At 44.4% G+C, this 72,089-nt stretch overlaps 1 protein-coding gene and 1 long non-coding RNA gene across 5 annotated transcripts; both read left to right on the top strand.

Moving 5' to 3' along the window:
• The first annotated feature begins 3,253 nt into the window (after positions 1–3,253).
• LOC117874364 lies at positions 3,254–6,047 on the top strand. 2 transcript variants are annotated; one of them, XR_004644960.1, is made up of 5 exons: positions 3,254–3,439; positions 4,747–4,801; positions 4,943–5,008; positions 5,480–5,589; positions 5,756–6,047. It is a non-coding gene; the product is annotated as an uncharacterized LOC117874364 (long non-coding RNA). The 2 variants fall into 2 exon arrangements; XR_004644959.1 differs by lacking the exon at positions 4,943–5,008 and having other exon boundaries at positions 3,259–3,439.
• A 16,467-nt stretch (positions 6,048–22,514) lies between these two features.
• SOCS5 (suppressor of cytokine signaling 5) lies at positions 22,515–70,905 on the top strand. 3 transcript variants are annotated; one of them, XM_034764416.1, is made up of 3 exons: positions 22,515–22,687; positions 65,204–65,249; positions 68,847–70,905. In XM_034764416.1, exon 3 carries the CDS (start codon positions 68,859–68,861, stop codon positions 70,467–70,469), a length of 1,611 nt encoding a protein of 536 aa, XP_034620307.1. In that variant the 5' UTR covers positions 22,515–22,687; positions 65,204–65,249; positions 68,847–68,858; the 3' UTR covers positions 70,470–70,905. The 3 variants fall into 3 exon arrangements, with proteins under 3 accessions (XP_034620307.1, XP_034620306.1, XP_034620305.1); XM_034764415.1 differs by lacking the exon at positions 65,204–65,249 and adding an exon at positions 27,758–27,876; XM_034764414.1 differs by lacking the exon at positions 65,204–65,249.
• Positions 70,906–72,089: the final 1,184 nt, after the last annotated feature.

Here is a 72,089-nt window from a genome sequence, read left to right as displayed (position 1 = left end):
CAGGTGGAGCCAGCAGCAACCAGGACCGTCTTCAATATCTAGGGGTTCCTTTCCATTGATGCAACACAGAACCAGCTCGAGCCCCACCCAGTAACCTGGCAAAATTACACACCACCTCTGGGTGCCTCTAAGAGGCAATACTTCCCCAGTCGCAAGCACAGAGTCTGAGTGTAGAAAATAAACTTTTAGTAAAGGGAGGGAAGTAACTCAGTGTTAATTTGGGAAAACAACACAAACAAGGTTCATAAACATAAACCATGAACAAAAGACCCACCCCCAAGTAAGCTGAGCAGTGTTCTTTTCCCCCCAGATTCTTAAGTCCGGCAACCCAAAAGTCCCTTTAATGTGCTAATTCCTTCTCTGCACCACACTCACATTTGCTGTCCTTGGTCAGTGCAGACCCAGAGTTCAGAGGTGCATCTGCAGAGTTCACCTCCCACCCTGGATGGAGGGGAGGTAAAGAGGCACCTTACGCACTCCACTGCTTGGGCAGTCGCTCACCACCCCTCTCTGCCAGCTGCCCTGCTAGACAATTACCGTGCCTGTCTGTGGGGCTCTGCTCTGGCCCTCTCCGCCAGCTGCCCTGCCAGCCACTGCTCCTCGCCGCCAGCTGCCCTGCCAGCCACTGCTCCTCACTGCCAACTGCCCTGCTGGCCACACCCCACCCCCCCAGCCACTGCTCCTCACCACCTCAGCCACTCATTCACCAGCCAATTCTCAGTCACCTTCTGCTGCCACGTGCCTCTCTGCTGTGACTTCTGCACCTCAGTCTTAGTAATTTTCAACTCTTCGCAGGCTGGGCAGAAACACTGCCCCCTCTCAAAGTGACTTCAGCTCTCAGTGATGTTTAGCTCTTAGCAGGCTTGGCAGCAACACAGCTCTGATTTCAGTTATGATTTTGTTATTTTAAATGCTCAGAGGCTCCTAATGAAGTCTATTTAGCTCTTTCTTTGAACAGGGTGGGGGGAGGGAGAACAAGTTAAACTTGTCTGAGGAAGACCCTTGGGGAAGGTCTACACCTCCTGACACCACCCCTCTTATTTTCACAGGGCTCTGACATTTGAGACCCTGGCTTAACGAGGTCCTTTCAGCTGAGGTGCCCCCCTCATTTGGGACAGGTTAAGCACAGTTCTGTTCCTCTTTATTCAAACAATAATGACATTGGTAACAGCATTTCACCACCCCTGCATTCAGTACTAAAGTGATTTGTAACCCACCATCAGCCAAAGTTGATTACTTTGAGCAAAACACCATTCTATCTACTGGATAGCTAAGCAGAGCAGGCGCAAACTCTATTTACGTGAACACACCTAAAGTCTCTCCCACTCCCAGATAGCTGTCAGGGAAGAATTCATTCAGACCCTGCTTACACTAATATGCTGTTGGAATGTATGTGCTATCACTGTATGTGAAATTAGGAAGTTTTGCTATGTGTGTGTTACTGAGGGAGGTGTTGACTGGATAATGAATTTACACTGGTCAGGTTTCTCACCAGGACAAGATACTACAGTTCTGGGGTGCAAGGCAAGGGAATTGCCTGGAGCCTCTCTATTGTTGGTTCATGAGTGCTGGGAGAAGCATTCATGTAACTCAGTGGGGTGTGTCCTTGCCTGTGGATGTCTGTGTAAGTGCAGTACCTGCCAGATGTTTGTAGTTTGCCACCAGCATCCCTCTTCCCTGTGAGAGGGAGCCAAGGTTGATGGGACAGAGGGCTCAGCAGTCCCACCATCCAGGTTGCACCAGTGGTGCAGCCAGCAGGGTGAAATGTACAGCTTGTTGTTCTGAGTGAGATTTGCACTTCATACACTGGTGTAGAGATTTTAAGTGTGGTGGCTGAGACCAGTCAAAGAGAAGGTTACCAGTTTGTCATTTTCTGTTTGCTTATTTCAGGAAAAGGAAGGAGGGAAGAGGAGCAGAAAGATGAGTGAGAGTGATGCAGTAGCAAAGTTCGAACTGTACACACTGCAGGTGGCAGAAAAGGAGAGAGAACATCAGAAAATCTTAGAGCTAAACCATCTAGAGATAAAAGTGAAAGTGAGAAGCTGAAACCCAGAAGTTAGCACATCAAAGGGCTCTGGAACTGAAAACTCAGGAAGCTGATGAAAGAGGGAGAGAGAGTGAAGACCTCAATTGGAATTGCTAGAAAAGCAGAACCAGAATCCTGCCACACCTCTGATTCCCACCTCTCCATAAATCCACAAATTAACAATTAAAGTATAAAGGGACTACCATCAAACATTGGTCCTGCCCCTTGACCCTCTCACAGCCCACCCATCTGTCAGATTGGCCCTGTCCCTTGGCCCCTCCAGGCCCCACCCATCTGTCAGATATGTCCCACCCATCAGTCAGGTTGGCCCTGCCCAGCTGTCATCATAGTTCACCCAGGAAAATTTTGCACAAGGGGTGACCTTGATAAATGCTGTGCAAAGCACTCGAGACCCTAACAGTGTTTTAAAGAAAATGACCAAACTGGAGGATACCTGCTTAGCATATTATATTGTCCATCTGGTCTGCACAAAAAGTTATAGAACCTTGCTTAGGAAAAAGACTATTTGTAAGAAATTTAAAAGGATTAAATTAGAGAAATGGGGGGGGGACAATCATGTGATATAAAAGTTGGTAGCTGTAAATAAAAATATCTATTGACAGGGGCTTTGTAATTATCTGTGTTTCTGTTAGAAGGACTGTGTGGCCCTTAAATAAGATAAAAGTTTTGATGAAGCATCTTGGTTTGTTTTCAAGGGGCTGTATATGTCTTTTAAACAAAAATAGTTTGTGAGAATCCAGCTCTTGTGTCTTTGTGTAAGGAGACCTAGGCTATGTCTACATTTGCCATTTAAAGTGCAAAATGTCCCTTTTTTGCGCTAAAACCGTGGGAGCGTCTACACCTGTTAATGACTTTTTGCAGTGAAACTCAGAAGTTTCACCACAAAAAGAAAACCACCTTCACGAGAGGCACACAGTTCTTTCCGCTGTTCTTTTTGCACTGTTGTGAAAGTGAAGACACATTCTACCAGTGTAAACTCCTTTTGGCCTCCGGAGGATATCCCACAGTTCTAAAAGTGACCACTCTGGCCAGCATCTCTGTTGTTCTGACGTCAGGTAAACGGACATCCGTCTCACCCCCTCTAAGCCTTGGGAAGTTTGAAACTCCCTTTCCCTTTGCTTGTAGATATGGCAGGGAAAGCAGCCAGACAGTGGGCGGGAGGGGGAAGGGGGGGTTAAAAAAATGCCATGAAAGAAACAAGGAAGTAATGGGGCTGCTGGGACATGAAGCAGTGCATCATGGGGCACTGAGCAGGGGTGCCTTCCACTCACCCCCCCTTCCCACAAGACCTATCGAGAGAGCTGCACTGTGGGATAGTTGCCCTAGAGCGCTGCTCTCATTGGGGATGGAAGTGTTGCTAGTGTAAACACTCTCTGACGCCTGAGGAATTAAGTGAGTACACAAACCAGCGCTTTTCTTTTTCTGGTTCCCGGTCACCGGTGAAACTTACAGCACAGAAACTCTGCAAGTGTAGACATACCCCTACTTGCAACAGAAAGCTGAAATGTGTGTAGTCGAATCCTGAGGGGGATGGGGATAGTGGTCAAAAAAACAAAACAAAAAAGTGTTTAAAACAGGGATGTTTGAGACATGTGTTTGCATACAATAGAGCTGATGGTTTAACCATACCCCCACTGAAATAGCAGGGGTAACTATTGGCATCAATAGAGATTGACTTAGATGTGATTATCCACCTTTGTTTCCATCTGGGTTAAAGGTATTAATGATCAGTAATTAGGTTTGATGGGCTTACACCCACAGTAAGGGAGGCAGGTGGGTGGGGATGGTGAGTGCTGATTAATATTAAATGAACTAAAACCTCAAGAGTTCGTAGACATTGTTGGACAGTTTAAAAAAAACCTCAGGAGTTTGTTGAACACTATGGGCCAGTCCTTCTAGCAATTCACAGTCATTAAAAGTTTAAAATAATATATTTACAAAATAAACGAGGGTCTGACCCAAAACTGAAATGTTTCAAGGGTTCACAACCCTCAACCATACTTTTATAAAATAAGCATTTGCTGTAAGAACCATCAAACATCTAAAAGCTCTGGGTGTTTGTAGGGTGTTTACTATGGTCGTGCTACATCCATTTTATTTCAAAACAAACCAAAACTTTAAGCATGAAAGAAACATGTTTAAAATAAAATAAATCACAAACAAACAAAATCCTTAAGACATTCATTGACAGCTGCAAGTTCCCCCAGTCAGGAGAGAGGAAAGTAGTATTAAGAATTGCTGTGTATGGTGATTTTACTGTTTAATACTATAAGAAAATGCTACAGGGCTCTTGCTTTTTCATTGAAAAAGGAAAATGTATTTTAACGAAATTTTAGCCAAAAGCATCCCAGTTGTGCAGAGAATTTAATTTTCACCCCAGACCACAAAAGGGGTTTGGGGAGGGGTACCTAAATTCCTTAAGTATCTATTAATTAAGACTTGTAGTGATCAAATCAACCTGCTAATTAAAGATGTTGAAGTTTGTTTGAAACAAAGAGTTAGGATGATATAACCCCGCCCCCTCCTTTGATGGGGGGAGGGAGACTGCCCTCTTATAACAGAAACTATCTTGAACAGAATAGCTGCTGGACTGCAAGATGAGGTATGTTGCTTGTTTTTAACTCTGAAAATATATATTATAAAATGTTACTCTTTGTCCATTCTGTCCTTACTAATAATGATACCTGTCTTTATTGCAGTGTGATCTGTTTAGCATAGAAATAGCAACTTCAAGCTGTATTTCACCAGGGCCAGGTAAAACCCCATTTTTAATTATAGTTGTGCTGAACACTGTTTAATAAAAAACAAACAACTGGTATTAAACAGGTTGTATAGGGGTTGGATGCATTTAGGGAATAATATTAACTAAAATTTTGCTTGTTCTTTAACCCAAAGGCCCAAATACACATGGGGCTAAAACAAAATAACCATGTGAAGCATCCTTTTACTCTGTGATGGAAGGTAAATTTCTGGAATTGGTTTTTAAATGTGTGTGTTTTAAAATGGTTTAAAAAGTTGGTTTTAATGTTTAAATTGTGAGTTAGGGGCCTGTGCATGTCATAGGTGTGGATTTATTGAAAAGCATTTTGTTGCAAACTGTCAGGTTGGTGTGTTTAAAACTATGGGAGGTGGGGTCTATTCTATGCAAAATGAATTTCAAAATGGTTTAAAAGAAGATGGTTTTAATGTTTAAATTGTTGTTGGTAAGTTAGGGGCCTGTGCAAGACATAGTGGTGGGGTGTGTGTGTCTGTGTGTGAAACACTAGTAGTAGAAATAAACCAAAACCTGTGTTTGTTGTACAGCCTGAAATGGATTTTTTTTTTTAAATCTATGACTTTTTAAATAGAAAAACCACCCTAATGAGTATTTTATTTTTAAATGTTTACAAGATCATTTTCATGCATTTTATTATAATGTTGTCTGCTCCACAGTATGGTCAAAACATGAGAGACTCTTAGACCAAAGGGTAAACAAGCTCAAAAGAAAGACAGCTGAAAAGGAAAATTCACCAGCATCAAGAGCTGACAGATGGAAGAAGCCAGTAAATATATTTTGCTTATTTGATTGGTTGTTTATGCGTTTTGTATTTTAAAGCAAATATATAGGTGTGAGTGAGAAAGATTGGAAAGTGAAGTTTTGTGGGTTTTGTGAATTTTGTAAAATGTTTATTTGATGCTAAATTGGAACATCTCTGTTTTCCTAATCAGGCCTGGGCAACTCACCTGATGATGCCATAGTTAGAGCTACAGGGACACCTCCAGCGGAACCACCAAAGAACCAGGAATCTGCTCTGAGACCTTTAACAACGAAGAGCGCAGACGTAGCATCTGAAGCTCAGATACGTCAAATCCAAGGACAAAACAAAAGATTCTGGTAAAAAGCAACAATGCAAACACAGTTCCTCAGTGGTCAACACCACACAAGACCTTGAGAAAAATGAGTGAAAACACACACATTCACAACCCAGAGCACATGCTTTAGGGGTTGTGAATAAAAAAACAAACAAACAAGGACTGAAAGCTCCTGCGTTATGAAATATCTAAAAATTATTATGAACTATTTTCCCATCTCAATAAGCTAGGCACAGCTCTTCGGTATTCTAAAGAGATTTGGGAAAAATATGATGCTTTGTTCAGAAAGCTGATGGGTGTTGTATCCTCAGGATTTCTAAAAGAAAGGTTGACTAGAAACTACATCAAAAATGAAAAAGCTCTTTTGGGTAACTTTGAAAAATAGTTCAGTTTTCCTGAGGTTAGTTCTGAGCAGGCACGACTACTTGTGGACAGGAGCTCAGGTAAAAGGGGCATCCTCAAGGGTACGCATCAACTGAGGTGTAAACAAAAGTGGGGACAGCATTTGGGGGATAAACAGACATCTGCCAAAAAGTTAGGATGAGGGTTGTTGTAAAAAATTTTTTAAAAGGCTAAAAAGGTGATGAGGAGAAAAACAAAACAAAACAAGATGCCCCCTAGCGGAGGCTCTCAAACTGGCATTTCTGAGAATGGGGAGGTGGAATCTGACTCTGGGTTCCTGTGAGGCGATAGTGATTCTCATATAGACTCTGATTTAGAAAATTGCCCAGAAGAGTCTCTTGATGGGTCCCCATCAGCTCCTGATAATCCTGGTGGCCCCTTGGAGGCTGACTCTCAAATAGCATCTGATGTAGAAAACACACCTGATGGTTCTATAGAGGAACTCGCAAATAACCCTGAAAATGCAGATGAGGACCCACAAACAGACGTGTATATGGAGCAAGTGAGAAGTTGGCAAAGGGAATTACCTTGATTTAGGGGGTTAGGTGTATTATGAGGAATTTAGTTTTGTCAATCTTGAGCAAATAAATTCAGCTTGGCAGGTCGTTGAAGCCATACACAAGGGAATACAGCTAGTTCTTGATGGCATTAACAGTGGGCTATTACATTCACTTATGTTTAGAGAGTCATAATTTAACCAATCCTTCGTTTTCGGTAAGAAAAACTAGGGATGACCTGTCTGCTGCAGATTTTTTAAATCAAGCCTCTAAGCTGTTACAGAGTAATAGAGAAATGCATGTTGTTGGGATGTTACATCTCACTGATGATCAGTTGACAAGAGCAAACGGGACAAATGCCAAGTTTCGCCAAAAAAGTCAGGACGGCCAGGACAGGACTAAAAAAGGGACTGTCCTGCCTGAAACGGGATGTATGGTCACCCTCAGCTGAAGTGTCCTAGCTGTAGATTGTATTGTTGAGCCAAAGAATGAAGGCACGTAGACTGTGCATTGAAAAAAAACTCGAATGCCTGTCTAAAATTGTGATGTAATAAGTATCAGTCTTATGTAGAAAAGGGCACAGGTGCAAATGGAGGCGCTGTAAGCAGTGTCAGGGTTTGAATACTGGTGATGTAGACAGCCACCTGTGTTTTATGGACAGCATTAGAAAGCCCAAATCATCAGAAAAGTATATTTTTTTTATGAATGTAGGAGATGGGGTTATGTGTGTCCAATTACATTTTTGCTATGTCCCTAAAGCCAGAAAAATCCTGGAAATTTAAGGGCGGTGAGTGTCTTTCTACCTTTGTTAAGATCTTTATCTGCAAAAGGTTCCAGGACTACACATTCATAGCACACAATTCCAAAAGTATGATGTGTACTTCGTCATTAGACAGTTCTTGAAGGAAAAGATGTGCACAGAACTGATAACTCAAGGTAGTAAGCTAATGTGTATGGAAGTTAAAGCCCTGGGTGTTCGTTTTATAGACTCTTTAAACTTCTTGTCCATGAAGCTTAGCAAGCTTGTTCAGGCAATGGAGTTTGAAGGTTGCAAAGGGTATTTCCCACATTTTTTTAACACTTTAGAAAACCAAAATTATGTGAGGCCAATGCTGGGGGTGGAGCACTATGGTGTCAACAGCATGATGCCTGGGGAGATCGTAGAATTTCTCAACTGGTATCGGGACAACCAGTAGGAGACATTTGAATTGCAGAAAGAACACATGTATTATTGTCAGTGGGATGTCAACATTTTGAGATGAGCCTGTATCCTGTACAGAGAAGAGATCATGAAAATGACAGAGATGGGAGATATTGTAGAGAGAGGCCCTGATAAATTCATAGAGGTAAAATTGTGTATAGATCCTTTTGGCTACATAAAGCTGGCATCTGTCTCGATGGCAAAGTACGGGTTTATATTTTTACAGTCTAACACAGTAGCCCTTCTCCCTCTGGACAACTATCACAGGCAGAAAAAGAGATATTCTAAACCGGCTATTCAGTGGCTGTTATTTACCATTAACAAAGAAAATATACAAACATGGCATGCGTTACAGGGTGGGGAATTGTAGGTAGGCCCCCGCTGTTACCTGTCAGAGTGGGTGGCAAACTTATGTTCCCGCTATGCTGAACTTCTGCAGAAACCGAGCAGAGGGAGATGTGCACCTATACTGATGGGGAGACAGCCATCCTGGGGACTTGGTGCACAGTGAAATTGAACATGGCTGTAGCGAAGGGGTACACGATGGCAAAAATCTACGAAATCTGGCATTTTAAAGAAAAGTTTGACAAACTCTTTTCAGAGTACATAAAATTACATCTCCATCAGAAACAAGAGGTTTCGGCGTATCCCAGCTGGTGCACGGATGAAGAAAAACAAAATAAGTATGTTAATGATTTCTACTGGAAAGAAGGCATGCGTTTACACCAACACGAGATCACGGTGAATCCCGCTAAGCGCCAAATTGCTAAACTGTTTTTAAATGTTCTCTGGGGTAAATTTGGTCAAAGAACAAACCTGCCCAATACCAGCATCATGAGAGACGCTGACAAACTCTTTCAGTCCCTGTTTTCCCCCAATTATGAGGTTTCATCCTGCGACTTTGTCGATGATGAAACAGCGTGCGTGTCTTGGAAGCACGTGAAAGACCAGTACTTGGTCTCTGGCAATACCAACATCTTCATAGCCTGTTTCACCACCGCTTACAGTCGCTTAGAACTATAGAACCTGCTAGACAGGCTCCAAGAGCAGTGCCCGTACCACGACACTGACTCAGTGATATTTGTGAAGAGGGAGGGTGACTGAAACCCCTCTCTGGGGGATTATTTAGGGGACCTCAAAAGCGGGATCCCGCCAGATCAACACATCACCAAGTTTGTGTGAGATGGTTCAAAAATGTACTGGTACAAGCTATCGGGAGGAAAAGCCTATATGAAAGTCAAAGGGATTACCCTGAACATAGCAAACTGGGAAAAGATCAACTTTGACAGTTTGAAAGATCTAGTCCTGGACTATAGAATGGACCTGAGAGAGAACACCCCAAAAAAGATAGAGGTGCAAACATAAGGACCAAACTTCAGTGGCAAATAGAGACAAAGACCCTTAAGAAAACACAAAGTTGTTTACAACAAGAGGGGCCTTAAAGAAGCCCTATGGCTTTTGAAAATGGATACATAGTGGAAATACCCCTTTTCTGTAATTCTCGAAGGACCTAGCAACTGTGAGAAAAGTTATGTTATAAAAAATGTGTTGGATAACGTTAAGCGAATGTTGTCAGTTATGCCTGAGAACATTATGTGGTGTTACAGTTGCTGGCAATCTCTATATAAAAAACTGCTTGGTAAATATCCCTTTATTGATTTTGTGGGGGGCTGCCCCGAAGTTTTTGACGATGACTGGTTGTTTCCTACCCATACAAATAAATGTGATTATTGTAGATGATCTGATGAACTCTGCTTGTGAAAGCGATGAAATTGAGAAAGCCTTTACCAAGTATGTGCATTACAGGAACCTGAAAATTATGTATATAGTTCAGAACATAGTTTGTCAGGGAAAAAAGAGTTGTATGATTAACTTAAACACAAAGTACATGGTCCTGTTAAAAAACTCCAGGGATAAATTACAAATCACTGTAATTTATCACAAATCACTATGCTCGCTTGGCAAATATACCCCGGCAAAGCAGAACTCTTTCTGGAAGTTTTTGAGGATGCTACCAAAAGACTTTATGGCTGCCTGGTGGTGGATTTAAATGCTTCCACAGCAGAGGCTTACAGACTAAGAACCGGTCTTTTCTCTCCAGATTGGCCATCAGTTTATATTTTGAGATGAATTATCGACAGGTCCTGTTTAACAGCCAGGGTTACCGACCAAAAACATGTCTAGCTGCATGAAGAGAAACCTGGTCCTTTTAAAATTACTTAGCAAATCATCCCTGCAGCAAAGGAACAAAGTATAGCCTTTGGCCTCTGACGATTTAGTAGCGGCCATCTCAGAAATAGCACTCAATACCTTAAAAGGAAAAGTACCTTTGACACAGAATCAACTGCCCGTGCTGAAAGAGACTCATGTTTATAAAAACTCTGTAATAAAAGGGTCTCTCTCAAAAGAAAGAAGCATCTGGTGAAGTAGTCTGGGGGGTTTATTGGACCTCTGATAAGTTTTGTTATCCCTCTGATAACAGGACTTTTGACTAATCAATAATGGAGTATGCAGGGAAAAAAAAAATGTACCTGGTGCCCAGCTGCCAATTGGAGCAATTAAGAGCTCCCCCTCCAGTGGAGGGAAAATGTCAGAATGACCGTGACTCGCTTACTGGATGCTGAAATGAAGTCTGTTCTTCAAAGGACTGACTTAGCTGAACAGGAGAAGGCTAAACTTTATGGCATTATGCTTCAAAGGTACCCAACATACGTGAGGCAGAGCGATGCAGATAATGGGAAAATAAGTCCGTTTCTCCCACAACAGGAATGCAGCATGACTGCCAAACCTCCAGAAACACCAAAGACCTCTGATTTTGTTGCTTAGGAGGTGCTGGATAACGTGAATAAATGTCATAAGAAAAATGCATTAGTATTGCTCAATAAGCTGGACCAGGATAAAAATCTCTTCGTGGAATGATAAAGGGGATTGTGTGTACAAAGGATCAGTGGTTAATGGTTCTAACATGCTTGACTTAGTCAGGGCTATCACCCACACGCACTCTGTTCCTAGCAGACACATACATAAAGGATGGGATGTGTTTATGAACCCCATGTCTAATGGTACATCTACACTACCCGCCAGATCGGCGGGTAGGCATCTATCTATCAGGGATCGATTTATCGCATGTAGTGTAGACGCAATAAATCGATCCCCAATCACTCTCCTGTCGACTGCTGAACTCCAGCTTGGCGAGAGGTGGAAGCAAAGTCGATGGGGGAGCGGCGGCCATCAATCCCGTGCCACAAGGACGCGAAGTGATTCTAAGTCGATCTAAGATACGTCGACTTCAGCTATGCTAGTCTCGTAGCTGAAGTTGCGTATCTTAGATCGATCCCCGCCCCTAGTATAGATCAGGCCTTATAGTGAAAGACTCAAGGAGCTCAATCTGTTTAGCTTAACAAAGAGCAGGTTAACGGTAACTTGATTACAATCTATAAGAACCTACATGGGGAACAAGTATTTGATAGTGAGCTCTCCAGTCTAGCAAACAAAGGTAGAACACAATCCAGTGGCTGGAAGTTGAAACTAGACAAATTCAGACTGGAAATAAGGCATCAATTTTTAACAGGGAGAGAAATTAACCATTGGAACAATTTACCAAGCTAAAGGGGGATTCTCCATCACTAGCAATTTTAAAATCAAGATTGAGGTTTTTCCTAAAAGCTCTGCTCTAGGAATTATTTTGGAGAAGTTCTATGGCCTGTGTTATGCAGGACGACAGACTAGATGATTACAATGGTCTCTTCGGGCGTTGGAATCTGTGAATGTATAAAGGGAAATATAGTCTTTAGAATTTTTATAATTGGAGGGGGAGGGATAGCTCGGTGGTTTGAACATTGGCCCACTAAACCCAGGGTTGTGAAGTTCAGTCCTTGAGAGGGCCATTTAGGAATCTGGGGCAAAAAAATTGGTCCTGCTAGTGAAGGCAGGGGACTGGACTTGATGACCTTTCAAGGTCCCTTCCAGTTCTATGAGATAGGTATAGCTCCATATATTATATTAGAAGGAAGGGTTATTCTTTCCTCTTCCTATTTCCAAGAACTACATATTCAATCCATTCTTTAACAACTACAATAATAGATGTTGTAATTGACTGTGGTGTTGCCATGACTACTGTGGTACACCAATCCCTCTAATGCCTGGTAGTGTGTTGCCCATACCATGACCTCTGAGACAAGCAATGTAGACACTCCAGGCACTAGGCTAGGCTCTAGTCCTTGGTGGGCTCCCATTAACATTCACAGGTTTCAGATAAGTAACCTGGAATTATTTTACTAGGCCTGGAAAAAGTGAAGGAATCAAGTTCTCTTGGCATACAGATTTCAGCAGATCAAACCAGTTCTTGGCATAGCTTCTACAGTTGTAAAGTACAGGTAGAGAGAGAGAAAGTCTCATTGTAACCCACATGCTGTCCTCCTGCCAGCAGCCCATTGCCTGGGGTGGCTACTGCTGGCTTCCTGCCAACAACCATTAGCAGCCTTCCAGTCCCACCCCAAAGTTGCCTGCTGCTCAGCCTTCACTCCACAGCCAGCTCCCAATCCGATGTTGCCTCTGACCTTATGCTTTGACTCACATAGCCTACAGCTTTCTCCCTAGCATGGTCCCCTCTGTCTTCAGGATATTACTACCGTTCCCTATTTACTTGGGATTATGGAGCCCTCTACTGGCTGGATAGTAGTGTTTTCCACTGGTTATATTCTTTTGCTCCAGTTCACAAGGAGGTATCGAGTAATGAGCCAGTAGGTTGAATATAGAGATCGCAACAACAAAAGCCAGTTCTGTTGCTCTGTTACTCCAATGCATCTCCCATTGACTTCAGTGGGAGATGCACCTTTGTGGCTGAGAACAAAATCTGGCCCTATATTCCCCAAGGAATTTGTAAACATACTTAGGTAGTAAGAGCAGTAAAACAAGGACACTTACTGAGATGTGACAAGGTCAAATATTTTTATATTTTTCCTATTGCAGGAATTAGGAAAATCAATGGTAACATTCAGTACACTGGGAAATAAACTTACAGTAATAACAGAAGAGTTGATATTCATGGGCAATACAAATTAGAAGTATGCATGGCCTTAGTTTAGGGTGGATAGCCCATAAGTACAGTGATTTATTATTGTAGTGACTACTCAACTCTACTGAAGGGATTTACAGAGCATCTTGCAAGCCACAGGTTAAGGGGCATGGCCAGGGGCAGGAGGGTATATCAGTGTTTTGGAGGTAGGCCTATTGTGATGGAGTGTGACTCACCACCACCAGGAGGCACCACAGTGGTGTCTTGCCCACTGTCACCTCTGTTCCTGGACCCACATCACTCCCAGGACTGTGGCATCCTCTTCGGTGACACTGCCCTCCAGCTGTCCCGCACTAGGTTCCCTCCTTCGGGGGGGGGGACCTGCAATCCACTGTCCAGCCACTCCTTTCAGTGGTTCCAGCACCCTCTTGGCCCTTGCATCAGGGCCACAGATGCCTGCAGCCCACCAGGAGCTGTCTTTAGCCCTCTGGATCTCTGCCTGCAGCACTGCTTGGTCCAGGGTGCTTGCTACCCTCTGCCTGCAAAGCAGCCACTGTTCTTCCCTTCTCAAGCTCCAGAGACTGACTCACCCTGCTCTGCAGCTCTTCTTATATGGCCTGCCTGGCCCTGATTGGTTGCTCCTATAAGCTCTTCTGTGATTTGCTGCCTCCTGCACAGCCTCCCTAGAGCTGCTTTCAACCCCTTTTCTGCCAATGTGAGGCAGATGCCCCATCACAGCCATACTGTTGGGTCCAAAATTTGGACCCAAGACACTTCAATATTGGTCTGCCTATAATTATAAATTGATTTGTTAATTTAGTCTGTCCAACTGGGGAGAAAGGTAGTGACCTGCCCTAAGGGAATTGCCAGGAAGTTTGTCTGACCCACAGAAGACTCCCCAGAGCAGGCTAATCCTGCTAACCCTTGGAAGGGCATGGATACAGCCCTCCACTCAGAGGATTGTCATACAAGCCGTAGTTCTTTGAAAACAAAGTCTTATTTATTGAGATAAAATTAGGTGATTACAGTATTCAGTAAAGCAAGACAGAAAACAGTACAGTAAATAATAGGCAATAAGGCAGTTACATTACATTTAAAGATTATACATTCAATTTACCCAGAAGACTATGAGACAAATACAATGTTGTGAGTTGGTACACATTGACCTTTATACACATGCATAGGGCCCCTAGTACAATATACTCATACATGTGTATAAAACAGCATTACAACAAAACATTAAAATTACCATTTCATGAGTGGTGATCAGACAGTCACAAAATAGGGCAGGATAGATCACACTCAGAAGCAGGCACTCAGGTTTATTTACAGGCATACTCAGTCATTTCTCATAAAAATTAAACTTATACTCTTTCAATAATCCCTCTGAATCATCTAGGGTCCTTCTGCTTTGTCAAGTATGCTGCTGCTCTTTCGTCTTCTCCTTGGTCTGGTCTTGTCCATCCACACACATGCGCATCAGGACAGACTTATATCCAGTTTCTGGCCTCCTCTGATTGGTTGACCTTTCAAGCTGAGAACTCCCTGCATGGGTGGCAACCCATTCAGCCAATCAGCTCTACCCTTACATCATAGCTACTCCTCTTACTGCCCCTCCCTGCAGGTGTTTTGAGTCATTCTCCTGAACTTTGTTCAACCCCTGTTTCTGACTTGCTATTGGTCAATTTAGTCTGTGTCCTCCATCTTGGGAATTCTTAATAGAAAATAATAGCGGTGGCCATGCTGGATTTTTAACTACAAACTATCATTAATCATAACTTATCTAAGGCTCTAAATTTAAACCTAACTACAGTTTTATGCAAATTTTATGCATGACACTGTCACCATCTTTGTTAAGCTGATTGAGGAAAGTGAATTTTTCAGCAATTTAAACCCCTCCGAGGGTTTTCCTTGCAGATGCATTCATATGCTTCTGTCCTGGGTGCTGCCAGTTGTCACATAGGACTAGAGCAATTAAGAAAAACCTCTTGTATCAATTCTGCCCAGCTATGCTGATCAGCTCTAGATGGTGGAGCTGCTCAGAGGCTGCCCAGGCAGGAAGTTAGATTAAGTTATGTGGGGAGTTGTACTGGCCCCTAACTAGCCCAGAATACTGGGAACACAAAGGTGGTTTAAAGCTGTGCAGCACACAATCACATTCTATGGATCAAAACTTACTTTCCATACTCTTTCTATTGGTGCTATTAAGATTTGGTTTCCCTTCATTTGTATTGACCAGAGCAGATCAAACAGAAAATAATGTTTTTGATTTTCTTTGATAGCAGCAAAGTCAGGAAAGAATTTCCTACCTTTCCAAGTGGCATTTGGCTACAGGTAAAGAATGTTAAAGCTTCTGGGAGTATCACCTAAAGCCAGCTACAATCTGACTGCCTATCTTGGCATTAGCATGGCCAGTGGTTTGTTGCAGATGTCTGACTTTGGAAGTTCATTGTTTTAGGATCAACCTGGATGCAGTGATCAAAATGGAGGTTGGGTCTGTTGCCCTCTCATTTATCAAGAAATTACAGTATTTGAAATAAGTATGATGGACAAGGGATACAACAATGCCACACTAACTTCTGACTATAGTAGAAATACCCTAAACCACTGCAATGCTACTTTCCCCTAACTATTTAAAGGATAGCATAAAGCTATCTGGCATTAGTCTGTTAGGCTCTCAGACACTACTTTTATTTCAATCATTTAAAAAGAGAACAGGGTGTACTTTAGCCTGAATGTACTGTATACATTATTGGGCACAATAGTATGGAAATGATTAATTGCACATGTTCTTAGCCAACTTTGTTGTCTTGAAAGAGAGAGAAGGGAGGTGGTTTGCACTGATTCTTCAGAAACTTTCATTAATCAACAATGGAATAAACAAAAGAAATTGTTCCACTGCCTTTCTATGTAGTCATGATGATGCTTGCAAAGGTGTATGTGTGGGGTCGGAATAAAATTATTATTCCATTTTGAAATGGTTAGCTGCCAAATATTGAGTTATAAAACCTAAGTTAACGTCATTACCTACTCGATGGTCCATATATGATTAACTTTTTAGAAAGGAATTGATCTGGATACATTTTGTGTATGCCCTGTCTTGGATGATTTCCTTCCTTGCCTAAATTGCTAAAAACTTTTTCAGTAATGGTGCCAAATTCCATATCCTTCACCAAAACTCCCTGGTGACTTAATGGCTTTCATTTCTATTAAATTTAGAGGGAGAGAAGAATTACTTTGTAAAACTTTAATACAATATTCATTATCCCTTTGTGACTTGGAGACTGCAGATAATTTTTGGTTATTTTTTCTCTGTAAAGTTAACATAAATTGCAAGCTATTGGTTAATTATCTTTTAAATGGACTCTTCTGTCAACTTAGCTACCGCCTCTTGGAAAGGTGGATTTATACGGTGATGGAAAACTCCCTTCCATCATTCTAGGAAGCATCTACACTGTGGTGCTACAGCCGCATAGCTACAGTGCTGTAGCTGTGCCACTGTCATGCTCGTAGTGTAGACAAGCCCTTATGGAAATCCCAATTGATTAGCCAGCCCCTTTTACCATGCCCCAGACGTGCTTTCTTATAGCACGTCGTCCCTAGAGCACTGAGGGGATTTGGGTGCAATTAAGAAACTATTTCTACAAAATCCCCGAAGTGTCTAGGCATGTCCTGAGCTGGGCCCCCTTTGTGCCTATGCAAGCTTGATTATAACTCTTGCATATGTGACTTTTGCAAGGCCATAGTGGGACTCAGGGGTTCGTGACTCCCAGCCCTATGCTCGGACAACACCAATCACCAAGCAATTCACTTGTTATGAAATCATATCAGAAATAAGATAAACCTGTTTTTTGCCAGAAGAGGCTTTTTTTTTTTTTTTAAAGAACACTTTTAAGTTTCAAAAGCAGTAGTGGGACTTACTCTCAGATACAATTCCACCCATCCCTCTTCTAAAGCTTTAAAAAGCTCTGGTTTCATTTTACGTTTTCTCACTGACCACTTCTTAAGGAGTTTTGAATAAAGAATTGTTCAAATGTATTTACAAAATAGAAAGACTATAGAACGAGAACTCAGGGTCTACACAAGCAGCTCCACTGAGTGTCACAAGTGGGATAATACATTGCAGAAGGGTTTAGAAAAGCTACATGTGAAATAGAGATTGTTAGTTAATATTGGTGATAGTTGCTGGCTGTGCATTAGTACATCAGAACATCCAGAAAGGTAGGCCTCATATAAAAAACCCAGTTCTATCATCATTGCAGGCAGCTGGAGTTTTGTCAATCTATGTACAGTATGTGCAGAGTTACATTGAAAATAACATTTTATTTCTTTTTTTTCTCAGTGGCAGAAATGTGAAGTAATCTGAGGGTATATGTACACTGTGGCTGTGGGTGATTTACAGCGCATGACCGCTGGCTTTAATCTAGCTAGCTTGCTGAAAATAGCAGTGAGGGTGGTAGCACAGGCTTCAGAACAGCCTGCACAAACCTATGTGACCCTTGTGGGTACTTCCTTGCTTGTCCAGCCCATGCTGAAGCCCTCACTACCATGTCCTCACTGCTATTTTTACCAAGCTAGCTAGAGTACAGCTAGCAGAGGTACGTCTACACGAGATTCCATTCGCACCCCCAGCTTCAGTGCTGCTGTGCCTTTAGAAATTCAGACCATAGTGCTCAACAATTCATAACAACTTTAACGTATTGCTTAAATTAAATTATCATGAATAACTGCTGTAGCGCAGAACAATTTTAGAGCTTACAAAATCTGACAGTGTCCCTTCTAATCAAGTATCAGAGGGGTAGACGTGTTAGTCTGAATCTGTAAAAAGCAACAGAGGGTCCTGTGGCACCTTTAAGACTAACAGAAGTATTGGGAGCATAAGCTTTCGTGGGTAAGAACCTCACTTCTTCAGATGCAAGAATCAACATACCCATTGACATACACAAATACATATTAAAAATGACAACTTAATTCTATCTATGGCCTCCATTACTGTAGTATCTGAGCACCTGACAATCTTTGTATTCATCCTCACAACCCTCCTGTTAGGAAGGGAAGTACCATCCCTATTTTACCCCTTTGATCAGCGCTTCAGTCGCTTGGTGTGGTGTCTGCAGTTGTAGGTGGAAGAGAGAGGAAGAGCATGGCAAATGTCTCTCCCTTTTAACATCTTCTTTCTTCCCTCTTGGCTTTGCCCCCTCACCCTTCAGAGTCAGGTGAGTATTACCTCATCACAGTGTTAAACCGACCAAAGGAAGGGGGGTGACTCACTCAAGAGTCCAACAGATCCTTTGTTGTTGCCTAGGCCAATGTCCTTTGTTCCTGTGAGGCTGGGCTGGGTTTGTCCCATACATGCCCTGATGAGGTGTGAACTGCCCCTCTGCTCTTGAAGAATTTTTGCCTGGGCTTGCTTTAAGCCAGGAAGACACATTCTCAGCCTCATAACTATATACATGGAATTACAACCTATAACATCACTATAATATTACTCTAATAACAATGCTCAGGGCATTGATGAGCCTTCTGAAGACACCCGACATGATAAACTTTGCATTAGATACAGGGGAGAAGGGGGGGCGGAGCATTCAGGGGAGGAGGGGGAAGTGAGCTGGGGCTGGGGACGGGGTGGACAGCTGTCCAAGCTTTTGTTAAATTTAAAAGCCCTTTTAGAACCGGTTGTCCCGGAACAACCGGTTCTAAAAGGGCTTCTAAATTTAACAACCGGTTCCTGCGAACCGGTGGGAACCAGCTCCAGCTCACCACTGGGCGTGGATATGTAACAGCCGGCATAGCTCCGCCATCAACCTAGAAGTTACATTAGTTCCTTGGTCTGTCAGCATCTCCCGTGGCAGACCGACACGAGCAAAGTTCTGCAGAAGCTTGTTGACAATGACTGGGGCTGTGGCGGTTCATAAAGGTACTGCCTCTGGATACCACGTGGCATAGTCGACTATGAGGAGGATGTCCTTGTGGCCCAAGCTGCTCTTTTCCAAGGGCCCCACCAAGTCCAGGCCAATCCGCTCGAAGGGCGTCCCAATCACCGGCAGGAACACAAGGGGGGCTTTCAGTACCCCATTCGGGCTGGCCTTCTGACACTCGGGGCAAGAGGTGCAGTAATCCAGCACCTCTTGATGGATGCCCGGCCAGAAGAACCTCTGGGCCATCCATTGCAGCATTTTCTCCCTTCCCAGATGCCTGGTCCAAGGCACTGAGTGAGCCAAGTGGAGTAAGTTCCGCCGGAACCACCACAGGACCAACAGTTGGTGCAGGTCTTCTTTTGTTTGTGATTCCTGGACCACCCGATAGAGTACGTCGTTATGGATCTCAAAATGGGGGCCTTGCTGTCGGTGTCAGGGCAGGTCTTCCTCCCACAGGGAGCCTGTCACCTGCTCCCAACCGCGGTTGAGGGTGGTGTCCCCCTTTTATTCTTCTAGGAAATCAGCATCTACATCCAGCCATCCCTGGCCCTCCCTTGTCGGTGCCTTGGCAGGGGCTCGGCCTCCTTCGGCTATCTCAGGATTCTCCGAGGCCCCTCCAGGGGGCCATCTGGCGCTGTCTGGCCTAGTAATCTACGCCTCTTGGACCACACCCCCCTTTTCCTTGCAGGCTGGTTACCCCACTCCTGCAGGAGCTCAGCGAAGCCCGGCCAATCACATCCTAGAATCACTGGGTAAGCTAACTTCGGGGCCACCCCTATTCGGCACCACCAGCCTTGCTGAGCAGCCTCAAGCTGCACCCAAATGGTGGGGTAGGGTTTCATGTCCCCATTAATACACTGCAGGCGTATGGGAGCCACGGAGAGACCAGTGGGTTCTACCAGCCCAGCCCAGATCGTTGTCTGGCTACATCCTGAGTCCACTTTCACCGGTACAACTTTCTTATCCGGCTCCCACTTCTGGGCGCGTTGACCGGCGGCCCAAACCTGTCCATAATTACAATCCAGGTATGGGCAATCCCTCTGGAAATGCTCTATCTGTCCGCACTTGTAACACTGGTCTCGCTTTCCTTCTCCGCGTGGGGTGTTTTGGGGTGCTCTGCCTTCCCAATGAGTCATCTTGGCCCTGCATGAGGTTCGCCCCTGTTGGGTCCCTTACACTGAGGGCTGGTGGGGTCCCTGATGGCAGGGTATACAAACAGGGGCTCCCCCCTCTATCTTGCACGCCCCCCATGCTGGGGTTGGGTTCCGTTCACCCGAGTTCCCCAATTTGGAGCCGATCTTCTCCCCTCCCTCCGCTGCCATGTAATCCTCAATTAGGGAGGTCACATTGGCAAGGGTCCTCGGGTGGTGCCGCTGCACCCACTCCTTCCCGCTAGTAGGTAGGGACTGGAGGGACTCCTCTAGGGCAACAGTCTCAGCTACTTGAACACTTGTCCGGCATTCTGGTTCTAGCCACCTCCAACAGAGGTCGCAGATTTGCTGCACCACGGCTCGTGGCCTGGCCCCCGGCGGGTACCGCTTTTGGCAGAGCCATTGGTGATAAGTCTCAGGGTTGATGCCCGTTTGGTCCAAGATGGCTGCTTTGCCTTTAAAGTACTCCAGTGCCTCCTGTGGATCCAGGTTGCGATATGCAGATTGAGGGGGCCAGTTAAGTAATGGGGTAAGATAGTGACCCAATGTGCTGTGGGCCATTGGATGGCGGTTGCAACCCACTCAAAAGTCATGAGAAAGGCCTCGGGGCCATCCCCGGGCCCCATCTTTGTTCGTTTGTTTGTTTGGTCCTCCGAGGCCATCCCCGGCCGCGCCTTGGGGAGGACTTGGTGCGTGTCTTAGCAAAGTTGCCATCTGTTGAAATAGTCGCTCCTGGTTTGCTTGATGTCGGGCAGTCAGTTTCCGAATCAGCAGCTGCTGCTGTTCTTGCTGCTGCGCCACCTGTAGTTCCTGTTGCGTTGCAAGCTGCTGGAGCAACTGTGCCTGCTGCTGTTGGTTGTCCAGCAGCCATTTCAGGAGCTTCTGTAGCTCCATCTTGGGTGTGTGGGTACTTCTTTCAGGCCCTGATCGTTGCCTGCATTCTCCACCAGTTGTGGCGGCCTGGCACCTTACCGCCCCCTTGGGGCGGGGGGGAGGGGATGGGATGTCGGGACCTTGCCACTCCCAAGTTCGCAGGCTCATCTCTCTGTAGGTGGTGCGACGCGGCCTGATGGCCTCCCTCCGTGCAATCATCCCTTGGTCAGGGTAGTGGGCCCTAGCGGCTGGAGTCCATATAATTCGCTCCCAGTGTCGGAGCCGTGCGGCCCAGTGGCCAGAGTCCATATAAACCCCCCTCGAAGGCAGGGTAGTGTGGTCTCGTGGCCAGAGTCCATGTGGCTCACCTCAAGCGTCAGGGCAGTGTGGTCCAATGGCCAGAGTCCATATAAATCACCCCCAGAGTTGGAGTAGTGTGGCCCAATGGCCAGAGTCCATATAATCCCCCTCAGAAGTGGGGTAGTGTGGCCTAGCAGCCGGAGTTCATATAATCACCCCTCACTGGTGGGGTAGCGCAACCTAGTGGCCAGAGTCTGTATGATTCCTGTTCTGAGCCACCCCCCCGACCTGGTGTTGGCCGAACATCTGGTCACCTACCAGAGCCCCCTCCTGCACCCTGAACTCCTCATCCCTGGCCCCCTCCTAGAGCCTGGAGCCCCCTCCCACACCCTGAACCCCTAATTTCTGGACCCACTCTGAAGTCCACACCCCTAGCCAGAGCCCACACCCCTTCCTGTACCCCAACCCCCTATCCCATCCCGGAGTTCCCTCCCACATTCCCACCCCCTTGGCTCCATCCCCCAGCCCGGAGCCCCCTCCTGCACCCAAATCCCTCATCCCCGACCCCACCCTAGAGCCCGCATTCCCTCCCATACCCCAACCCCCTGCCCCATGAAAATGAGCGAGTGAGGGTGGGGGAGAGCGAGTGAAAGAGGGAGGGGGATGGAATGAGTGGGGGGAGCAGCTCAGAGAAGAGGCGGAGCCTCAAGGCAGGGGGTGGAGCAAGGATGTTTGGTTTTCTGCAATCAGAACGTTGACAACCCTGTCAGGGCACTTGTACCAGATGCAATCGTTATTTTAATCTCCTGGCTGTGCTGGGCACTGCCAGCAGTTTCCCAAGGGATAAGATAGGTGATGCAGACCAGCCAGGCCTTTCCTGCCAGCTGGAGGCCGGGGAAGGGCCTTGATGCCCTTTACTAAAGATTACTTCCTACCAGGCCCAGAACCAGGCCATAGAACATTCCAGCTAACGGTTTCCTCATTTAATTTTACCCCCACGTGATCAATCCCTTTGGCTGGGCTTATTGCCCGAATCCAAAATGGCCGCTGACGAGCCCATTCCAGGACTGGGCAATCTGCCCGAATTCAAGATGGCAGTAAACGGAGGCTCTCTAGAGCGGTTCTAGCGGGGCCAGTACGAACGCAGCGCTCCTATAGGTTGGATGTGGCCTCAACTCTATTCCTGTACTATTCCTATTGGTCCGATGAAGGTACAGGGCCCCTGTGATTGGCTGCGGCGCTGTCACTCACCCATCCTTCTCCGCCCCTGGGCCCAGGGAGCTATTTTCCATTCGGTGGGGGTGCTGGCTGGGGCTGCGCCGTCCCTGCGAGGCAGCGGGAACCGGGTGGGCCCGGGAGCAGATGATGCTGGGGCCCCGGGAGGAGTCGGGACGGGGCTGAGATGCGTCGGCCCCGCCGCAGTTGAACGGTAGGAGTCTCCCGGCCGGGACTTGGGCTCCCCCGCGCTGAGGAGCGGGGCACTGGGGGCCTGCTCCGCTCCCGGCCGCAGAGAGGCAGCCCCTACCTCCACCTCCACCCCCACCCCCGGGCTCCTGGCCCGGCGGCCGCAGGCTCGCTCTCCTCGGCCTGTCGGAGGCCCGGGAGGCGGGGAGCAGCCGCGGCGGCCGTCTCCATTCCGCCGCGGGCAGTGAAAGCTCAGGGGAGCGGGGTGGGGGAAGGATGGGGGGCAGAGGGGCTGCAGGGGAGCGAGAGGAGGGAGAGCGCGGGGTCAAGCTCCACTTCCAGGTGCAGTGCCCAGCCCCGTCCGTGCGCGGAGGGGTTACTGCAGGGCGAGCAGATCCGTGGGGTGCCCTTAGAGCCCGGCGCTGATGGGAAGGGTACCTGGCTTGCAGCGTCTGCTGGAGGAAGAGGGGCCTGCTGGAAAAATTTCTAGTTTAGAGAGTGGCCACTTTTGCAGAGGTGGGGAAACTCGGAATTGACACTTCCACCGAAAACTCAGATCTGATCTTCTCTTGTCGTTAACTTTCAGATTAACCCACGAACTCACTCAGACAAGAATGACCTAAGTCAAATTTTAAATGTCTGGGCGGAAAGGGAAAATTGGCTTGCTAATACCATATTGTTAGATTTAGCATAATTCAGAAGCTAACTGATAGACATATATATAAAATTTCTAAATACTATGTGTAATATATACACATATATTAGCTTTGCAAAATTGTGTGTCTCAGATGTTTGTTACAATCTACTTGCACAAATGGTTATAATATGGGGGTGGGGAGGGGAAGGAAAGATGGTTTATTTGCCCCAGGCACGTGGATGAGAGAAATTTTGAAAGGCTGATTTATGTGTGAATTATTGTGAATACTTTCTTGGAACTAAAGAGGTAATAAATAGCTCTATTTCTGCTGTCACACGGTTTGTAATTTAATACTTGCACTGAACCACAATAGCTTGCTCCTGTGGTGTACACTTGTATCTGTGATGTCCATGTTTATTTCAGGGTTTTGTGTTTCATCTGATCATTTATATATATTCATACCATGTAACAGTCAAGGTGTGGGCAGTTTCATCCCATCATTCACTTAGCTGCAGACGGCTGCTCTTTTCATCTGCTCATTGAATTTTTTTAATATGCTATGTAGCCTTTGAAGGAAATTGTAAACCTACAGATTAAATAATTGTTTTAATGGTAGATGATTTGAATGGAAAGTAACTTATTTAATAGTAATCTTGTATTTATGTAACTTCATTTTAAATATAAATAAATAAAACCCTGAAAAATTGCACAGATGGCTTGGTCTCGTTTTAAGTTGATCCATGGAAGCCAGAAGCATGGTGAGCTAGGGATGTGCTCTGAATAGTGAAAAGAGAAGTGAAAATCCTGCAAGCTTTTTCATGACTTTTGAATATAATACATAAGGCTAAGAACAAAGTGCTATTTTCTACTTTGAGTACTGCAAAGCCATAAAATGTATGTAAATATTCTCTACTGTTCTTGAATTGATATTTAATCATAGTTAAAGACAGCCTTCGTTCATTTCTTCTTTAAAGTTGGCATTTTTAATTTAAACTCTCTACAAAACAAGTTAACTACATTTCAAGGCACTTCTGTGTATTTCTGACATTCATCCTATAAGACCCACAGTTACATATAGTACTGTATTTCACTAGATTGTTAGCATTTGAAATGTACCCATGTACAATTCCTCCTCCTCCCCCCGCACTAATCAGATACATCTTAAGGTTGGAATTCTCTTCTGTTTATATATAGAGAAACCTTTTCTGATTGTCTTCTGCTGTTAGGAAAGGAGTGATTCAGATGTCAGTATTTCATTGCTTATTTAAATGCTCAAAAATATACTTGGGACCCAAACCTGGTATGAAATCTGCCTGGGCACAGGAATACACTAGCATGAAACACATTACAGGATGAGGTTAAACCATCTCCTAAAAAAAACCTCAGAACTTGTGTGTGTGGTTTTTTTTTCTTAACATCAATAGGTTTCATAATCAATACTATGGTTCTCACTTTCCTTTCATGTAAAATTAGTTACAGTCAAGCATAAGGACCTTGCATCAAGATATAGTACTTGATCAAGCAAAAAGTGCCTTCGGGCCTCCTTTTCTTTGTCCCTGCAATCTGTTTTCACACAACATTGCCCTAGTAACTTACAGCCATCAAAATTTCAGAGTTGAACAACTTCTTGTTAGGAAGATACTCCTGGGGGCATTCTGTGCCAAAAAATTAAAAATTCTGCAAATTGTATTGGTTCAAATAACACTATATAATCATACCAAAATAATTGAAACTGGTAATTTATTTCAAAATACCAGTCAGCAAGTATGTTTGTAACAATACAGACACACACAAAAATCCCACCATGAGTAGAGAGTTAAAGAAACCCCTATGACAACCTAGTTCCTGTTTCTCTGCCTCCTCCCACACAGAGCTCAGTGGGGGGAGATACTCTCACCTCTTTCCCCCAGAGGCCAGCTGTGCAGCCTGCCCAGCCCTGACCACTCCCAGCCCAGACACTCTCACTCCCTATAAGGTGACCAGATAGCAACTGTGGGAAAAAATGGGACGGGGTAGGGGGTAATAGGCACCTATGTAAGAGAAAGTTCCAAAAAATGGGACTGTCCCTTTTGAAAACAGGACATCTGGTCACCTTACCTATAGGCCAGCTACGGGCTCCCCTCCCCAGCCCAGACATTCACAACCTTTCTTCTCTTCCCCCAGCCCAGGGATCCAGAGGGAGAAACAGCCTCATGCTGGATCCCGGGTTTGCACAGTGTTTCCTGTGCGTAGCTGCCTCCTTCCTTCAGGGCATGCTGGGAAGTGCAGCTGCTGGGAACCCTTCAGTTCCCTCTACCCCCCCCCCCCCCCCCAATCACCCTTGTCTTCTATTTGTGAGCTGGCCTCTGCTGGGTCCAGCGGCCCCTAGTGGTGGGCAGCAGCACTGCAGCCCATTTCGGGCAGGGGAGGAGGGGCGAGAAATTCTGCATGCACATTAATTTCTGCAAAATTCTGCATTGCACAGTGCTGCAGAATTCCCCCAGGAGTAGAAGGAAAAGTGAATGTCCTTTCATAAGTCAGCAGTTGGGAGGGGTGTCGGGGAATGTGTTGCCAAACAATAGCCATACAGTAGATCGTATCTACAAAATGCAATCAGTCTTCTTGGGAGTCTCTCCTCCTGGAGTTCGCTCCTGAATTTGACTTCTAGCATATTCTACAGAGCACCAAGATAACTATGTATGTCTTAAAGTTTCCTGGATTAAATTTGTTTGAAGGCCCACAGAAAGAGTACTTAAAGTGTGGTTCATCTGATCTCCTGTGACCATGAATTGTGCAGATGAAGGCTTTCCACTGAGAAATGTCCTATTCCCCTCATTTTGAGCCTGAACTCTTCCAGCTGTAGTATCCATGTTCAAGCCAGGTTTAAACTAAAAAGTTAAGTTGACCCAGATACATTACTCAGCTATGTGAAAAACTCACACCGCTGAGTAATGTACTTAAGCAGACCTAACCCTGGTGTAGACAGTGCTAGTGTCAGTGGAAGAATTCTTCTGTCAACCTAACTACTGCTTCCTGGGGAGGTAGATTTCACTGTAGAGAGCTGTTACACTGAAGTGCTACGTGGGGAAGCTGCAGTGCTGCAGCTTCTACCGTAATGGCTTACGGACAGATATTACTCCTGGAGGAATTCTGCACCAAAAAACTAAAAATTCTACACACACTATTTTAAAATTCTGCATCCTTTTTTGTGTGTGTGTGCATGTGTGTCACAGTAATGCAATGTAATCAAGCTGGGTTCAATTATTTTGGTAATTTATTTAAACTACAATACAACGGATGGAGAATTGGAGTGGGGAGCATTGGAGGAAATCACCAAACCCCTTCTGCCTGATAGAGTCAAACTTTGCTCCATTACTTTTATTTCTATTATTAGTCAACAAATATATGCAGCCATATGCTCAGTGTTACATCATAGGCAACTGAAGAGCAAGTGAGGGTTGGGGACTCAAACTCACAAACTTATACTGGCTACTGACCATCTCCAGGAAGGTCAGTAGCAAATAGTGCATGGAGCACATTTTGATAGGAATTTTTTTCAGTCTAAAAATTTAGACCTGTTCTAATCATTAAAGCACCATAAGCATTTCTAACACCACACTGTCGTTTACAATAAGGCTCCTTTACACCACTCTGTCAATGTAAAGGAGCCTTAACATTTTTACACCTCTTTTATACTTTTGGGGGAATTCACTAAGAACAATGGGAACAATCCACTAAGCAGGCAGGCTGCTACATTCTCCTCCACCTGAGGTAACAGAGCCTGCCCTGTGCCTACCTCTTCAGAAACACCCCCCACCCTCACCCCATGCCAAGCATGCCATAATAGCGAGCAAGAAGGACAGCGTCTCTTTCTTTCTCACACGCATGACTGCCCAGCTCCTGCCCCCTCCCCCAAGGCGATTTACATCTTTACCAGCTGCTCTGGGTGCCCAAAATGACCTGTCGGCACTGCTGGGAAGGGGGCATGTGACCGTTCTTGTGATTTCCCTTTGCTTTCCCATCAGAAGTCATTTTTCTGCGGGGAAACACACAAATGTGCAGGGGCCATGTATTCTGTGCACATGTAGTGACGCAGAATTCCCCCAGGAGTAAGATATAGCCTGAAAAAAGCTGTCACAATGGAGTGTAAAGAGACAGCCTCCAGGTTAACCAGGCCCTAGCCCATTCAGGAGTGTATAAATAAACATCAGGACATTGAAATGAACCCAGAATTTCAGTGGTAACTTATGTAGGTCTTGACGCAATGATGTAATGTGCTTTCTGATCTCATCATAGGCTAGAAGGTAGAGTGTTGCATGTCAATCTCTCTGTAGTTTCTGGATGCCTTCTGTGTCAGTCCAAAGCAGAGTGCAAAGAACAGATTCTGGGGTATAACAGACTCAGCTGCTGAAATTCTGTGACTTTTGGCAAATTATACCCACAATGTTCTATTCCTCTTTTTTTTTTTTTAAAATTCAGTTTTCCAGATGGATTTCCCTGAAAACTACCTAGTACTGCTGAGTTTTGTTGGACAAATGTATTGAAAACATGAGATATGACATCTGTGATCACAACATTTGGAGACATCAAGTTACTAGGTATTCTAAATTCTTGCTCATCGTGTGTGCCAAAGAGATGTTGATATTGAGAAACTTAATGGACACAATTTTACCATAAATAGAAGTATTTAAATCACTAAACGTTACAGTTCTGCTCAGAGGCCCCACTCCTACTGGGCACCGTTCAGACACCTAGAAGGTCTGGCTGCTGCCCCATAGAGTTTACAGTTTAGGAAACAAAGTGACATGAGCAACAACATTTAGGTTCTTTGAAATGAAAGGGTAATGGGAGTTGCAAACCATTGTTCCATATCAGAATATGGCTCAAAGTTTCAGCCATATATCTTTGACCAAAGTTTCTAAACAAATCTGTAAACTTATCCTCAGCTTGCTCCATTATGCTTGGGTATTGCAACGCATATACAGTAGCAATAGCATCTTTGGATGAAATGACTTAACTTTCTAGAAGTTGCTGTAATATCACTTCGTATTGTCAGTAATGCTGAGCAGAAGTCACTCCTGGAGGAATTCTGTGCCACTGCACAATGCAGAACTTTGCAGAAATTAATGTGCACATGAATTTCCTTTCCCCCACAGAAATGAGCTGCAGTGCTGCTGGCTGCCACTAGGGGCCACTGGACCCAGCAGAGCCCAGCTCACACGTAGAAGACATTGCTGTGGGGATGGGAGGAAGCTAGAGGATTCCTGGCAGCTGCAGTTCCCTACATGCCCAGAGAGAAGGAGACAGTGATGTGCAGGAAACTCCACACAAGCCCGAGACCCAGCATCAGACTGTTTCTCCCTCTGGATCCCTGGGCTCTGAGGGGTAGTGGGGCGGGTATCTGGGCAAGGGGGAGCCCGTGGCTGGGCTCTGGGGGGGGAGAGGAGGGGTGGGTGTCTGGGCTGGGGGGGCCACTGCTAGGCTCTGGGGGGTGGGAACATAAGAATGGCCATACTGGGTCACACCAAAAGTCCATCCAGCCCAGTATCCTGTCCATCGACAGTGGCCAATGCCAGGTGCCCCAGAGGAAGTGAACCTAACAAGTAATGATCAAGTGATCTCTCTCCTGCCATCCATCTCCACCCTCAGACAAACAGAGGCTAGGGACATTCCTTACCCATCCTGGCTAATAGCCATAAAACCTCCATGGATTTATCTAGTTCTCTTTTAAACCCTGTTATAGTCCTAGCCTTCACAACCTCCTCAGGCAAGGAGTTTCATAGGTTAGTGAAACTGTGTGAAGAAGAACTTCCTTTTATTTGTTTTAAACCTGCTGCCCATTAATTTCATTTGGTGGCCCCTAGTTCTTATATGGGAACAAGTAAATAACTTGGGGCAGGTGTCTGGGCTGAGGGGGCTACAGCTGGGCTCGTGGGGGGGGAGGGGCGAGTGTCTGGGCAAGTAGAGGCTGGGTTCTGGGGGAAAGGGGAGCAGTTATCTAGGCAAGTGGGGGTGCCCCTCAGCTGGGCTTGGGCGGGGTGCTGTTCTGTGGGCTCAGGGGGACCCCGCATCTGGGCTCTGGGCAGGAGGGGGTTCAGGTGTATTGCCTGAGGGGGGCCCCGTGTCTGGGTTATTGGGGGGAGGGGAGGAGGATTCTGGGTGTCTAGCCCCCAGGTTGGGCTCTGTGGGAGGCAAGGAGGCAGAGGAACAGGACCTGGGGTGTCATAGGGGTTTCTTTAACTCTCCTGGGGGAATTTTTGTGTGTGTCTATATTGTTACAGACATACTTGCTGACAGGTATTTTGAAATAAATTACCAAAATAATTGAAATTGGTGTGATCGAGTAGTGTTGTTTTGACAAATACTATTTGCAGAATTTTAAAATTTTGTGTGCAGAATTTTTAATTTTTTGGTGCAGAATGCTCCACAGGACTAAGAAGTTTAAAGTGAGTACAGTTTTCAAAAATGAACAGAAACCAGCTTAATTCTGTGAAGCACTTACTTTTAGTAGCCTCTGGATAATGAAGCTTTGATTAACTGAAATATGGAGTTTTGATTAACTGTCAGAAGTGACTAACACTTTAAGGGTCAGATTGTGCCACCTTACATTGAGCAAGACTAACACCACAAATAACACCATTGAAATGCAGTGTATTGAAATCAGTGAGACTTCTTGTGGTGGCAAGGCACTACTCAACATAAGGCTGGCACAAACAGGCCCTAATCAAGCATGTTTAAACATAAATACTAGGCATTTGGTTTTTGTTTTTCCTTAAATGTAGAAACTAGCCTTGAGTTCTTCCCCCTCTCTTCTCAGTAGAAGGTGTCTGTCTGTGTCTCTCTCTCTCTCTGAGACAGACAGACACTATTAACCTGCCTCGAAAACAAATTTAATTTAAAATTGGAAAAAAAACTTCGGGGATTGTGAAATCATAAACTTGAATGGGTAGTTGATGCTTCATTTGCGCAGCCCCCAATTTAAAGTATTGCCAACACTAAATGACATTAGGGTTAAGAGATAAATATACACACAAACAACACACTATTTTGGAATTTTTTTGTGGGCACTGTTGTATAAAATATTGATGTAAACAGGTTAGAAATTATCTGTTGCTTGTTTACACTTAAAATTGTGTTAGCATATTGTGTAAATAAATAACTTCTCAGTATTTTCTAACTGGTCTAAATGTTTTAAATCTATTTTTTGTTTTTAGAATTGCAGTAGTTTTTTAGCTTCTTGGCATATCTAGTAGTGTACAACTGCTTGCCATGGCTTCATACACCAGATGACATTGGATACGTGACTGTTCCAGTCCCTGGAGGGTTACCTAAGATTTCACTGTTACAGCCATTTAATGGCTACAAGCACAGCTAAGAAGAGCTGATCGGGGTAGGGAACAGAGGGTTAGGAAGAAACCATTCCCTATTTGCAAGTTCCTGCATAACTGTCCATTATGGATATTTTCACCTTCCTCTGAAACACTGCTACTTCTTGGTTTTGGAGACAGGATGTAGATGACCATTAATCTGGCGAGGTATAGTTGTTGCTATGTTCCTTTAACCCAGGGTAGTCAATAGGTGGACCATGGCCAGATTCAGACTGCCAGATGCTTTTGAACAGACTGCAAAATCTTTTATTTACTTATTATCATTATTGCGGTGTGAAAAATGTTTCTCCAGAGTCTGGACCTTGACTATATCTTGACCAAGAAATTTGGACCTTGACAAAAAATGACTACCCCTGCTTTAACCTGTGAATAGTCCAGTGTTACACTGTTCATTTTTCTGATCTCATACATTCTATCTGGATTTTATGTAAGGTTCATATTTTATATATCCCTAGTCAAAAGACTAGGAAAATGAGTATGAGGGTAGTTTACTGTGAATGGTGCAATCCTATTAAAAGGAAAAGCCATAAATCTTGCTACCTCTGTCCATCATGCCCTGGTACTTAGCTACTTAATTATCTGAAGTCTTTGAAGCTTTTGTCTGTGTCTTAGTTGATTTCATGTAGCTTTCACATAAGACAGAGGGCTTTTCTGCACTTAAAATGCTACAGTGGTGCAGTTGCTGTCTTCGCCATTGGCATAGGTAATTTTACCTCCCTGAGAGGCAGTAGCTAGGTTGACAGAAGAATTCTTCTATCAACCTTGTGCTGCCTACATGAGGACTTAGGTCAGCTTAACTATGTCACTTGGGTGTAGATTGTTTTACACCCCTGAGCAACGTAGCTGGCTCAACCTAATCTTCTAGTGTAGACCAGCCCATATGCAAATGTATTTAAGTTATCTGTTCTTCCCTTAATTATTAAACTGGTGATGTTTACTGTTTTTATATGATTTTCCAGGTAGCGGAGAGAAGTATCAAACCTAGAAGCTTTATTTTTTTTCCACTGGAAATCTTGGAGTCACATAAGTTCATATGTCTGATAAGTAATTTTGGAGAATGATCAAAATAACGCTTGACATACAGCTTGGTCATAAACTCCTAAAAACCTTGATTAATTGTACTAGGATTAATGACTTCACAAATTCCTACTTAATATCCAAATTGTCGTAGAGTGGTATGTTTAATACACGCTTCTGACACACACACACACACACACACACACACACACACACACACACACACACTTCCCTCCCGCCCCACCAGTGCTATGCTTAGTGTCTCTCTCCGCAAACGTCAGTCTCTAAAAGAAAGATGACTTTTTTTTATTACTTCAAATTACTATTGTAGTAGTGCCTAGAGACCTCAACTAGATCACGTGTCCTGTTGTTTGTTGTATAGTTTGAAGTACATCCTTTCTAAATATTTTAAGTGATATTGGCATGCACGGATTGTTCTCAAAGACTAATTACACTGCTTTACAGCCAAAATGCTTCTGAAATAAATGTAGTCAAACTTTACTAATTCTGGGTCACTGAGAACGAAAATGATGCTTAAAATTGTTGATTGGCTCTAGTTTTCAAGATATGCTATTGGGTAGTATATAGGACCCTTGACTTGGGAATGACAGAGGATAAGTGAGTTATAAAGGGAAGGGATCTCAATTTAAACCAGAAATGATTAAAATACATCTTTGACTGGATCGATGAATAAATCTATGACTGGGTTTGGACAGTACTTGCTTTTTAGGCAAAACAATGAATGATGCAATCTGAAGCTGGTATTGCGTCATACATGATATGAATTGCATCATGTTATTCCTAGAAGTCATGGATGATGCAATCATAATTAAGCTTACATCACTCTGCTGAACAAATTGCCCTATATCAGCTCTAGAAATCATACAGTGTCGTGCTCTTATTTGTCAGTGTTTGATTTTTGCAAAGGGACATGTTTCTGTTTAGCCAAAGTGAGCAGAGATGCCTCGTACTTGTGTGAACAGTGCAGATAACTTCTGCTATGTTTGTGGTGAAGTGACTTTTGCATCACAAAAGTGCAGTATAACCACTAAGGCTTTCTTAACCAATCACCTTTATTTTGGCTGCAAAATTGGAGATCAGGACAAGAGGTGGGCCCCACACATATGCTGCAACACTTGTGCAACAAATCTTCGCCAGTGGTTGAACAGGAAAAGGAAATATATGCCTTTTGCAGTGCCAATGATTTGGAGAGAGCCAACAGATCATAGCAGCAATTGTTAGTTCTGCATGGTGCCTCCAGTTGGGAAAGGTGTGTCAAAGAAGAAAAAGTGGACTGTGCATTATCCAAACATTCCATCAGCTATACGTCCAGTACCCCACGGAGAAGGACTGCCGGTTCCTGATGCACCAGAATCATTCTCACTTGAGTCAGACGAGGAAGAGGATGAAACTTCTGGTCCTGAACCATCAATGTCACAGGAGCCACATTTTCTCCCATCCTCCTCCTCTGAACCACACCTCATAACACCAGGTGAACTGAATGACCTTGTCAGGGATTTGGAACTACCCAAGAGTAAGGCAGAGCTGTTGGGCTCCAGACTACAGCAGTGGAATCTCCTGGCAGGTGATGTTCGGGTTTCCATGTTCCGTGACCGTCAAAAGGATCTTGTCCCATTCTTCTTCATGGAAGGTGATCTTGTAGCCTGCAACAACATCGATGGTGTGATGGCAGTCCTCAACATCGTTCACGATCCAGATTTGTGGAGACTGTTCATTGATTCATCGAAGATGAGTCTTAAAGCTGTTTTACTGCATAATGGCAATATTTTGCCATCAATTCCAGTTGGTCATGCAGTCCATATGAAGGAAACCTATGACCACATGAAACAACTTTTGAGGTGCATAAACTATGACCAACATCAGTGGCAGCTTTGTGGCGATTTGAAGGTTGTTGCTCTCTTTTTTGGTCTGCAGACTGGATACACAAAGTACTGCTGTTTTCTCTGCGAATGGGATAGTCGTGCAAGAGATTCCCACTACATCAAGGAAGATTAGCCACTCCGACAGTCATTGGAGCCTGGGAGGACAAGTGTTCAGCATCCACCCCTTGTTGAATCAAGGCAGATTTTGTTACCACCCTTACACATCAAGCTGGGTCTGATGAAGAACTTTGTCAAGGCCATTGACAAAACACAAGCAGCTTTCAAGTACCTCCATGGAAAATTTCCAAGGTTAAGTGAAGCTAAGATAAAGGAAGGTGTTGGCCCTCAGATTTGTGAACTTCTTCGAGATGATGTATTTGACCATGCACTACGTGGCAAGGAAAAGACGGCATGGAAAGCCTTCCAGTTAGTGGTAATAAATTTTCTCAGAAACAACAAGGCAGACAACTACAGCTTATTGGTGGAAAACCTCCTCAAGGCATACAAAAGCCTTGGTTGCAACATGTCACTAAAGATACATTTTTTGCACTCTCATCTAGATTTTTTTCCACTGAACTGCGGAGCAGTGAGCGACGAGCACGGCGAGCGATTTCACCAGGACATTGCAACAATGGAGAAACACTGTCAGGGCAAATGGAGCCCATCAATGCTTGCAGACTATTGCTGGACAGTGACAAGAGATGCTCAATTTAATGAATACAAGAGACAAGCCAAGAAGCACAGAGTAGACACTGAATAGGACTAAACTATGTACATAATAGTTTTTTGCCTTTTGTTTCATAATAAATTTTATTTATATAACCCTTTTGCTGATTTTTAAAGTGTTACATATGAAATATTATCATGTAAAGCAACCATAAACACACGAAAAATCTAGGTTTACAATTTATGATTAAAACTCTACTATCTACACAATATACATAGACATAAAATGTAAAAACTTAAATATCTTAGAAACAGTAGCCAATCAGTTGTTTTAATTGTCATATTTGAATTCAGCACATCAAAATACATAATAAATAGCACATTTTATCTCTGAAGCAGACGACTTCTCAAAAATTGTAGAGCAGTGTTATCAGTGGTTCCCTGTCAAACTGAGGCTGTGTCAAGTAGGATCCTAGAGGGATCTATCCTATGTCTGGTACCATTCCATGTTTTCATTAACTATTAGCATGATGGAGTGGACAGCATACTTAAAATAAATAAACTTGCAGGTGACACCAAGCTGGGAGGGATTGCAAGCATTTTGGAGGACAAGATTAGAATTCCAAGTGCTCTGGATAAATTGGAGAATTGGTCTGAAATCAATAAAATGAAATTCAGTAAAAATGTGTGCAAAGCTCTTTACTTAGGAGGGGAAAATCAAATTCACAAATACAAAAGGGGGAAATAATTGGGTAGGCGGAAAAGGATGGTGGTTGAGGTGGCTCACAAATTGAAGGAGTCAACAGTGTGATGCTGTTGCGCAAAAACAAAAAAAGTCATTCTGCGACTCTATGAGCATTGTATGCAAGATGTGGGAGGTAATTGTCCCTCTGTATTTGTCACTGAGGAGGCCTCAATTGGAGTAATACATCCAGATTTGGGCACCACACTTTGAGAAGGATGTGAACAAATTGGAGAACTCCAAAGAAGAGCAACAAAAGCCAGAGGTCTGGAAAACGTGGCCTTTGAGGAGAGGCTGAAATAATTTGGCATATTTAATTGAGAGGGCTCAGGTTGGACATATTTCTTCAAATATGTGAAAGTTGTTATAAAGAGGATGGTGATCAATTGTTCTTCATGTCCATTGAAGGTAAGATAAGAGTTTAATAGTCTCCATTTGCAGCAAGGGAGATCTAGGTTGTATATTAGAAAAAGTTTTCTAACTATAGTAATAATTAAGCAGTAGAACAGGTTAACCAGGGAGGCTTTGGAAACCTCCTTCTTGGAGGCTTTTAAGAATGGGTTATACAAATATCTATCAGAAATGGTGCTGATATACTTAATCCTGCCGCAGCACACTGTGATAGACTAGATGACTCTTGAGGTCCCTCCCTGCCCTACATTTCTATGATTTTGTTAACTGAGATGGATAACTCCCATTCGGTTTGAAGGTATGTTTCTGTGGTGGTTATAGATGGTGGGGGGGGGGGGGGGAAGCTTGCTTAGTACAGGAAACTGAAGTGTGACACGATGGTAGTATGTTTTGTGAACGTGTGTGTGTAATTTGGGTGGGGTTAAGTTATGGTGTTAGAAGTTGCTGGAAGTTTTTATTACTTTCTGCTGGCAGATCGCTGTAGTATGTTGACTGTAAGCTTTTCAAATAAAAACAAATGGATAAAGTTTTAAGGATATCTATTTTAATAGAAGCAGCATTTTGACTTGTGTACCTTATCTGAAAAGGCATAATGGTAACTTCTCTAACAGTACCATGTTGCACTATTAGCTTTCAGACTAACATGTCATTCTCCTGTTTATCTGAAAAATTAAAAATGTGAATAGTCAAAATGGCTACTTTTATGTAGAATTGCATTTTAAAGCATCCAACCTTCTGGTGAGATTTAAAGTATAAATAACTGAATACTGTCCTAAAGCTATCTAATTCTGTGGCTTCAGTTATTGGGGGGGTGCTTTAGCTTTTGAGCTACATCTTGTTAAAATATTACATTTGAAGTTTGGTAAATGCACACTATCCCTTCTGGAACTTACTCTTAACACTTGACAGCTGTATAACTTAATAGTGACAACTGCACATATCTTTCATCGGCTAGTGTAGGTGGTACCTGAGTGAAATGGAGAAAGAAATTCTGTACACTGTGTGTAAAGCTGGACACTAGTACATTTGTTACAATACTGAAATTTTAACATTTTTGGGTTTTAAAGCTTAGTGAATATGCTAATGAGTAACTCCCTTAACATGCAGTTTAGTTTCAGGAAATATGAAATGGCACACTAGCTTGATGGTTATAAGATTATGTAGAGTTTTGAAAACCTTGGTGAGAAAATGTATGTAGTGTCTTTAATAGCTGGCTAAAACTCTGTGTAGCTTTACATATTCCTGTTAATTTCGGGGTGGATAAAAATGGATAACTTTTTTTTTTTAAATCAGATTTTTATTTTGTTTTAAATTATAATTTCTTTTTAAAAATAAACCTGTTTAAAATGAAATCTGAATTTAATATAAAATATGTTAAGGCCTAAACTTATTGTAACCTCTTAAAACATTTAAGTAAACAATGTGCTGAATCCATAAGCCTCTATCAAACTCTAAGTTAGCATTAAATGTTGCTTTTCTGAATAAAGAAAGATTCCTCCCCAAGCCCACCTTGAGTCTAACTTTTGAGATCAAGTTTTATAAATATGGCACAATAGTTCAGCCTAAGTATCTTTGGGTATACGTACTCTAGAAATGCTGCGGCTTTCTTTCGTCGCTGTAATAAATCTACCTCTCCGAGAGGCAGTGACTAGATTGATGGACGAATTCTTCCATTGACCTAGCAGTGTCTACACTTGGGGTTAGGTTGGCTTAATTTACTCCTGGGGGAATTTTGCGCCACTGCACATGCAGATTTCTTTGCTTCAGAAAGTCGTTTTTCTGCAGGGAAGCAAAGGGAAGCCACAAGAGCAGTCATGCGCCCCTCCCCAGCAGTATGTTTCGGGTGCCCAGGGCAGCCAGCAGAGAGGTAGATCACTGTGGGGCAGGGGACTGGGGAAGACCCGGCTGGTGGCTCCAACCCTGTGCCGGGCTGGGCAGGGGAGGATAGGACGACTTCTTCCCCTGCACGGTATCTGGGGCCGGGTCAGACCCTCCCCCAGCTGTAGGAAGCTCTGCAAACTCCCTTCACCCCCCATGCTTCCTGCACCCATCGTTCCTCAGATCCTGTACAGGGATCACTGTACAGGCAGCTGTTTCCCCCATCCGGCCAACCCCCTTGCATCCAGACCCCCTCATACCCAGACCCTCCTGCTGAGCCTCCCCCCCAAACCAATACTGCCCCCCCAACGAGCCCCAGTCCCCCTGCAGCACCCCAATGAGCCACCCCTACCTGGATCCCCACCCCACTGAGCCCCAACCAGCTGCACCTGGATCCCTCACTCCACTGAGCCCCACACTTCCAGCATCTGGACCCCCCACTGATCTCGCCACACCCAGACCCCCCCCCAGTTGAGCCCCAGCCACCTTCACTGGGACCCCCTCTGCTGAGTCCCATTGCACCCAGAACCCCCCAACAAGCTCCTGTGCATCCAGATCCTCCCCCCACACACACACACTTCCCATTGAGCCACCCGCACCCAGATGGCCCCACACAGAACCCTCTCAACCCAGACCTGGATCCCCCCCATGCTACGCCCCTCCCCACTTGGATCCTGCCTTGCTGGTGTACCTGGCACAGAGGGGCAGGGCCCGGGCCCTGGTGTGTTTCTGGGGCAGGCCTGGTCCTTGCGTTGTGTCAGGGTTGGGTGCAGCCTCACAGCTGAGTCTGTGTCTTGGGCGGGAGCTGCACAGTGATCTCCCACCTTTGTGCAGCCAGTGGCCTGTGGTTCCCAGTGCCAGCCTGAAGCCTCCACATTTATTTGACAAATAAAATTTGCAGAATTTTAAAATGTGTGCAGAATTTTTATATTTTGTTGCAGATTGCCCTCAGGAATACTTAATTATGTTCCATGAAGTGTGTAATTTTTCACAGTCTGGAGCTATGTAGTTCAGCCAATCTAACTTTGTATAGTGTAGATCAGCTGTTAAGAGACTGTCTGATTTTCAAGAGACTTAGGCCTGGTCTACACTACAAAGTAAGGTTCATATAGGCTGCCTGGCATTGAGCTAGTTGTGCATGTGTCTAGGCTTATAATTTGTCCCCCACCAATGTAAGTCCCCTGATACAGTGATGCAGTAGCACCATCTTCCCGAATGGCATTGAACCATGCTTGATGTAGCGCAAGGGTTGACATGGTTACCTATGTTGACCCTAACAGTACTTCAGCAGATGCCTGACACTGACTGCTGTAGTCACAGTTGTGAACTTCACTGCCCAGGGGTAACGAAGACCAGAAGTGTGCCTTTTAGAGCCCTGCACATTTTTGAAATGCCATTTCCCGATAGTTCAGCTTGACAAGCATACCTAGCAGCTTTCCATTGTTATGTGCAACTGCCCAGCTGACCATGCTGGCTATATGTTCCAGATGCGCTCTGGCTCAGAGTAAAGAGGAGATGTTGGATCTCCTGGGCCTGAGGGTTGAAGAGGCTGTGCAAACACCACTATGGACCAGCTGTAGAAATACAGACATCTGTGAGCAGATTGCACTGGGGGATGCAGGAGAAGAGATATGACACTGATGAGCAGCAGTGTCACATGAAGGTGAAGGAACTGTGGCAGGCATACTAGCAGACTAGGGAGGCCGACAGTCAATCCTGTGTCAAGCCACAGACTTGCTGCTTTTACGAATAGCAGCACGCATACTTAGAGACTGTAACACCACCCCACAGACTGCCGAGGATCCCTCTGAGGAGCCCAAGAGACAGATCACTAGTATGAATAGTAAGGTCAAGGAGGATGGAGGGACATGTGCCCATGGGTCCAGCTAATGCTGCAAGCTAGAATTTGTTTGAGACTCCACTGCAGTCCAATCAGTCAAGCACAAGCAAGCCCAATGCAGGGGAAGGAACCCCGGGTAAGTGTAAATATATTTCCCATTACAATGATGTACTGATTCTACCCTCAACTTAGCAGGATGCAGTTATTGTCTTTTCATTAATTTACTGTCTAAAAGAGGTAGTGTATCTGCTTTTCATTCACCTGTAGAGTTAAGCAGGAATGGACATGTGGAGCAGTTTATGTATCTAGGAGGGGATTCAAGGGACTTCCCTGAGAGCTTGATGAAACATTCACAGAGGTACTCTACAATACTTTCTTGAAGGTCGTTGGGGCTGGCAGCCTTATTTTTTTTCCTTCACAGTAGGACACTTTCCCATGTCAGTCTGTGATAACTTTGGCAGGCGCCATTGCAGAAAACAGGCTAGTGGCATATGGGCCCAGGCAGATTCAGAACGCCAGCAGCAGCTGTGCTCTCTGGGCCTTTTTTACCCTCAGAAGTGAGATATTGGCTAAAATCATCACTGCCTGTGGAAAATGGTGCCAGTATTCAGTGCCATTGCCCTACACTCATAGTTTCACACAACCAAGCAATTCCATTCTCATTTCCCTTGCCTCTGGTGGGCCATACCCATTGGGTGGGCATCTTTCATTCTGGTGTCCCTGTACAGGAGGTCTGGGGAAAACTCAGCACACAGGAATGTGGCCTTACACATCTGGAAGTTCTGTAGCCACTTCTCGTCCCAAACTTGCTTTATGATGTGATCCCACCAATTAGTGCTCGCATCTCAGACCCAGACGTGGTGCTTTACCATCTGCAGGTGCTCTGTGAACTCCACCAACAACCTTGAATTGGTTTGTGCTATGTCCCACAGCAATCGGTCCTACACAAAATTGTCATGTTCTCTGCTAATGCAGTTCTGCAAATACCAGAGGCTCGAGTGACGCATGCTTGCAGTGTTCATGACAGTAGTGCAGAAATGTGCTGGTTCCATGCTTCTGCTAGAAATAATGGACATTGGGGTGAAGGGGCTGTGTGGGTTTGTGGGATTTTTTAAAAAGATGCAGAAATTATCGGATACAGATGACATGGAATGGAGTAAATTGCATGCTGGGAATTTGACACCTTGCTCCCAGTCACTCCTACATGATTTGTTTCTGCCCCACCATGTATTGCCACAACTTCCCAAAAGACAGTGCACTAGACAGTGGTGAATTGCTTGCAGGGATAACTCTATCACACTGTGCATCGACACCAGCACTCCTGGTGAATGTGCACACTGCTGATGGAAGGAGCCAAATATGCACGAGCAATATTCTAAATGTGCCTGCCAAAGTTTGTAGTTTAGACATGGCCTTAGGCAAATAGGAACTCAAGTTCCAGCTTTTGCTTAGGCATATTTGAAAACTTTCCCTGACTGATCATAAATAATCCAGTTTAATTCACTGACTACAGTTAATCCAGGGGTCGGCAACGTTTGGCACGCGGCTCACCAGGGTAAGCACCCTGGCGGGCCGGGCCAGTTTTATTTACCTGCTGACGCAGCAGGTTCGGCCGATCGCGGCCCCCACTGGCGGCAGTTCGCCGTCCCGGGCCAATGGGGGCGTCGGGAAGCGGCGCAGGCGAGCAATGTGCTGGCCCGGCCCGCCAGGGTGCTTACCCTGGCGAGCTGCATGCCAAATGTTGCCGACCCCTAAGTTAATCTCTCTGTTTAATAAGCCTTTTAATTTTAAATGTGAAACATGTTTTGATAAGTATCCAAAACATTTGTTTGTTTAATAAAAATATATTTTATATGCTATTTTGTGTTTTGTTTAAATTCATTATAATACAGCTTGACACAAGTCATGGCTAAAAAGTTAATTATTGAGTAAATAAGCAATATATCATTCACCATTTTCTAACATACTGAAAATGTACAACTAAAAATCTGAAAATATTAACCTGTATAATTGCTTCAATAAATGTATGTAGTTATAGTGTACCCCCCCGTAAGTAGCAAAAAGATGTACCAAATCTAGTGGAAGGGCTCTGTTTAGTTGTAAGTCAACCTGTTTTAAGGGTTATATTAGCCATTGATAATGCAGATTTCTTTAGAAACTAACTAAAATGCAAATGGACAAGTTGATTAAAATGGATTTAAATCTAGGCTTTCCACTTGATGATTTAAATCAGTGAATTAAATCATCTTGACTTTTAAATCAATCCACCCTGTTTAGCGTATATAGTTGAAACTCCCCTAAAGAGTTCTCAAAATATTATTTCCCCTCCCCCCCCCCCCAAAAAAAAGACTGAATAATTTGGTTTATCTGCCGTCAAGGGACTCCTCTGGTTCCCCAGCTGCTCCAGAATTCCTAAGTAACAGTAGTCACTGCTTTCCTGCCAGTACTTTTACCTAGCTAGTGTCATTAAACTGGTCCAGCCCATAGCTTGAATAACTGCAAAGCATTTTATTTAAGAATAGGGGAGTATCATAACTATAAAGGGAAGGGTAACAGCCCTCCTGTGTACAATACTAGAAAATCCCTCCTGGCCAGAGACACCAAAATCCTTTTACCTGTAAAGGGTTAAGAAGCTCGGGTAACCTGGCTGACACCTGACCCAAAGGACCAATAAGGGGACAAGATGCTTTCAAATCTTGGTGGCGGGGGAAGGCTTTTGTTTGTGCTTTTTGTTTTGTGGGTTGTTCGCTCTTGGGACTAAGAGGGACAAGACATCAATCCATGCTCTCCAAATCTTCTGAACTAGTCTCACAAGTTTGAAATATGAAACAGCCAGGCAAGGCGTGTTAGGTTTATCTTTGTTTTTTCAACTTGTAAATGTACCTTTTGCTAGAGGGTTTACCTCTGTTTGCTGTAACTTTGAATCTAAGGCTAGAGGGGGTTCCTCTGGGCTCTTCGAATTTGATTACCCTGTAAAGTTATTTTCCATCCTGATTTTACAGAGATGATTTTTACCTTTCTTTCTTTAATTAAAAGCCTTCTTTTTAAGAACCTGATTGATTTTTCCTTGTTTTAAGATCCAAGGGGATTGGATCTGGACTCACCAGGAATTGGTGGGGGAAAGGGAAGGGGTGGAATGATTAATTCCTCCTTGTTTTAAGATCCAAGGGGTTTTGGATCGGTGTTCACCAGGGAATTGGTGGAGGAGTCTCTCAAGGCTACCCAGGGAAGGGAGTTAGCACTTGGGAGTGGTGGCAGCAAAACCAGATCTAAGCTGGTAGTTAAGCTTAGACGTTTTCATGCAGGTCCCCACATCTGTACCCTAAAGTTCAGACACTTAGCTGTAGAGGCCGTATGAAACAACTCTCTCTCTCTCACTGTATGGTATTCTAGCTAGAGATGGTGTCCCTTAGCCTCTGTTTGCTGGAAGCTGGGAATGAGCGAGCAACAGGGAATGGATCACTTGATGTTTACATGTTCATTCCCTCTGGGGCACCTGGCATTGGCCACTGTCAGAAGACAGGATACTGAGCTAGATGGACCTTTGGTCTGACCCAGTATGGTCATTCTTATGTACCAATATGCATGTTCAAGTTATTCTTAATCAATACAGCCATGTATGGTCTGGTCCTGGCTTTTCTTCTGTCTGTTACCTCTGTGTGTACCACTTTGCCAGCTGCTATTCCCTTGCTTTGAATTTTTGGGATTGCACGATAGCTGGTGAAGGATCACCAATTCTGGAATCTGCTTTTCTTGTTGGGCTGCTAGAGTGAGAACTTAGATGTTTCACCATGCCTTGAAGCTCATCACTTTTTAAAAAAAAAAAAATAAATAAAAATAAAGAGAGCTTCTTACCCTTTGAGGTTGGATGGAGGAGAGCTGTCAGATATAACAGCAATGCAGGCAGTGACTTCAGTGACTTCTTATAACTGATGGTTTTAATTATTTGTTTTATCTTTGGAAATGTACCCAGAGACTGCAATATATGCCTATTTATAAATTCTCAAATATTTTAAGGTTAAATACACAGGTCAGATTATATTTAAAAAAAAAAAAAAGTATATCAGAGCTGAGCAAGTGAAGGAGTGAATAGCAAACATGAGACTGTGTGGCCTTAATGGGCGGACAAGGATGGACAGAACCCTAGTAGGGATCTATTTCCAGTGAGACTGAGTGAAACTGAGTCTGAGGGGGTTCTGTTCTTGGTAGATAGGGACTTGTATTCAGCAAGATTGACTTAGCAGAGAGAGTGCTTAATCAGTCTCGAGCCAAAAGATCTGACCAGGCAGCCTCCTTGGATATGCCTCAGTCGTCAACTGCATGTTATTCTGTTGCTGCTGCTTGCCAGACTTAGATTACAGATTTCATAATCTCTCATAAAGTTGGTGAGGGGATCCTGTAGAGTTACAGACAGTATCTCCTATGGAATCCTTTATAGGCCCTTGTACACCAGTTTCTACTCCTTCACTTTTGGGACAGGGGCTTATGGAGGATGACCTATCTGGTGGACTTTGTCACCAGTACTACTGTAAGGCACTTGCCCTGCCCCAGTTTGAGCTCCTTGGATGAGTATGTGGCTCCAGTAACAAACAGAAATTGGTATAGTCTCTTCATGATGATGTGACCAATAGGTAGCCTGACTTCACATTTTTATGTGCGCCAAAAATGTATTCTGTATTGCCCTTTGTGATGGAGTGCACCCCTGTATTCACATCCTATACACTATTGTAATATTTTCGGTACAAAACATGCCTTGTGCGATATAATTTGAAAACTCATAACTTGCTGATCAGGATTATCATGGTAAAATGTATGTAGGAACATTGTGTAACGTCATTAACAGAAGCTGAAATCATACCTGAAGTGTTTTTCCCAATAAACCTGGGGAGTGGCTAAACTAATTTCTCAAAGACAGAGGGCAAGTTGATGTCCCTGCCAGGTGTCAACAAAGCTGATGGGCCATTACCTATCAAGTAGCCATTCTTTAGCAAGAAAGGGGACAGGGACAAAGATCTGCATCTTAGCAAAGAAACAGCATGAGGTCTCTTTCCTCCACCAGACCCTGTATCTCTCAGGTTCTCATCTGGAAATGTTTTTCAAAAAGAGGAACTGCAACTATAAACCAGAGGGACAAACACCCCAAGAGACCCCCTGTCTCTCTGCCCATCTCATTCTCCACACCTGAGAAGACAAAGGAAACAGCCATTGGACTCTGGTGGAGGGGTCCTGACCTGAAAGATTAGTCACTAATGCTGTTGGAAGCATGTGGTGAGAAACTTAGCTTTGAATCCAAATAATTTGTTAAGTTAGGCACTAGAAAGCGTTTTTATCTGTATTTTCTTGTAACCATTTCTTACTTTTATGTCTAATTGCTTGTACTCACTTAAAATCTCCATCTTCGTAGTTAATAAACTAGTTTGATCTAATCCAGTGTGTTTAAGATAATGTCTGGTTAACTCTATTTGGGGTAAAAAGCTAGCGCTGGGGTTGCCAAGCTGTGGCTCGAGAGTCACATGCAGCTCTTTTACAATTAAAGTGCAGCTCCAAGAGCCCCTTCCCCTGTTCTTAGCCTACCAGACTGTGTGGGGGAGCTCGGAGCTCCTGCCCTGCAGCAGGGTAGTCGGGCTAGGGGCTTCAGTCATCTCTGGCAGGTGCCTGCTGAGAGTGGGGTGTGTGTGTGCACAATTTAATGGTCAGCCTCCCCCCCCAACTGTTTGAGTCACACACACCCAGACACACTCCCCCCTGCTCTTCCTCTCGACGCAGAGTTAATACCTTGGAGCTGAAGGGAGAGGCTTTTGCTTTAGTTTTTTGGGGAGAGGCAGCAGCAAAACCAGTGGCTCTCCCTGCAGCTTCCAGCTGTTTGCCCCTTGGATAGAGGAAGCAGCAGCTCCCAGCTCGCTGGCTCCAGCAGCTGCTGTGCAGGGAGATGGTCTGGTGGCACCATGTGTCACCAGCAAACCCTGGAAAAAATCTGGGGGGAATGCGACCCTCCTGTGTCCCCTTCACTCATTCCCTCTGGCTTCTGCCCAGTGCGGAGGGAGGTCTCAGAGCTTCAGCCCTGTAGGAGGTGCCTGCCAGGGCTTCAGCCCCGTGGGGTGTTTGCACAAGGGCTAAGGACTTCTGCAGGAACGGGACAGGCACCTCCCTGCAGGGCTGAACCCTGAGCCCAGGCAGGTGCGTCCTAGTTCTCGAAGTTCTGAAGATTGTCATATGCGTCTCGGAGGGTCAGTAAGCTTGGCCACATCTGAGCTAGAACATATCATTCCCTTAAAGGAATAACACACTTGATATATTTGAACTCTCCCCTCATACATTTTTGAGGGGAAACCTGGGGCTGGGAGTGTTTTGGGGTCACCCTGCAGTATAACCCAAGGCTGGTAAGAGCCAGAGTGTAACCCAAGTGTGGCCGGCAGGGTGCAGTTACTCAGACTTGCATGCTGGAAGGCTGTCAGTAAGTATCCCAGGTGGGAGCTAGTACCAACGAGGTATTGTAAGGCACCCAAGGTTGCAGGGCATAAGGAATGCAGCCCCCACTGGTCTAGATTGCATCCCAGTATGTCTCACCCCTCCTCTAAGTTTATCATCAGAGCGTGTACTTTGTTGCCTTCAGTGTTTGACTCTAAGGAAGTTAATGGAAATGGTGTTCAAAGACACTTTAAAAATCATGGAAACTTTTTATCACATTAAGGTTGAGGTTATGTAGGGGTGGCTGGTCAGTCAATAGTTCCTCTCAAGATTTTGAGAGAAATTACCCCCTTTTTTATGTACTAACTCAAATAGAGTATTTGGTATTCCTTTTGATTCAGGAAGAGCTGGACCATTTTCTGTTATGGTTCCACACCTAATGCAAAGTCTGGTATGATGGTGGGCAACCTGCAGCCCCCGCGGGCCGCACGAGACCCGTCAGGGTAATCCGCTGGCAGGCTGTGAGACAGTTTGTTTACGTTGGCTGTCCGCAAGCATGGCTGCCCGCAGCCCCTGGTGTCCGTGGTTTGCCGTTGCTTGCCAATGGGAGCTGCGGGAAGCGGCAGCTAGCATGTCCCAGCAGCCCGCGCCACTTCCTGCAGCTCCCATTGGCCAGGAACGCCGAACCGCTGCCACTGGGAGCTGTGGATGGTCAATGTAAACGAACTGTCTTGCAGCCCGCCAGCAGATTACCCTGATGGGCCGCAGGTTGCCCACCACTGGTATGTTCCAGAAAGGTAATCAGTACTCAAACCTCTTCTGCTATTGCCTCCAATATTTGTGAGGTTAGAGAGCAGCCTCATGTTTCCCCACAAGTTTTTCCAACCTTGTTTAATTGAAAGTATTATGGTTTCAAGATGAAGTAATCCAAATCATATGGCCTTATAATATATTCACAAATTTTAATATATAATAGAATATTAATTTGAAATTATGACCACCTAACTTTTTTTTTAAATTGAAATATATACTGATTTAAATCTGATTCTCTTTTAAATCCGATAGTGATGATCAACCCCTTCACCTGAACTTTTTGTTAGCTGCCACCTCTCTATGAGGTGATATAGGCTCAGGCAGACAGTGTTCACTGAACTTGAAGCTGTAATTTCAAGGCAAATTAGTGGAATCCTTAGTCAAGCTTAAAATTAAAGAGAAACTTGCAACTAATGACCTGTTAGGCTTGAAGAACCACTACTGGACCTTGAGGATGCATTACAGGTCCATATAGTGTTAACTGGTTAAAAAAAAAAAAAAAATTTTTTTTAAATTACATAGGTTGCCTACCCCTGCAATAGCCCTTAGCTGTTGTGCTTTTCGCCATTCTGGAGGTTAAAACTTTAATACATCAAAAACTTGAAAGCTTCAGGTGAAGACTTTATCCTACCAGAAGTTTTATCCTGAATTATTTAACTAAAGAGGTTCTTTATGGCTCTCTGTCTTCTGACAATACAGTCAGTGTGTTTGGAAGGGAGGTATATTGGCACTGAGAGGAGTAACTGTTTATATACATGAAGTTTTGGCCATGTTGAAGACTTGCCACACTATGTACTGTCTTGTAACTTTTTTTAAGAAGCAGTGGCTGTCTCCAATCTTAAAAGCCTTTTCCCTCATTGGCTTAACAAATATTCTAATTTTTATGTAGCCACAATGTTTTGGTTATACAGACTGTTACCCTGTTTGCAGGGGGCAAAAATAAGAAAAGAACTGTGTGAAATTAATTTTCTTCGACTTTAGTTGATTCATTTCTTAACTCTAACTTCATTTTTCATGCTTTTAAAGTATAAATTGAATTTAAGAGAAGGATTGATTGTTTTGTCTCGTGGTTTTAAAACTTTGTACTTAACACATTGTCAACATCATATGTCAAAATATATAAAGTAAATTCTCTTAAATCAAACTCTGAATTCTCAAGCAGCACTTTTCTTTCTTTGCCTATCTGTAAACTTCGATTTATCATAAATGGATTTTTTTTTTTTTTTTTTTGGTTTGTGTGTTTGGTGAAACTGACGTTTGACATTTACTATTTAAAAACCTAATCGTTATTATGGCTAGGCTTGACAGATTTCAATTTTTGTGTGTAATTTTGACTATTCATTTTTATTTTATTTTTTAATTTTTAACTATTTTAATTTTTACAGTTGTGGGAAATTAAGAGGGTGTTGGGGTCAGGGTAGTATTTACAAATGCGCTGCAGGGAGTCCCTAGCGTTGTCAGTGGCTTCTGGGGACTCCCTCCATAGCCATGAGGCCCGAGATACCTAGGCGAAAGGTGTGGGGGAAGCTAGGGTCCTGGCCTTGTGGGGAGAGACACCAGGCCAATACTTCAAGGTGGAGGACAAGCACCTGGTTGCAGGGGAGGCCACTGCATTGCCAGACAGTTCCTGCCTGGACACCACTCCCATGCTCCTGGCTGGTGATGGAGTGAGCAGAGCCTTGACAGCGGAGTTGCAAAAGGTTCCGTGCATGGCCACGGGGCAGCTAACACCTGATCCCTGCAGGCACAAGGTGCAAAGGGGGGCTGCACTCCTGCTGACTGTTAGAGCTTGTCTTCACTACCAGGAGATCGACGCTGCTACAATTGATGAAGCGGGTGTCGATTTAGTGGGTCTAGTGAAGACCCGCTAAATTGATGGCAGAGCGCGCTCCGGCTGAGTTGGTACTCCAGCTCCCCGAGAAGAGTAAGATATGTCGACCAGAGAGTGTCTTCTGTCGCAGTGAAGACACTGGGATAAGTCTACCTAAGCTACATCCACTCCAGTTACATTATTCACATAGCTGGAGTAGCGTAACTTAAATCAATTTACTCTGGTAGTTGAAGACAAACCCTTAGTGATGGATATTTTTTGTCTATTTTAGTGTGTCTGCTGAAATAGACATTTACTGACATCTGTGGATTTAAATTAAATCCTGCCAAGCCTTACTATGCTATATACAGATTTATTTAAACAACTATATAGCTTAACTTACAGTTGATTCAAATTCCTGTTTTTTACATTTAATATGTTAGAAAAAGGTGAATGATGCTTTTCTTATTTACTAGATTAACTTTTTTACTCCTGATTTGTGACAAGAACTATTTGGATGGAAATTGGAATTCAGTTTAAATTGCACAAACAGAATTTGAAATTTCTTTAATTAGTAAATAAAATCACCTTAGGGCTGGATACATAAGGAGACTTTTGCATTTAAAGCTAAGTTAATTTAACTAATTGTTTCTGATCACCATGTTCTTCAAGATTTTAGAACTAGAACATGTCATCCTCTTGCGCTTAGTTTTTTTTCTAGCTTGGTAGAGGAAAACAAATTTTCCTGCTTTTTCAACTTCCAGTTGGTTTCTTAACTTTGAGCAGTCATTGAACTGTATCAGCTGAATAAACTGTAATAAAGAAAATATTGTGTCTGACCTGCAGAAGAAGATACTGCCATAAGAAGATGGTTTAGAACTTCCACAGATGGATTCCAAGTGCTCACCAGTGCCTTCCACCAAAACTTCCTTTAAAACTTGGCAGTAGACTTGTATTGCTTAGTGTATTTATATTTAAATTAAACAGTTAACATATTAGAATAATTCAGGCATTAATGTAAGTTGTCCATTTCAAATTTAATTTTAAGTAGGTTTATTTTTTAAAAAATCTTCTTTTTTTAAATAAATCTGATTTAAATAAAATATTGTTTTTGTTATCATTAAATTTTATCCACCCTACAGAACAGTTTCCGCTATAAAACCTCTGTTTTCACACACGCTTAATTCTGAAGCAGTCACCTTTTTGACTGAAATGTCTTGTACTTAAAACTTTTCCTTTCAGGTGCAGATTAATAGAAAACTGAGCAATATACCTAGTCACTCCTCAGTTATGAGAATACTCACACTTTGTACAATTAAAATTTTATGTGCATATAGCAGGGTTCCCAAACTTGTTCTGCCGCTTGTGCAGGAAAAGCCCCTGGCGGGCCAGGCCAGTTTGTTTACCTGCCGCGTCCACAGGCTCCCAGTGGCTGCGGTTCGCTGCTCCGGGCCAATGGAAGCGGCACAGGCCAAGGGATGTACTGGCCGCTGCTTCCAGCAGCTCCCATTGGCCTGGAGCAGCAAACCGCCACCTCTGGGAGCCGCGATCGGCTGAACCTGTGGACGGGGCAAGTAAACAAAAATTGGTGTGTAGATGTTCAGGCTTGGGGGTCTCAGATCTCTGGTTCCAGCCCAAGCCCGAACGTCTACATAGCAATTTTTAAAGCCTTGCAAGCCCGAGCTAGCTGACTCGTCCCGCCGTGGCTGTGCCATGGGTCTTTTAGCCCAGTGTAGACATACCCGGAGTAGTCTTCTCTTAAAACCTAACACCTGCCCTCCCCCAAACAAAAGCTCAAAGAAATGCACCTTGCATTAATACATAGAAACTTCCTCACTTGAATGCTTGATTTGCCCCCAAATACTGAAGGGTGGTACACCTCTACCCCTATATAACGTGACCCGATATAACATGGTAAAGCAGTGCTCCGGGGGGGGTGGGGCTGCGCGCTCCAGCGGATCAAAGGAAGTTCGATATAACACGTTTTCACCTATAACGCGGTAAGATTTTTTTTGGCTCTTGAGGACAGTGTTATATTGGGGTAGAGGTGTATTTTCAAAAGCACCTAAATGATTTAGGAGTACAAAGTCAATGGAAGTTGCGCTTTTAACCCTCTTGAGTCTTCTGAATGGTCATTCCTATAATGTTAATGTTTTCCATGTCCTATGTTTTCCATGTGTTTTCTATTTGTCTTCCTCTTGTTAAATGTGAACTATAACTTACTCTGGGTTATTCATTCTGGCACACTGCATATTCTGTATATTTTATATTGTGAATTACCATTTCCAGAGCAATTTCAGCTTCTTGAATTTCCATCTTTAAGGCTTTAAAATGAAGCATTCATTTGTTGCATTGATGTTAGCCTACTCTTGTAATGGTGGGGTGGGGTGGTTGGTGTAAAATGTACAGTGTAAAATGAACCTGCCACAACAGGGTTTCAGATGGGCACTGAGGCAGGTCAGTCTGTGTACAAAACAGTAAAGTGCAGCTTCCCTTTCAGCTGCAATGTTCAAACATAGTGAAAAGTGCCTTAGCTCTCTGTAGTCTAGGACAGAGCTGCCTGCAGGTCAGAGTAAAGGCATGAAACAAGTTAGATCTGGTTGCAGCCTCCTAGCTTTTCTTCCCTGCAGGATTTATATTCTTCTACCTACCCATGCCACTCTGTGGAATGAGGTGTTTGTTTGCCAATTAGTAAGGCAGCCAGAGCTGCTTCTGACAAGCTTGACTGCTTGTAGCTGTAGGTCTTCTGTCAGACAGGGTTTTAACCCCCTGTTTGCCAGGTAATATGCATGTTAAATTCCCAGTCTCATTCTAAAACCATTCAAACATCCTGCTATTTGATAGCATCATTAGACAGTGGTGTGTATGAGATGGCATTCAGCAGGAAAGAACTGATGATGGTTTGAGATCTGTCCAGTTGAGATCTCTCTAAGAATTGGTGCTTAGGCTAATGCTCCCCTCCTTTAAAAGTGCAGGGGTTATTGCAGGGGAAATTCTGAGAAACATTCCCAACTTTGGAGCTTGCATGTGGGCATGCGCACACACCTAGGAGGTCTGGTCCATCTGAGTCTGGATTTGTTAACTTTCCAGGCACACTGAAGCATTTAATTTTTAGCAGTGAGGAGGGCATATCTGAGATTATTAAGGGTAAATGCAAACAGCTCACTGGATGTATTTATATTTTTATAATGTAAAGTGCACAGACCTTGAAGTGTTTAGTAAAGTGAAAGGAATTAAGTAACTTCTGCTGTATTGCATAATACATTCCTCCCCCGCCCCCATCACTAAGGTTTTCCCTAAACTTTAATACTAATACTGTAGGAGGGTTTGCCATCTTCCAATATGAAGAAATTGACAGTCTTCACTGATAACGGTGAACAGAATAGATACTATCTGTAAGACACTGTTGGGTTTCTAGACTGCTCACAACACATGAGAGGTTTCTGAGCTGAAGAACTTTAACACCATTGCTGTTTAGAGAGACAAATTTGAACTGTGTAATGGTTTTTGCAGATGTATGTTAATGTTATGCTGTGTATTACACATGGTAACTGTTTTTAATTTTCATTACCTTGTTTTTGTGTTGTGATCATATTGAAAAGTGAAAAAATAACAGCATTATTAAAAATGAAACTCAGCTCCACTTCACTGCATCCATCAGAACAGCTGAAATGTGACCATTTTCTGACTGGAAAATTTTATTTAATTTTTTGTATTTTTTTTAAGATTTGCTTACCAAACTTCTCATCTAAGAGTTCCCCCAAAGCTGTGCCCTGCACAATCCTGCTTGCTCACAATCTTTTAAATTGTGCCAGCAGAAGTATTTTCTCATAATTCTGAAACCAGTATTACAGAAGAGGGACTAGATCAAATATCTGATTTGCAATTAGCTTTCTGTTGCCTTGTCAAAACATGTTTGTTATACCTCCAATCAGGTTACTGACATATGTTAGCTAGTGGACCATTCTGACATTAAATAGAAGATTTCAGACACTTGTATGTAAAAGTTGACACTTCTACGATCTAGTCCGTGAAATGCAATAGGAAGCTGACCTACTTCTTCCGTTTCCCTTCCCACCCCCAACTCTGGGTTGTTAAGGGATAGGCATTAAGATATCTATCCTCTTTTTTGTGGGGGGAGGACGTGGTAAGCAAGTTCTTGGAATTAATAAATATGAGCAAACCATTGTTGCAGATAACCTGAGGCAAAAAAAAGTTATGAAGCATATTTATATTTTTATCTTCTTGGTAAAAGAATAAACTTTCTTGGTGACCTTAATGGAAGTAGAATTAAATTGTACCCTGCTATGAGGAAAACTCCAGTAGACCATTATCCTCAGAATAGTTGTGACTTTTGTAAAGGTCACTAAAAGGGCTTCCATACTTGATTTGCACTGGGTTTCTCCACCCACCCCCCCCCCCCCCCCCCCGACCCCAATTTTTTAAAATGGCAGTTTAAGTGCTAGGAAACTTAAACATAGCAGTACACACACAATTATTTGAGTTCTGTACCCCTCTCTTCCATATTAAGTACCTTACTATGCTCTACTGCATGATCCAATAAAAATTCATAACTAGCTGCAAAAACTGGTGCGTTAACACAATCACAAGATGTGAAACTTTTTTTGCTATGGTGTTTGTTTGATTGACCTACTCCACCTGGCAGAAGGGTTACATTAGTACAGACTTAGGTGACTGCTTTGAGTAGACTGAGATGCAGTGGTAAGTAGGACCTAGATAAAGCACAAAAATTTCTTAGGAAACTCTGTAGTGGACAGAGATCATAGCCTTAATCATGGTTCAGGGTATGATTCAGTCATGGATATTTTTAGTAAAAGTGTCCTGTCCAGGACTTACACTATAAATACCCCTGACTAAATCTTGGGGGGGGGGGGGGCGGCTCAAGGGGCCACCGCTGAACAGTAAAAGCTCCTGCTGGGGGCTGCCTGAACAGCGGCCGGTGCGAATGGCCCTGGGGACGCTCCAGCAGCAGCCAGTGCAGCTGGCTGTGGGGCCGCCCGAGAGGTTGGCAGCAGAGTTGCTCTAGCGGCAGGTGGGGCTGTCCCTCATCACACTCCACTTACTGTGGATGTCCTTGGTCAGTGAGGGCCCAGGGTTCAGAGGTGCATCTATGTGAGTTCTCCCACCTATGGAAGAAGGCACTTTGCTTGCTCCACGCTCTGTGCATTTTCTCTGGCCAGCTGTTCCTGCTGGTTGCCTTCTGCTGTCACCTGACTCTGACTTCTGCAAGTCAGTCTCTTAAGGTTCCACCCAGTTCTTAGTGATTGTCAGCTCTTGGGGGAACCTAAAGCAGGCTGGGCAGAAATGCTGTCCCACCACAAGTGATTTCAGCTCTAGTAAGCACTTAACATAACAAAAGACTCAAAAGATAGAGCTAAATGGCTAGGCTCCATTAGAACAGTGGGGAGGAACAGGTTAAATCAGACCGGGGACCCTTAGGCAGAGTCCACACCTTCTGGCTGAGACACCTGTCCCCACCCCTCTTACTTTCACAGTGGTCTGGCATTCGAACCCCTGGCTTAGCAATGTCTTTTCAGCTGAGGGTGACCTCCTCAATCAGGACAGGTTAAGCACTGTTTTGCTCTCCTTTAGTCATACAATAAAGACAACAACATTGATAACATTTCACTACCCCTGCATTCAGTACTAAAGTGATTTGGAACGCAACACCAGCCAAAGTTGATCACTTTGAGCAACATAGTTCTATCTGCTGGATATCTAGGCAGAGTAGGTGTTCATGTAAATACAGTTTGCTTCTGAAGACTCTCCACCTCCCAGCTAGCTGTCAGGGGAGCTGACAGACTCAGACCCTGCTTACACTAAAAAAATCAATAGAGTCTCAAACTGGTCCTATAAGGCCCTCATGAAACCACCATAAGAACCTGTTTGTTTTACAGCAGCTATGGTTGGCTAGGAGAGTATGTGAGTTGGGAAATTTGTCAGTTTAAAGAACCCTCTCTTCAGAGACTATTTTTGGTGCAAAGTATCACTTTCAAGTAAACCAGAGAGTTCCTCTTAAAACAGGGTCACCAACCAGTAGATCACAATCGACTGGTCGATTGTGGAGCCTCTGACAGTCTGTCTCAGTCTAGGGTTACCAACCTTCCTGTAACTAAACCGGGAGATTGGCTGCTAACAGTCTTACGGGACAGCGGGGCTAAGGCAAGCTCCCTGCCTGCCCTAGCCCCATGCCACTCCCAGAAGCGGCTGGCACATTCCTGCAGCCCCTGCGGGGGGAGACAGGAGGTCTCCGCTTTCTGCCCTCGCTTGCAGGCACCACTCCTACAGCTCCAATTGACTGGGAACGGGGATATGCGGCCAATGGGAGCTATGGGAGTGGTGCCTGCAGACAGGGGCAGCGCATGGTTCCACCTTCCCCCCCACACCCCTATTTCCCCCCCCCCCCCCCAAAAAAAAAATGCTTGAGTCCCTGGACTGTTTCTATCGGGTTTCTGCCATATGAATGCAATAAAGGTTTTAGTTGCAGCTTAATTTTTATACAATCTGGATACTGCCGAGGACAGTCATCTAACTCCCATATAGTGCTTAATTTTTTAAAAAATCACGCTGGATAAAGTAGGGAGCATGCTGATTCTTCTTCGAGTGCTTGCTCATATCCATTCCATTAGGTGTGCGCGCGCCGCGTGCACGATCGTCGGAGAATTTTCTACCCTAGCAACACCGCCGGGTCGGCTGTGGAGCCCCCTAGAGTGGCGCCTTCATGGCGCTGAATATATACCCCAGCCGACCCGGCGCCCCCTCAGTTCCTTCTTACCGCCCCTGACGGTCGTTGGAACTGTGGAGCGCGGCGTAGCTGTTCTCCACTCTCCCTAGCTTATTCAGTTATTCACAGTTATAGTTATAGTTCTAGTTGTTTATAGTTAAATAGTTGGTTATTCACTTTGTTTATAGTTGTTATATAGTTGAAGGGGATTAAGGGGGTTGTCTCCCCCTTTTTCCCCCGGCCGCGTGGCCGGGCTCATGCCCAAGGCTCCCGGCTTCAAACAGTGCGCCTCCTGTGCTAAGCCTATGCCAACGAGTGACCCGCACGACTCGTGTCTGAAGTGCCTGGGAGAGTCCCATCAAACAGATAAGTGCAAGATCTGTAAGGCCTTCAGACCGAGGACCAAGAAGGAGCGGGACTTTCAGCTCCGGCAACTCCTTATGGAGGCGGCACTTAGCCCGGACGCTCCATCGGCGCGTCAGGCCCCGGCACCTAGCAACTACGTCGGACAAGTCTCCACGGCACCGGACCTCGTCGGCACCGCACTCACAGCAAGTGCCTCGGCGCCGTTCATTATCCCCAGGACATAAAAAATCCCATAAGACGGGGACCTCCGTGCCGAAGACGCCGGCTCCCCCGGTGCCGGGGGTAGAGCCGCGTCCGCCTGTGGAGCACCGAAAGCAGGTGCCTCCAGCACCGTCGACTCCGGCTCCGAGGCCGTTGAGTCCGGTGCAGACAGAGTCACCACCGCGACCGGCGGTGATACAGTGCCTCCCGTCGACCCCAGAGACCTTCGCGACGGCGAGAGACTTGATCGCCCTCATGGAGCCGGCACCGTCCCAACCACCGGCACCGTTGGCACCGTTGACTCGTCCGGTCCAATCTAGGGGGAAACCTGCCTTGATGCGCCCTCCATCGCAGGGGCTGGAACCACGGCACCGGTCCAGGTCCCGAAGCAGGTCCCCACGCCGCTCGCAGTCCCGGCGCCGGATATCACCTCGGCACCGGTCGTACTCGCGGCCAAGATCATCGCGGCACCGCTCTACGTCTCGGCACCGCTATGATCGTCGGCACCGATCAACATCGAGACGTAGTTCTCGGCACCGATACGCTCGACGTCGAGAGGCCGCTCCCGGCACCGGGCCTACTCCAGGTCATCGTCTAGGTCCAGATCCGACTCCCGGCACCGGCGAGGTCATCGGCACCGATCGCGATCTCTGCACCGATCGCCGGCACCGCGTAGAGATAGAACATCTCCAGACCGGCACCGTGCGGCACCGTATCCCACAGGATTCATCTCGGCGCAGTCGGCACCACCATGGCCATTGAGATCGGTGTCTCGCTCCTCTGAGGACTTATCGAGATCGGCATACCCCCCTCAGGGGCAAGCCGAGGAGCAAGATATAGGCCATTGGCAAGAGGTAGCAGAGGACCCTGCTCATGGCCCATCTCACTGGTCGTTCTGGACCCCGTGGGCGTACCATCAGGCGCAAGGGGCTCCAATAACTTCAACCTCTCGCTCGGGTCACTCTGATAGAAGGGCCCCAGAGTCCACCATCTCTCGCCCTCCTCCAGGGGGCATGGAGGCCTCCGTGTCCGCACCACCTGACGTCCTCGACCCAAGGGCAGGTGATGCTCCGGCCCAGGAACAGGGAGACCAGGATCCTCCCTTGGATCCCTTACCACCGGAGGCATCTTCCTCTTCCTCTCCGGATGAGGCAGTGGCGGGCACGTCGTGCACAGGTCCACCCCCAATAGATCTTCGGGCTCATCAGGACCTCTTACGTAGGATGGCCCGTAATATGGACCTACAGACGGAGGAGATAGTGGAGGTGCAGGACCCCATTGTAAATATCCTCGCGGCGGATGCCCCATCAAGAGTGGCGTTGACCCTGATCCGCACGATCCAGGCGAACGCCACTACGATATGGCAAACTCCTGCCTCTATCCCACCCACAGCGGGAGGGGTGGAAAGAAAGTACTTTGTCCCCTCCAAAGACTACGAGTACTTGTATACCCATCCCCAGCCGTGTTCACTGGTGGTGTCATCAGTGAATGCAAGGGAGCGCCACGGTCAACAGGCCGCGGCGCCCAAATCGAAGGAGGCTAAGCGCCTCGATTTGTTTGGCCGTAAAGTTTATTCAGCCGGAGGGCTGCAACTTAGAGCGGCTAACCAGCAGGCGCTCCTGAGCCGCTACAACTTTAATTCCTGGAACTCTATGGGGAAGTTCAAGGAATTGGTTCCCCAAGAGTCCAGGGAGGAGTTTGGGGCCTTGGTAGAGGAGGGTAAGAAGGTGGCTCGGACCTCCTTACAGGCCTCCTTGGACATAGCGGACTCGGCTGCGAGAACCCTGGCCGCAGGTATCGCTATGCGAAGGACCTCCTGGCTCCAAGTTTCGGGTTTGCCCCCTGAGTTGCAACAAACCCTGCAGGATTTGCCCTTTGAAGGACAGGGGTTGTTCTCGGAGAAGACGGACTCTCGACTGCAGAGCCTCAAGGACTCCAGGACAATCATGCGCTCCCTGGGGATGCATGTTGCGGGTCCTCAGCGCAGGCCATTTAGGCCTCAGCCTCAGCGCTTCTACCCCCCCACACCTCGTCAGAGACAGGACTCTGCCCGGAGGCGGGGGCGAGGTGGTAGAAGAAGGTGGACCGGCCCTCAATCTGGTCAGAACCAAGGGCCACCAAGGCCACCCGCAGGCCCCAGGCAGAACTTTTGAAGGTGCGGTCGAGGACGGCGCCCCAGTCACCCCCCAGGATCCAGCCCCCTCCTTTCGGGATCGCCTCTCCCACTTCCACCGTGTTTGGTCCCTTATAATTTCGGACCGTTGGGTCCTTCGCACGGTGGAGAGGGGATATGCTATCCAGTTTTCTTCAATCCCCCCTCCCACCTCCCTTCCCCGTCCCTCTTCAGGGACCCTTCTCACGAGCAACTTCTTATACAGGAGGTTTCCACGCTCCTTACTATGGGGGCCATAGAGGAGGTTCCAGTAGAATTAAGGGGCAGGGGATTTTATTCCCGTTACTTCCTGATCCCCAAGTCCAAAGGAGGTCTGCGACCCATCTTGGACTTGCGCGGACTCAACAAATTCGTAGTAAAGTTGAAGTTCCGCATGGTCTCTTTGGGGGCCATTATCCCTTCCCTCGATCCTGGAGACTGGTTCGCCGCCCTCGACATGAAAGACGCATACTTTCATATCGCAATTTACCCGCCTCACAGACACTTCCTGCGATTCGTGGTAAGCAAAGTGCACTATCAATTTGCAGTCCTTCCCTTCGGCCTATCCTCGGCCCCAAGAGTGTTCACGAAATGTATGGCTGTCGTGGCAGCGTACCTTCGTCGGCAAGGGATACAGGTGTTCCCGTACCTAGACGACTGGCTGGTACGCGGTCGCACCAAAGAGCAAGTTCGAGCTCACGTCCACATAATAGTGCACACATTCAACGAGTTGGGCATCCTTCTCAACAAGGACAAATCCACTCTAGAACCTACCCAGAGAATAGAATTCATCGGGGCAGTCCTAGACTCCAGACGTGCACAAGCCATCCTGCCAGACAACCGCTTTTGTACCATCACGAGCCTCATTCAAGGGCTCAGGGCCTTCCCAACTACCACGGTGAGGTCGTGCCTCACCCTGCTGGGCCACATGGCTTCCTGCACGTACGTAACCAGGCATGCCAGACTTCGGCTTCGCCCACTCCAGACCTGGGTGTCATCGATATACCGCCCACATCGGGACAGCCTGAACATGGTGGTCACGGTCCCGAACTCGGTCCTGACCTCCCTCACCTGGTGGCTAGATCACAATGTGGTTTGCGAGGGGATGCCATTTCACGCCCCACAACCCTCTCTGCACCTGGTCACAGACGCTTCATCTCTGGGTTGGGGCACCCATCTCAACGAACACCATACCCAGGGCCTGTGGACTGCTCCCCAGATAGCCATGCACATCAATGTTCGGGAACTGATGGCGGTGCGCCTGGCGTGCCAGGCATTTCTCAATCTCCTACGTGGCCGTTGTGTGTTAGTTCTCATCGACAACACCACGGCCATGTTTTACATCAACAAGCAAGGAGGAGCACGTTCGTCAATTCTATGCCAAGAGGCCATTCGCCTGTGGGACTTCTGCATCGCCCACTCAATCCATCTCACGGCATTGTTCCTCCCTGGAGTCCAGAACACTTTAGCGGACCGACTCAGCAGGTCCTTTCAGACGCACGAGTGGTCTATCCGTCCGGACATCATACATTCCGTCTTCCAGAAGTGGGGGTTTCCCCAGATAGACCTGTTTGCTTCTCGAGACAACAGGAAATGCCACGTGTTCTGCTCCCTGCAAGGTCGAGCTCCGGGCTCCCTCTCGGATGCGTTTCTCCTTCCCTGGAAAGACCACCTGTTTTATGCCTTCCCTCCGTTTCCTCTGGTCCACAACGTACCGCTCAAATTGCGCAGACACCAGGCACAGGTAATTCTGATCGCTCCAGCGTGGCCGAGACAACATTGGTACACCACACTGTTGGAACTCTTGGTTCGGACACCGATCCCGCTTCCATTATGTCCAGATCTCATCTCTCAGGACCACGGCCGGCTGCGTCACCCCGACCTGCAATCTCTTCATCTCACGGCGTGGCTGCTCCATGGTTCTCCCAGGCAGAGCAACAATGCTCACTCTCGGTCCAACAGATTCTGTTGAGCAGTAGGAAGCCCTCAACACGAGCCACGTACTTGGCCAAGTGGAAGCGGTTCTCCTGTTGGTGCGAACAACGAGCCACGTCCCCGTTACAGGCACCTATTCCTCTCATATTGGAATATCTCCTCTCCCTAAAACAGCAGGGGTTGGCGATATCTTCAATTAGAGTTCACCTGGCCGCTATATCAGCCTTTCACCCAGGGGAACTCGCGTCCTCGGTATTCTCTAACCCGATGGTCGTTAGATTCCTCAAGGGCTTAGACCGGATGTACCCACAACAACGTCAGCCCGTCCCGACGTGGGACCTCAACCTGGTTCTCTCCAAGCTCACAGGTCCTCCATTCGAGCCACTGGCCACCTGTTCACTTTTGTACCTATCCTGGAAGACAGCCTTCCTCGTAGCCATCACCTCAGCAAGGCGCGTTTCTGAACTCAGGGCGCTTACATCCGAGCCCCCTTACACAGTTTTCCATAAGGATAAAGTGCAGCTTCGTCCACATCCTGCCTTTCTCCCTAAGGTGGTTTCTCCGTTTCATATCAACCAGGATATATTTCTCCCGGTCTTTCATCCTAAACCACATGCTACTCGCCAGGATCAACGTTTGCATTCTCTGGACGTACGCAGAGCCCTGGCTTTCTATATTGACCGCACAAGGCACTTTAGAAAGACGACGCAACTCTTCGTTGCAGTGGCCGACCGAATGAAAGGATTACCGGTCTCCTCACAACGCCTATCCTCCTGGATTATGTCTTGCATCCGGACTTGCTATGACCTGGCAGGTGTCTCAGCTCCGCACCTCACCGCTCACTCCACGAGGGCCCAAGCTTCCTCGACTGCTTTCCTGGCGCAAGTTCCGATCCAGGACATTTGTAGAGCGGCGGTTTGGTCATCAGTCCACACGTTTACAGCCCACTATGCACTAGTGCAGCAGTCCAGGGACGATGCTGCATTCGGGTCAGCGGTTTTGCACACAGCAATGTCTCACTCCGACCCCACCACCTAAGTTGGGCTTGGGAGTCACCTAATGGAATGGATATGAGCAAGCACTCGAAGAAGAAAAGACGGTTACTCACCGTTGTAACTGTTGTTCTTCGAGATGTATTGCTCATATCCATTCCAAACCCGCCCCCCTTCCCCACTGTCGGAGTAGCCGGCAAGAAGGAACTGAGGGGGCGCCGGGTCGGCTGGGGTATATATTCAGCGCCATGAAGGCGCCACTCTAGGGGGCTCCACAGCCGACCCGCCGGTGTTGCTAGGGTAGAAAATGCTCCGACGATCGTGCACGCGGCGCGCGCACACCTAATGGAATGGATATGAGCAACACATCTCGAAGAACAACAGTTACAACGGTGAGTAACCGTCTTTTCCTTTCCTCATTTCTTGACTGGGAATTCGCAAACTCAATTAAAAATTTAGTAAAATTCTGCAAGGACTAATTTTTTAATTTGTATGGGGGAACAAAATCTGTGGTCACCTGTGTTGTCCGCTATGGAAAAACTAAAGATGAAAGTAGTTAAGTAGGGAATTTTTATTTCATCTTGAATACTGAGCATTGTCATTCTTTGTAGTGTCCCCAATTCAGGCAAACGCTTGGGAAGTAATTGTGCACCACCAATCTAAGAAGAGGTTAGCCCATTTTTCATATCTCAGATCTTACTGTATGTGGTTCTTACTACTAGGTTTTTGAGTGCCTCCATATCAAACACTTTGCTTTTTTTGGTATCATTATGTTATTCAGCTATTACTTGTCAACACATTCACTGGGGAGCATAGGTGAAGCAGTTGAGCCATACTATTTCATCCCTGCCTTGCCAACCCTAAAATGATTTTCTATGGTGTAGTTAAGCATTTTACTCCACTTGGCATACTTTTGTATTGAACCATTTGAAAAAAAGTACAATTTTTTTTTAGAAGATTAATTTTGCTGATGCAACAAAGCCATAACAATCTGTCACTTGTAACCTGATCCATGTTTAGTGTAAATATAGATGTCAATCCTAAAAACATATGAGAAGTTGCTTTCCCAAAGTTTGAAATAGTTGTCATGTGACTAAGAAATACAAGAACTAAAACACTGCCTTTTTTCAATATGCACAGTTCTCTAATGAACCTATTTTGGGATTACATTGAGGTACGTTATTTTGGCTTTTGTGGACATGATAAAGTATACAACCTTAGTACTATCAGTTCAAATTTTACTTCTCATCTCAACTAATTTGAGTCAGATAAACTTGCTCCTCTCTGACAGACAATGGGATAAACAAACTTAGCAGAGAATTTTCATAGTACTAGGAAATCCTATAGCAAAAAGTTCCAGCTGGTACAGCAACTAATTACAGAAAAAATTGAGAGAACTCAATCCATAAGAATTAGGACATGATCTGGTAGGACTCCTAACAGTTAAGACAAAAGTTAACATTTGGGTGATGTTGAACTAATGGATGTCCTAAACTTCACTAATGCTGTGCAGAGTTTTCATCTCTCCAGTTGCTGTTATCACTCAGTACAACTGCATGTGAAGCCCCACACCCAGCTAGACTGCATGAATGTTCCCAGAGCCACTCATGAATCACGCAAGGCCAGCCACCAGCCAAATCCCTCCCAGCTCCCAGCACTGTATATACAGTCTTCCACTGCTCAAGATAGGCAATGCAAATCTATTAACTGGTTCACCACTTCATCAGTGGAAAGTAGATATACACCAGCCTTTTTGCAAATCTGAGCAGGTTTGGCACACACTTCATACAAACTCACTGGTAAAGATAAACAGTTAAATTTATTGACTACAAAAGATAGATTTTAAGTGATTATAAGTGATAGGCAAAAAGTCAGAGTTAGTTACCAAAATAAAATAAGTATGCAGTCTAAACTCTCAACCCTATTAGACTGGGCAACATCTAGATTAAGCAGTTTTTCTCACCCCACTGCATATTGCAGTCCTTAATATACAGGTTTTGTTCCTTAAACCTGGACCAATTTCTTCTGTTGGAGTCTTCAGTCTTCTTCTGAGAGTCTTGGTTGCTTGTAGCATAGGTGGAGGCAGGAGAAAGCAGGCCCAGGATTTGCCTGTCTCCTGTTTTATACCCTTAGTCCATGTGCTTGGAGAATACAAGTCCAGGCATGTCTCATGGGCATTGCTGAGTCCCAAGGCAAGGTTGAGCAATTCCCCTGGTGTGGTCTTATGCAGGTGAGTCATTGCATTGTAGCTCCCTTGCTGGACAATGGCTGGCAATGGGTTGTTTAGACACCCTGCCCGGGCGTTGGTTACTTTGTTGTTGCCTCTGGGGAGTTAATATCTGGCTGATTCTCCAATTTACAGCATGTTTTTGTGACAACCATACAACACAATTTTCATAATTTCATATGCATTAAAGATGTACATACATGGATAGAAAAATAACTTTCAGCAGATCATAACCTTTCCCCTGATACTTCATATGGCCTGCTTTATGTGCAAGATTACAATTGTATATAAATGAGAAATATGGGGGTTACAGGGCGCTCTCCCAAAGGAACGAATGTCTCACTTACATCTGTATGCACTTGTGCAAAGTGGGAGTAAAACATGACATTACAGTGAAACATGATGCTAGCATTTTACACTCAGTGTGTGCTCATTTTACACAGGTGACATAACAGGTGGTGAAAACTCAAGAACGTGTAGTAGAAGTAATTCTCTTATCTATTTTATAAAAGCGATTTGAGGGTTGTTTAATAACTGCACTGTAGTGAAGATCACTGATAGCAAATACATTCCAGAAGATTAGCAAGTTCTGGCAAATTGTAGGGTGGTGTTTTACACCCAAGCAAAAAAACCAAAACAAAAACTACTGGCAATGTTAACTTTTTATGAAGATGGCTTTTTGAGCTGCTGCAGAAGTAATCCATGTTTTGTCAATGTAGTGCCAGCCCAAGAAACCCTGGAAACAAAATCTGTTGAACTTTAAAATTAAGCATCTGAAATTATTTGAATCGGGCTTTAAATACTATTTGAAGAATAATTTGAGCCTTGTTCCAATATGGGACATAAAACTTTAACTCTGACAAGTGCTTGAGTTCCAAAAACTCTCTTCCATTAGCTAAGATGGGTTACTAAAGTAGCCATTCTGCATGGTGGTCTCAGAAAGGCTTGCATACCAGACCTACATCAAAGCAGCTAATAGCGTTGACTTATAGGAAGTGAGTTGCTCCTTCACCTTCTGGAGCAGGTTTGAAGAATGAAGGGGAGACAGGTAAGGTTTAAATAAAAATATTGTTAAATCCAAAGCTTCAAGATAAGATGCCATGCATTTTTTAGGTTTTAATGAATTAAAACTGTGTGTAATCCGCCTCTCTGCCAAATGTATTCAGTAGAGCAAATGTTTTAAGTAACATAGGACTTTCATTTGTGTAAGGCAGGTATGCATTCCCTCTAAAAATCATAAAAACCTGTCTGTCTAGCACTTTTTTGATAGTTTTATATTTAAACAGGTTTCCTGCCCCCAGTTTAATTCAGGTTTTACCACTATTTTATATTTGCGGTTCTTTGGAGGGGTTGTTTTGGGGGAAGGATGTGTTGGAAAATCTTTGATTTTTCACTGGTGGCCTGACTTTCAGATGTGCTGAGCAACCTCAGTTCCCACTCAAGTGAATGGGAAGTGAAGATGCTTAGAGCTTTTGAAAATCGGGTCTTTTTAATCACTCTGGTCTTGTTCTGTAGCTCCATCTATGAATATTCATATCTTTTGGATTCCTTAACTGCTATGCCACATTCCTTATTTTGGTAAATCTGCCTTTTATTCAAAGAATTCCCTTTTAATTCAGTAATATTTCAATCTCACTCTTATTACTACAGGCTGGGGGTTTGGGGTAAGGAAGCTGTAGATTAAATCATTCAATTGTTACTCCTGCCTGTTGCTATTAAAATTCTAACTAGCAGCTGAGAGAATTGTGAGTACTGTTCTCCTCCTGAAATCCTCTTACCGATTCTTGGATACCTGAAATGAAACATACACCATCATTTTGGAGAACCCACGCCTAAACTTCATAGTATAGTGTGACCTCATCTTAAGTAGATTTTCTTGTGGCTAACCGTCCTTCCCATATTTTAAGTGCATGGGTCACCACCCCCTCTGCTTTACCATGAATAACACCCTTGTGGCAGCTACAGCAGTTGCTTACCTGGAAGAGTAATAGTAGGAAACTATATTTTTAGCTGCCTTTTGATGTGATGTAGCAGCTGGAGATAAGGAGAGCCAGCATCAAGTGATCAGCTAGCTCTTCAGGCCACCAAGTGTTTCTGCAGACCAGAGCCTGGAAACCACTGCTTTTAGATGAGACCAAATATATAGCAACATTTTCCACAAGGTCTATACAAGTATGTCCATAGCTTCAGCAGCCTCAAGGATCCAGATGCTTCTAGTCTTGATCCATTTTGGGATCTTCTGCAAAGTCCTGTCTCACTAAAAAAGGAAAAACCTTCAAGGTTTTTGTTTGGTATGATAAACTGTCTGAACATAAGCCATTGCATATATAAATTAAATATAACTTTACAATAAAGTCTCTTGATAGTCAGGTGGCAAATTTAAAATATATATCTTTACCTAGAAATTTTAAGCTTACTAAAAATATCATTTAACTGTCTTTCTTTTTATAGTAATCATGTTATCCACAGCTTGGGAAAGGAGTCCAGAACATACATGGTGAGATACAGTCTCAAGACAGGACATAGTGGTTTATATGTCTTTCCTGAGTAAGAATGGAATCCATTATATTTAACACCACTTAGAAGCAAGTAATGTCTGGACCTAATTCTCAGAGCACCAATTTAAGAGTCCACTTTCTGCATACCTGCAATCACTTCAGGGATAGCTATAGGGAGGAACTTGCAGCCCACATACTAGTTACAAGAAATTTCAAACACATCAGGCTTATCCATTTTAGTTTACATGACTTAACTAATAGCCTTACAGGAAGTAAAATATGTCACTCTCTAGGTCTGTATCATTTTGAATCCTGGACAACATCCCATGTGGTATCTTTGTAAATCAACTTGCCTAGAAAATGCAATTCTGAATTCATTGCACCCTCATAAACATTTCTTTTGTATGCTTGGTCTGAAGTTAAGGTAAAAAGTCTTGCTGTTTTAAAGGCTTTCCAAAAAGGGACCTATTCCCTCCTCTTTGTGTTATTCTGTTAAGCTTAAATAAGGGGAGAAGTTTATAGGATCTTCTTTAGGTTAGGTTCCAAAGAGGATGGAGCTAGGCTGTTCTGTCATCTGCTACCATTGAGAACAAGGAGCAATGGTCTCAAGTTGTAGTGGGGGAGTTCTAGGTTGGATATTAAGAAAAACTGTTTCACTCAGAGGGTGGTGAAGCACTAGAATGGGTTGCCTAGGGAGGTGGTGGAATCTCCATCCTTAGAGGTTTTTAAGGCCTGGCTTGACAAAGCCTTGGCTGGGATGATTTAGTTGGGGTTGGTCCTGCTTTGAGCCTAGGGTTGGACTAGATGACCTCCTGATCTCTCTTCCAACCTTAATATTCTATGATTCTTAATAAACTCTCTCTTTGCTTTCCTAGCAGCTGCTGAAATTGTCATCTATGTCCATAACGATAAGCAATAATGTCTCTCCTTTCTCAGTGATCTTTGTTTTCTCTCCTTTTTTTAATCTTGTATGCTCTTTTACTAGGTTGGATCTTTAGCACTATGTAGTTGCAGAGCATTGGGGACCCAGTGTTCTAGATAGTTTGTTCCAGCAATTTCAGGGAGCCTAATAAGTATTAACATTTTAGCTCTAATTTGATCTTTCCAGAATCTCCACTCAATGCTTATATTTTTCTTTTTATGAAGTTGTATGAAGACTACTGGCTTGCTCTTTTTATTCCTTCTCAAGATGTTTTAGCAGAAGCTTCTGTTGCTTGGGGCTCCCACAGCAACCAGTAGGGTGCTCCAAGTTTGTTACTCTGGAACTGTGACACAAAGTTAAACTATACATTTGATCCCTGACTCAATGTCTCTGTGAGCAACTCTTTCAAGTGACAGGCCCACGCCTACACTTCTCTGAGGAGAATCCCTGGACTCATCCCATTCTTAGCCTGGGTCTCCAGACTAAAACACCCCTTTTTACCAATCTTGTTACCTAGTGGGTCCAATTGGATTTGGCTCCTGCTAAAGACTTCCCTCAGGGAGCTGTGAACGGTATCAAAATGCAGTGGCAGAGAGTAGCTTGTTCGCTAAGTTCCTATAGATTTTTGTTTTTTAAATCGGGGGGAGGGGGGGGGGTTAAAAAACAAGCCTAAATACCCATTGTCTTAGCTAAGTTTAGCATTTTCCTCAAAACTTAGGTAGGCCCAGCTTAGCCTTTGTATAACAGCTTCCCCTCCTTGCTCCCCAAACCCCCAATTCTCTTGTGGACCAAGTTAGTCTTTCTCCACAGACCCTGTGTCTGTGTCTCAAGGCTGCTATTTCTAGGACCTGGTCTACACTACACTGTTAGGTTGCCGTAAAGCAGCTTACATCGACCTAATTACATCAAAGTTTACACTACAGTCTTGTCCCACCAATGTAAGTACCCTACTACACAGACGACATAACTCCACCTCCACAAGAGGCTTACGTCCCTGTAGTTAGGGCCAGTCAGTGTCTGGGTGGACACAGTGTTACTTACACTGGCTGTTAGCTCTCTTGTCAATTTCACAGCGCCAGTGGAGCAGTGAAATTGACAAGAAACCAAGCCGGGCAGCAAGAGCCCAGCTGCCCCCTGATCCCCTGGAGAGCTGGACGGCCTGAGTCCGCTTCTGGCAGGGAGCAGTGGGCAGCCCAAGCCTAGGAGGGTAATGTGGACATGCACCACCTGTAAGTCGACCTAATATAAGTCAACTTAATTTTTTAGTGTAGACATACCCTAACAATTCTCAAGTCCTTTGTTCCCATTTTCTTCCACCTTGATTCCTCCTTTCCTTGGAGTCACTAGAGAGACTTGATACTTGTAGTATCTTTTGAATAAAGCCATTGTCTTTCTGCCCAGTGTAGCAGAAATTAACTCTTTGGTAGCAAACAATACAATAGTAATCAAACTAGATGAACACATGATTCATTAAAATATTCCAGGCAGCTCCCATGTTCTTCATGCCTTGATTCTACGTTATCAAATTTGGCTTTTAAAGCAGCAACTGCAATGTGGATGCTGCTAATATTTGTATTGGTTTTTGACAATGTTTTGGAGAATGGGTGGCTGTGTCCTTTTGCTCCCTCTGCAGAGCTGGTTCTGTATAATGCTACAGGTAAAAACAGAAATTCCATGGTCTTCTCCCTTGTTTTTGGTTTTGTTTTTTTAAATAATCACTGAGAAATGCTGCTTTTTGTTAGGCATTTCATAGTTGAGGCTTTGCTTAAGAGTCAACTTCTAATTATAAGCTTTTGTGAGTATCTTGCTGCTTCTCCTGGGAATTGACTCTTGTCAGCTTTGTATTCTTACTATCAAAACTTTGAATTTTGAAGTCTGAGTTCTCACGTCTGTTAAATACAGCTTGAAACTTTCTGTACCATGGCCTGACTTTTCAGTTTAGTTTGTGAATCTAACTATTTTTGCAGAGAGGGCCACTGCTCTTTCAGGGATGGAAAGTGTGTGTTTGCCCGATTTCATAACTGCTCTGCTGGAGTCTACTCAATGGCTTTATCCTTAATTTTTCATTGTTAGTTTTGCTACAGTTTCTTGGAAAGTCTCTCAGGGAGTCAGTTACCTAATATATGACACTCAAAATAAAGACTTGGAAACTTTAAATATATTGTAATTAAAAAATATAAATAACAAACTTTAGGTTTGAATACACAATTAACCTCTGCAATAGTGGCTTTATATAGTTCTTTCATGGTTTTCTATATGGATGTTTAAGTACCCATCAAATATAAATACCAAAATGGAAAACTTAGCATTATGTTTGTTTCCTCCATTAATGCTTTTGTGGGCTTTTGGCTATTTTGTGGCGAGGTGGGGGGCCTTTTTGTAAGGCGAGATATTATTTATTATACTTTTGTTTAAAAAAAAAAAAAGTCACTTGTGCTTGACTGCATTCTTTTCTTTTCTATGCTTGTTTCCTAATGTGCGAATACTGCAACATGTATAGCACCACAGAACTATGCAGGCACTATAACTTTCCTAGTTTTCAGCTAACTATATCTTCTCCAGACCTCTAACTTACTCATTTGAATGTTTTTGTTTTATTAATTGAATAGGTATCTTTATTTTTAATTTTTTTAACTTTTTGATTAAAATCTCTTCATCCCCTCTTTGAATTTAGGTAACATAATCCATGGATCAAGTGGGAAAGATGTGGAACAACTTCAAATACAGATGCCAGAATCTCTTCAATCATGAAGGTGGAAACCGAAATGAAAACATAGATGTAGACTCCACTCAATGTTCATCTGTTAAAGACAGAAGTATCCATGTACCCGATTTGGCTCCGCAGCAACCAAGCAGCCCTTTAAGAGAGAACATTGCCTTACAACTGGGTTTAAGTCCTTCAAAGAATTCAGTGAGGAGAAATCAGAATTGTGTCACTGACATCCCTCAGATTGTCGAAATAAGCATAGAGAAAGATAATGACTCGTGTGTTGCCACAGGAACGAGACTTGCACAAAGGGATTCCTACTCTCGGCATGCTCCTTGGGGTGGGAAGAAGAAACATTCCTGTTCTACTAAAACCCAGAGCTCCTTGGAGAATGATAAAAGATTTGGTCGAACACGAAGCGGCTTGCAAAGGCGGGAGCGAAGATACGGTGTGAGCTCTGTTCATGATATGGACAGCGTATCAAACAGGACTGTAGGCAGCCGTACTCTGCGACAGCGGCTTCAGGATACCGTTGGGTTATGTTTTCCCATGAGAACTTATAGCAAACAGTCCAAACCTCTCTTTTCTAATAAAAGAAAGATTCATCTCTCTGAATTAATGCTTGAGAAATGTCCTTTCCCTGCTGGATCTGATCTTGCCCAAAAGTGGCATCTGATTAAGCAACATACAGCTCCTGTGAGCCCTCATTCAACTTTTTTTGATACATTTGATCCTTCCTTGATTTCTGCAGAAGATGAAGAAGACCGCCTTAGAGAGAGACGTAGGCTTAGTATTGAAGAAGGGGTTGACCCCCCTCCTAATGCCCAAATACATACTTTTGAAGCTACAGCACAGGTTAATCCATTATATAAACTGGGACCAAAGTTAGCCCCGGGTATGACTGAGCTGACTGGGGACAATAGTGCAACACTACAGGGAAACTGTGATTCTGAAGAGGACACAACAACCCTCTGCTTACAGTCACGCAGGCAAAAGCAACGTCAGGTGTCTGGAGAGAGCCATGGCCATAGCAGCAGACAAGGGGCTTGGAAAGTACATACTCAGATTGATTACATACACTGCCTTGTGCCAGACTTACTTCAAATAACAGGTAACCCATGTTATTGGGGTGTGATGGACCGTTATGAGGCAGAGGCACTTCTGGAAGGCAAACCTGAAGGCACTTTTTTGCTCAGGGATTCTGCACAAGAGGACTACCTCTTCTCTGTGAGCTTCCGTCGTTACAACAGATCCCTCCATGCACGTATTGAGCAATGGAATCACAATTTTAGTTTTGATGCTCATGATCCCTGTGTATTTCACTCCTCCACTGTTACAGGACTTCTAGAACACTATAAAGACCCTAGCTCTTGCATGTTTTTTGAACCATTACTTACTGTATCTCTGAACAGGACTTTTCCTTTTAGTCTGCAGTATATCTGCCGGGCAGTAATCTGCAGGTGCACTACGTATGATGGAATTGATGGCCTCCCTTTACCATCAATGTTGCAAGACTTTCTAAAGGAATATCACTATAAACAAAAAGTCAGGGTGCGATGGTTGGAACGGGAACCTATTAAGACAAAGTAAATGGAATCTAGAGTCCCCAGTAGGCTTACTAGGTTATGCATATTTTTTTTGTGCATTAGTTTAACTTAGAAAGCACATCAGCTTTTTTGCAATACCGTATTTAAGCTTGATGTTTAGTATCATGTCAGATGCTGTCTGCTGTTACATAAATCAAGTTGTGATGCCTCTTGAAACAATAAGCAGAGACAAAGCGACGTGTTTTTCATTAAGATGTACGTAAAAATCATTTGCTAACTTCTAAATGTTTTCCTTTCCTTTTTTGTAGCTGTAGTAATTGGGTGAAGCAACTATGGGGCATTCCATCTAATGCTAAAGAACAAAAGTTAATGTTTATTGGTTGAACATTTTAATGATTTGAGTAGTGTTTTTAAATTTTTTCAACAAAATCTTTCCTCCTTTGAAAAGTTTAATTATTCCTTTCAAACAAGTTTCCAAATGTTAAAACTGCATTTTGAAATGTTTTAATTTATTTTAGCAGCATGGGAAGTCTGTGTTCCCTTAATAGTTTTTTGATGCTAAAAATCAATCACAGTTAGTACACCAGGTTTCCTAAAGATGAGGGCTTGAATGTGTCTGATCAGAAGTGGACTTCTATTTAAAACGTTCATGGGTTTAAGTGACATTATTAGCAAGATTAATACGATCTTGGACAGACAGTTAAATACCTGCTATTTGCAATTTTTAAAAAATGAAAACTTGCTTAAATTCGATTGTTGCCATTAGTTAACCAGTCTGTAAACTTTGCTAAAAACTAAATATAAGAATTAGTGACCTGACAACTATCTGTCACAGTTGCAAATGATGATGAGGAGAAATGTTAATTTTAAAACGCTATTTAACATTGTTTATGCTGAAAGTGTTCATAGCTGAATTACAACTTAAATACCAAGTATCAGAGGGGTAGCCGTGTTAGTCTGGATCTGTAAAAAGCAACAAAGAATCCTGTGGCACCTTATAGACCAGTGAGCCCCAACCTTTTGAGCCACGGAGGACCGTGGCGGCAGATGAGCATCCGCTTAAATGCCACCGACAAGCGGCAACGTCAATAGGTGTTGCCGCCAAATGGGCAGCATTTTGGCGATGATGCCTCTGGATGACGCTGCTTGTTGGCAGCATTTCGGCAGATGCTCATCTGCTGGCTAGTACGCGTGCTCACTTAGACGCCCCAGCGGGTGCCATGGCGCCTGCAGGCACCAAGTTGGGGACACCTGTTATAGCCTAACAGACATATTGGAGCATAAGCTTTCGTGGGTGAATACCCACTTCGTCAGACGCATGTGGTGGAAATTTCCAGAGGCAGGTATAAATATGCAGGCCAGAATCAGTCTGGAGATAATGAGGTCCAACTTAAATACTGTTTCTAAAAAAAAAAAAGACTAATCTGCACTAAATAGCAGGTTTCAAAGGTACTATTCTTTTTATTCGTAAATAACATTTTTCTATTTAGCACCTTTTTGTGATATTTAGAATATGTGCTGATACCATTTGAACAGACTACTTGGAATTTAAATTCTAAGTTTGATTCCATTATTTAATATTGGATGGAAGTTTCTGATATTAAATAAGTGAATCAAACTTATTTAATCAAATAGTTTCCAACTGTTCTGTCCTTGACATTTT

Source organism: Trachemys scripta, chromosome 3 (genome assembly GCF_013100865.1).
Source record: "Trachemys scripta elegans isolate TJP31775 chromosome 3, CAS_Tse_1.0, whole genome shotgun sequence".
In the NCBI taxonomy this organism is placed as follows: domain Eukaryota; kingdom Metazoa; phylum Chordata; order Testudines; family Emydidae; genus Trachemys; species Trachemys scripta.
The sequence above is the reverse complement of the archived record's forward strand: the minus strand, read 5'-3'. Positions and strand labels throughout refer to the sequence as shown.

Coding starts and splice junctions, on each gene's coding strand:
- SOCS5 (XM_034764414.1), top strand. CDS start 68,859: ATGGATCAAGTGGGAAAGATGTGGAACAACTTCAAATACAGATGCCAG.